The sequence below is a fragment of the Neoarius graeffei genome, chromosome 9 (assembly GCF_027579695.1).
Source record: "Neoarius graeffei isolate fNeoGra1 chromosome 9, fNeoGra1.pri, whole genome shotgun sequence".
NCBI classification, from domain to species: Eukaryota; Metazoa; Chordata; class Actinopteri; order Siluriformes; family Ariidae; genus Neoarius; species Neoarius graeffei.
In genome coordinates this window covers 28,856,775-28,928,020 of record NC_083577.1, presented here as the reverse complement: position 1 = coordinate 28,928,020, position 71,246 = coordinate 28,856,775, and the positions used below count along the sequence as shown (strand labels likewise).

General features: G+C 47.9%; 1 protein-coding gene across 1 annotated transcript; it reads right to left on the bottom strand.

The window, feature by feature from the left end:
• Positions 1–18,282: 18,282 nt before the first annotated feature.
• On the bottom strand, positions 18,283–61,465 carry epc2 (enhancer of polycomb homolog 2 (Drosophila)). Its single transcript, XM_060929262.1, has 14 exons — positions 61,025–61,465; positions 55,298–55,457; positions 54,965–55,110; positions 50,657–50,863; positions 44,959–45,107; positions 44,669–44,798; positions 43,443–43,634; positions 41,121–41,204; positions 40,837–40,976; positions 39,952–40,280; positions 35,653–35,768; positions 35,114–35,252; positions 34,556–34,778; positions 18,283–18,736 (listed from the first exon to the last, which is right to left on the bottom strand). The coding sequence occupies exons 1-14, from the start codon at positions 61,175–61,177 to the stop codon at positions 18,664–18,666; spliced, it is 2,241 nt and encodes a 746-aa protein (XP_060785245.1). The 5' UTR covers positions 61,178–61,465; the 3' UTR covers positions 18,283–18,663.
• Between the last annotated feature and the right edge of the window lie 9,781 nt (positions 61,466–71,246).

Here is a 71,246-nt window from a genome sequence, read left to right as displayed (position 1 = left end):
AAAAATCACTTCATGCCTTAATGATGGATGCCGTTTCTCTTTACTTAGCTGAGCAGTTCTTGACATAATATGGATTACTACAGTTGTGGAATAGGGATATTTACTGTGCTTTTATTATTTACTATTTACTGTTTGATCTCAAATGCATTAATGAGGCAAGAAATTGCACTAATTACCTTTTGGCGAGGCACACCTGTTAATTGAAAAGCATTCCAGGTGACGACCTCATGAAGCTGGTTAAGATAATGCCAATAGTGTGCAAAGTGTCAAAGTAAACACTGGATGCTTTGAAGAATCTAAAATATCAAACATCCATCCATCCATCTTCTACAGCTTATCCAGATCCAGGTCACGGGGGTAGCAGCCTAAGCAGAGCAGCCCAGACTTCCCTCTCCCTGGCCACCTCCACCAGCTCTTCTGGGTGAATACTGAGGCATTCCCAGGCCAGCCGAGAGATGTAATCTCTCCAGTATGTCCTGGGTCTGCCCTGGGGTCTCCTCCCAGTGGGGCATGCCCAGAAAACCTCCCTTGGGAGGCATCAGGGGGCATCCTAACAAGGTGCCCGAACCACCTCAACTGACTCCTTTTGATGTGAAGGAGCAGCGGTTCTACTCTGAGTGTCTCCCAAATGACCAAGCTTCTCACCCTGTCTCTAAGGGAGAGCCCAGCCACCCTGCAGAGAAAACTCATTTCTACTGCTTGTATCTGCGATCTCATTCTTTCGGTCACTACCCACAGCTCGTGACCATAGGTGAGAGTGGGAATGTAGATGGACCAGTAAATTGAAAGCTTTGCTTTTGGCTCAGCTCTCTCTTTACCACAACAGACTGGTTTAGCATCCGCATCACTGCTGACACTGCCCCGATCCATCTATCCAACTCCCGCTCCCCCTTACCCTTACTCATGAACAAAACCCCAAGATACTTAAACTCCTCCACTTTAGGTAGCAACTTCCCCCTGACCTGGAGTAGGCGCTCCACCCGTTTCTGGCTGAGCACCATGGCCACAGACTTGGAGGTGCTGATCCTCATCCCAGCCGCTTTGCACTCAGCTGCAAACCATCCTAGCGCATGCTGTAAGTCACAGATTGATGAAGCCAACAAGACCACATCATCCGCAAAAAGCAGAGACATGATCCTACTGCCACCAAACCGGACACCCTCCGCCCCTTGGCTGCACCTAGAAATTCTGTTCATAAAAGTTACGAACAGAACCGGTGACAAAGGGCAGCCCTTGCAGAGTCCCACATGCACCGGGAATGAGTCCAACTTACTGCTGGCAATGTGAACCAAACTCCTGCTCCAGTCATACAGGGTCCGAATGGCCCGCAGTAGTGGGCCCTGAACCCCATACTCCCGAAGCACCCCCCACAGGGCACCACAAGGGACACGGTCGTAAGCCTTCTGCAGGTCCACAAAACACATGTAGGCCGGTTGGGCAAACTCCCATACATCCTCTAGTACCCTTGCAAGGGTAAAGAGCTGGTCCAGTGTTCCACGACCAGGACGAAAACTGCACTGTTCCTCCTGAATCCGAGGTTCGACTATCGGCCAGACTCTCCTCTCCAGCACCCCAACATAGGCTTTCCCAGGGAGGCTGAGAAGTGTGATCCCCCTATGGTTGGAACACACTCTCCAGTCCCCTTTTTTAAAAAGGGGGACCACCACCCCAGTCTGCCAATCCAGAGGCACTGTCCTCAACTTCCATGCAATGTTGAAGAGGTATATCAGCTAAGACAGCCCAACAACATCCAGTGCCTTCAGGAACTCAGGACGAATCTCATCCACCCCCAGAGCCCGGCCACTGAGGAGCTTTTTAACGACCTTGGCAACCTCAGCCCCTGTGATGGGCGAGTCCTCCCAAGCACCCTCAGACTCTCCATCCTCCTCGGACAACATGAAGGTGGGATTGAGGAGATCCTCAAAGTATTCCTTCCACTGTCGGACGATGTCTCCAGTTGAGGTCAACAGCACTCCATCCTCACTGTAAACAGTAGGGACAGAGCACTGCTTCCCCTTCCTGAGGCACCAGACGGTTTGCCAGAATCTCTTCGAGGCCAACCGAAAGTCACTTTCCATGGCCTCACCGAACTCCTCCCAAGCCTGAGTTTTTGCTTCAGTGACCGCCAGAGCCGCATTCCACTTGGCCCGTTGGTATCTGTCAGCTGCCTCTGGAGACCCACAGGCTAACCAAGCCCAATAGGACTCCTTCTTCAGCTTGATGGCTCCCCTCACCACAGGTGTTCATCACTGGGTTCAGGGATTACCGCCACGACAGGCATCAACAACCTTGCAGCCGCAGCTCTGCACGGCCGCCTTAGCAATGGAGGTGCAGAACATGGTCCACTCGGACTCAATGTCCCCATCCTCCCCTGGTATGCAGTTGAAGTTCTGCCCGATGTGGCAGTTGAAGATTCAAAGGATGGGAGCCTCTGCCAGATGTTCCCAGCATAACCTCACTACACGTTTGGGCCTGCCAGGTCTGTCCGGCCTCCTCTCCTGCCATCTGATCCAGCTCACCACCAGGTAGTGATCAGTTGACAGCTCTGCTCCTCTCTTCACCTGAGTGTCCAAGACATACGATTGTAGATCAGATGAAACAACTACAAAGTCAATCATCGATCTATGGCCTAGGGTGTTCTCGTGCCACATGCACTTATGGACACCCTTATGCTTGGACATGGTGTTCGTTATGGCCAAACCGTGCATGGCACAGAAGTCCAACAACTGAACACCACTCAGGTTCAGATTGGGCAGGCCGTTCCTCTCAATCACACCTCTCCAGGTCTCACCGACATTGCCCACATGAGCATTGAAGTCCCCAAGTAAAACAATGGAGTCCTCTCGTGGTGCACTGTCTAGCACCCCACTCAAGGACTCCAAGAAGGCCGGGTACTCTGAACTACCATTTGGCGCATAAGTGTAAATGACAGTCAGAGACTGTTCCCTGATCCGAAGGCGCAGGGAAACGACCCTCTCATTCACTGGGGAGAACTCCAATGTTAGTGCACCGAACTGGGGGGCTACCAATAACCCCACCCCTGCCTGGTGCCGCTCACCCTTGGCAACTCCAGCATCGAAAAGAGTCCAACCTCTCTCCAGGAAATTGGTTCCAGATCCCAAGCTATGCGTTGAGATGAGCCCAACTATATCTAGTCAGTACCACTCAACCTCATGCACAAGCTCAGGCTCCTTTCCCACCAGAGAGGTGACATTCCATGTCCCAAAAGCCAGTTTTGTCACCCGGGAATCAGTACACCAGCACCTCCACCTTTGGCTGCCACCTGATCCACAGTGCACCGGACTCTTACAGCACCTCCTGCGGGTGGTGGGTCCACAGGAGAGTGGTTCCGTGCTGCTCATTCGGGCTGGGCTCAGCTGGGCTCCACGGACATAGGCCCAGCCACCAGGCATTCTCTGACGAGCCCCTACCCCAGGCCTGGCTCCAGGGTGGGGCCCCGGTATCCCTGGTCCAGGCAAGGGTACTCAGATACGTGTTTTTCCTTTCATAAGGGTCATTTTGAAGCACTCTTTGTCTGACCGCTCATTTAGGACCTGTTTGCCTTGGGAGATCCTACCAGGGGCAAATGCCCTGACAACATAGCTCCTAGAATCCCTGAGGCACTCAAACCCCTCCACCACATTAAGGTGGCAATTCAAGGAGAGGAAATATCAAAATATCAAATATGTTTTGTTTATTTTTAACACTTTTTTGTTTACCACATAATTCCATATATGTCCCATATCTTATTTCATAGTTTTGATGTCTTCAGTTTTGTTCTACAATGTAGAAAATAGTCCAAATACAGAAAAGCCTATGAATGGGTGTACAAACTTTTGATTGGTATGGTATGCATTGTATGGGAATGTCCAGGGGCGGGGCTCAACATTAACGGTAGTCCGACTTTCCAGGACCACCAAATGTTTGGTCCGGACAAGTCAAATCTGCATCTGTCTGTCAGATCAAGTTGAATATTTGTTGAAAATCACCATTTTTATAGAAATTATTCAAGAGTCACATCAATAAAGTTCCAACAAAACTAGTTCAGTCCCCTCAGTGATCCGACCGTGTTTTTATGAAAATTTATAAAACTACGGGGAAGCCGAGTACAGCAGGTGTGTGTGTGTAAAAATAACCACAGCGTAATATCTAATTATAGATTATTAGACTCTGAATTCATTGAAATCAGAGAAATGATCAAATACCTCAATAAAATAAATATCTGTGGTGAATCTTCATTTCATTCAGACTTTTTATTGTATTTATTCTTTCGTATGGTTCACATTAACACATTGTAAAAAACTTTGCAAGAATTTTATGACAGTGCTGAACTCACTCATGGTTTGTTTTCATTCACAAAGTGATTCTGTCCCCCTTATCATATCCACCTCATTTTCTTTCAGTTTCATTTCTTTAAATTAATTTATACTTCTAGTTTTACTGGATTAATTAAGATTTAATTTTATTTCCTCCAGAAGCTTTGAATTTGGATGAGTCTAACTCTTAAAACTGCAGAACAGGGAATGGGTTAGAACAACATGCGCACCATAATGGGACTTCGGATAGTTTCTGTTTATTGTTACAGTTAAAGTTTGAGTTTTATTGAAAAATTATCAATCATTAAAGCATAATGATGATCATAACCAGATCTGCTTTTTGATCAACTTGATAAACTTTGTTAATCACTTTCCTTTCACTGAACATAGGAATAAAAATGTTATGGTCAGGACAAGTGTACTGTTCCCACTGTATTATACAATATGTATATTGTATATCCTCCAACATGGCAGCGGTCAATGACGCAAGCAGTTTTGGTCATGTGGTTGCAAACGAAGAATTACTATCCTGTAGGTTGGTGGAGGAGAGAGGGGAGGGGGAGGATAGGCATGAGGGGTGGCTATGTTAAACATTCAAAATGCAATCCTGTTGTACTTAATGGAATTTTTTGGTGTTGCAGTAAAAAATTAAGGGTTTTTTAAAAATTCCTATGACTGAGTTATTTGTCGAGAAAGCATGTACTGAGGATCTGAGGATTTGTTTCCCTGCAAGAATAAAATAAATGGCAGCCTAGAGACCTGAAAAACAACTTTTTTCCCATATGCTCACCTTCACAGAGTGAGAAATGAGGTGTTAAACAAGAAAGAAAGGTGTTTTCAGTGGCGGATGCAGGGTGACAGAGTTCCCTGTTCCATTTATACAGTGACTTGAGGAAGTTAGAAGCTTGCTGTGTTCAAACTGTTGATTAGTGGAAGGTAAGGATTACATACTGGACCAAATCCAAAAAGGATATAATAGGTTTGAGCTTTAATTCGCAGTCCATGCATTCGTGGTTTTATAACTAGGTGTATTCTCTATGAGGCATGGTAGTGAGGAAAGCATGTGAACTCCAATCTGATCATCTTACCCAGAGGTTACAACTGTGAGCGGGTTGTGACGATAATCTGTTAAGCCAGTATCTCACTGGACTGCGACAGCCTGCGACTAGTTGGAGACACAACAATTGCGATAAAATATGCGAATTAGCGACAATTTTCACTTGGAATCACACTGAATTGATATTCTCATATTTTATCACAATTGTTGTGTCTCCAATTAGTCGCAGGCTGTCGCAGCCCAGTGAGATACTGGCTGAACTCACACTTCCTGTGTCACGGAAACTGACTTGAGAAGGGTTAGTGACGGCTTTGGAACACCAGCGACTCATTTGCGGCTATTTTGAGAGAAATTTTGTCGCACTAATTTTTTGAACATGTTCAAAATTTCAGCGACGAAGGAGCGACACTTTGCGACTCATGCGAGGAAATTGAGAAGCTCCGCGAATGTTTAAAGACACTTTTGAAACTCTCTCGCGAATGGCGTTCGCAATTTTTCGCAAGCTGTCGCAGCCCAGTGAGATACTGGCTTTAATCACAGCAGAACCAAAGTGAGCTACATCTGAATGTTTGAAAGGGCGAGATCCTCAAGATCCAAACCTTTAACCCCTTGAGGGTTTCGACCTTGTCCACCTAAGTCGCAAGTCTGTCATAAGATTAGTCAGGAAACTGTTGGGTTTCTGTGTGTAGACTAGTATCGTGACTCTGTGTTGAGCTGCTTGTGAGCAGGCCGATGGGAAAAGGGTGAGTGTGAGCCCCCTGCTGGTCAAACAATTCACACCTTTCCTCAATAAGAAACATACGGAGATAAAATAAACAGCACATCTCGAGCGTTTTTAATAGTTGACCCTGTATACAACTGCCACAATACAATTACAATATTTAAACCTAGTATGCTAGGCACAAAGAGGAAATACTTTTGAAAAACTGAGTGTCTACTTTCATATGAGCCATTGACCACTATTGTGGAGTGTGACATCACAAATAAATTCAATGCTGAACATGGGTATGCCCAAAACAAGTACAAATTCCATGTTTTGGCCTCTGAGTTAAAAACACATCCAGCAAATGTGTCTGAGTTACTGAGTATAGGGGTTAATGTGTGTAGCTCTTTTGCTTGTCGTTGAAACCAAGACAGGTTCAAGCAAGTGTGTTGGATTTAACTCTTCTATAACTAGAAGGGCATCTGGGAAAGTGTATACCTCCACAAAGCCACATGTTATCAACATCAAAATCCAGTCACTTGAACCGAGGATAATACTAAAGCTGTACACCAAATTTCATCCAAATCTGTTCACTACTTTTTGAGTTACATTGACAAACAAACAGGTGAAAACATAACATCCTCCAACAAAGCTGGCAGAGGTAATAAATAACTCATATCTTCTGGTAACACTTGTTCTAATGTAAAACTGCAATTCCTTCTGAGCACACGTCTCCTCATTGTTATCTTGCCTTTAGGGAAAAAAAATCTCATGTCACATCTTCAATACATAATGCATAAAAGTTTGGATTTCTTGTACACTGTTTGTTTTGGTACCACTACAGACATTTTGGATTATACAGGGTGTTTCAAAAAATTTGATATCATTTCACAATCTACTAACTTTGCCAATTCTTGTTCATCCATCCATCATCTGTAACCACTTATCCTGTGCAGGGCAAGCTGGAGCCTATCCCAGCTGACTATGGGCGAGAGGCGGGGTACACCCTGGACAAATAATAATAATAATATAATAATAAGTTCAATTTATATAGCGCCTTTCACAAACCCAAGAACGCTTTACACAAGTTACCCCCCCCCCCCCCCCAAAAAAAAAGCCACACTACGAAGAGTAGTGTGAGGTAAAGAGAAAAGTTTTCAAGTTAGCTTGGAAGGAAGAGAGAGTGGAACAGTCACGAAGCGATTGTGGTAATGAGTTCCAAAGTTTAGGAGCAGCAACACTGAATGATCTGCCATCCATAGATGCCAGTTTAAAACGTGGGACAGTCAGAAGTCCACAGACAGAAGATCTGAGGGAGTGGGAGGGACAGTACAAATGAATTAGCTCACAGAGATGGGAAGGGGCGAAACCATGAAGAGCTTTATAGGTTAAAAGCAAGATTTTGTATTTGATCCGAGAAATAACTGGCAACCAGTGCAGTTGCTGTAAAACAGGAGTGATGTGAGCAGTGCGCTTGGTGAGTGTGAGGACTCTAGCTGCTGAGTTTTGGATGTACTGCAGGCGATTGAGCAATGTGGCAGGGACACCATAAAAGAGAGAATTGCAATAGTCAAGACGAGAAAAAATAAACACAATTTATTTGCAACAAGTCACCAGATCATCACAGGGCTGACACATAGAGACAAGCAACCATTCACACTTACGGTTAATTTAGAGCCACCAATTAGCTGAACATGCATGTCTTTGAGGGAAACCGGAGCACCTGGAAGAAACCCACGCAGATACAGGGAAAACATGCAAACTCCATACAGAAAGGCCCCTGTTGGCCACTGGGCTCAAACCCAGAACCTTCTTGTTGTGAGGCGACAGTGCTAACCACTACACCACTGTGCTGCCCCAATTCTCATTCAATTGGCCTCAAATTTTAACAGTATGTGTGGAAACAGGTCAAAATTTTATGTTTAATGTTTTTTGTTTTTATCTTTTTAGGTATAGAAATGCCATTCACTAGAAAAGAAAAGGCATTTTGTGTGTTAGAGTACACTCAAACACAGTCAAAGAAGACTGTGCAGTGTGCATTTATGAGAGAATTCTCTAAAAATGCACCAACTGCAATGCAGATTTGGACATGGCACAAAAAGTTCAAAGAGGAAGGCTGTCTGCGCAGGGCAAAAGGACCTGGACGGCGTGTGCCGTGCACGCATATTGAAAATTTGTGAAATCGTTCATGGAATCCACATACCTTTTAATTTCTGATTCAAATTTTGAGGAATAAATCTTATATTGCTCAACATTAAACCTGTTGTCAGAGTGCAGGCACTTACGGATGTATGCGCAGAGGAAAGTGGGAAAGTAGACGGTCGACAAAGCCAAAACGATAGACAGAAGCGAGATCAGGAAACAAGCGAGGATTGAGCGATCGGCGAACAATGTAGAATAGGTGAGACAAATATCGTTGTCGAAATAAGCAAGCAAAGATCAGAAAATAGAGAGACAAAACAGAGAATGCAAGGCTTAGTATGAACTGGACAAACAGAACAATACTTCGCACTGGAGTGTAGTGTGAGAGTGGCTTAAGTAGGTGGAGTGCTGATTAGGGGAATGCATGACAGCTGCAATTAATACTCAGGTGACAGGGCACTGTGGTTCTCGGGGATTGTAGTTCTGAGTGTCCATGTTTGTAGTTTGTGTGTTCTCAGCAGATTTACTGACAGAACCCCCCTGAGGAGCTCCCTCTGGGAGCTATACTCTTACGAGGACACCCTCTACCTCGTGGTACAGGCTTGTGAGGATTCTGGGCATGGAACTCTTGCCTGAGGAGAGGGTTAGCTGTGTAGCAGAGTGTTTCAGGGAGTTTTGTGCAAACTTGGCCCATGGAAGATAACGTGTCCAATCCCCCTGGTTGCGCATGCAGAAAATTCTCAGGAAGCAGCCGATTTCTTGGGTGGCCCTCTCAACTTGCCCATTGGATTGGGGGTGGTAGCTGGATGTAAGGCTCATTGATACCCCAACCTATCCGTGAAGCTTGTCCAGAAACGAGAAATGAATTGAGAGCCCCGGTCACTGACTGTGTCTTCTGGGATACTGTAGTACCTAAACACATGCTGGAAGAGGAGCTCTGCTGTTTGTGACACAGTGGGGATGCCAGGTAGAGGAATGAGCTTAAGACCTTTCGAGAAATTGTCTCTGGTTACCATTATGGTTGTGTTGCCTTCTGACGAGGGGAGATCTGTGATGAAGTCAATGGCAATATGGGACCATGGTCTTTGAGGTGTAGGAAGAGGGCACAACTTGCCAGTGGGAAGAGTTCTGGGAACTTTAGCCTGTGCACAAGTAGAACAAATGTATTGATTAATCTCGGTCAGCATATTCTCCCACCAATGCTTGTTCCTGAGCATCTGATGTGTGTGTTGGCTGCCAGGATGACCTGTAGCGGGAGATGAGTGAGCCCATGTGATGAGATGACCTGGCAATGGCTTAGGCACGTAGAGTAGGCCAGGTGGTAGATTGTCAGGAAGAGTAGATGGTTGGGAATGTCTTATCTCTCTGTCTAGGTCCCATGTGATGGACTGTACGAAGCATTGGGATGGAAGAATGGGATGACTGACGGGCACTTGGTGTGCGGAACCAAAACTTAGTGAGAGTGCGCTGGCCTTTGTGTTCTTGGAACCAGGGCAAAATGAAATGGTGAACTTGAATCTGGTGAAGAATAGTGCCCACCTGGCCTGGCGAGGCTTCAGCCTCTTGACTGTCTTGAGGTATTCAACATTTTGTGATCTGTGAGGATAATGAAAGGATAAGTGGTTCCTTCTAGCCAGTGCCACCACTCTTCTAGGGCTAGTTTGATGGCAAGCAGTTCTCTGTTGCTGACATCATAATTCCTCTCAGCAGAGGAGAGCTTCTTGGAGAAGAAAGCTATGGGGTGGAGCTTCTGTTTCTCACCAAAGTGTTGAGATAGGATCACCCCTATTCCAGTGTCAGATGTGTCCACTTCTATGGTGAATGGTTTCATAGGGTCTGCATGCTATAGGACTGGAGCAGTGGTGAAGGCCCTCTTGAGACGCTGGAATGCCTCTTTGGCCTGGGGATTCCACTGGAGGTGCTTGGGTCCTTTCTTAAGCAGTATGGTTAGAAGGGTTGCAATAGTACTGAAGCCCCTAATGAACCAATGGTAGAAATTAGCAAAGCCGAGGAAGTGCTGAAGTTCCCTTATGGAGGTTGGAGTGGGCCAGGACATTACTGCGGATACCTTAGAGGAGTGCTTGCTAACTCCTTCGGCGCTAATGATATAACCAAGGAAGGAGATGTGATCTTGATGGAACTCATACTTCTCAGCCTTGACGTAGAGGTGGTTTTCTAGAAGACGTTGTAGAAGTGGATGCATCTGACACTAGAGTAGGGGTGATCCTATCTCAATGCTTTTGTAAGAAACAGAAGCTCCACCCCATAGCTTTCTTCTCCAAGAAGCTCTCCTCTGCTGAGAGGAGTTCTGATGTGCTTTTGGTGGCTCTCATCATCAGGGGAGTAGATCAGGATGTCATCTATGTACGCCTACCCAGCATGTCCCGTAACACGTCATTAATCAGATATTGGAACACGCTGGGTGCTGAAGAAAGCCCATACGGCATTACCAGGTATTCAAAATGGCCGGCGGTAGTGCTAAACATGGTCTTCCACTCATCGCCTTCTTTGATCCTGATCAGGTTGTAAGCACTGCACAGATCCAGTTTTGAGAATATCTTGGCAGATCTCAATTGTTCAAGGGCCGCAGAAACAAGAGGAAAAGGATATGGGTATTTGACAGAAACTTGGTTCAAGCCTCTATAATCTATGCAGGGCCAAAGTCCGTCGCTTCATTTCTCAACAAAGAAGAAGCCTGCAGAAGCTGGAGATTTGGATGGTCGGATGTATCCCTGCTTAAGCACCTCCTGAATGTATTCCTCCATGGCAGTGTGTTTCTTCTGGGACAAGGGATATATGCGTCCCTGAGGTGGTGACATGCCAGACAGTAGGTCAATAGTGCAGTCATAGGGTTGATGTGGTGGTAGTCCACATGCCTTTCCCTTGCTGAAGACCTCCTGTAAGGTCCATGTAAACAGTCTGGAACCTTGTCCAAGGAGTCTGGTTGAGGGCTCTCCACAGAGGTTGAGAACAGGTTGACTTGCAGGCGCGAAATACAATTTTGAAAGCAGGTAGGAGACCATTGCAGGATTTCTTTGTTCTGCCAAGATATCAGTGGCTCGTGAAGCTGAAGCCACGAATAGCCAAGAATGAGATCGTGATTTACTGTGGTGGTGACATAAAGGGAGATATGCTCCGAGTGTAGAATTCCCACCTGAATATGAATAGGTGCGGTCCATTTGGTGACGAGGCCATCTCCTGTGGGTCCTCCATCGATGGTCCTAATGTTAAGTGCACTTTGCTGGGTTGTGGACAGGTTGAATTTCTGTACCACCACGTGGCTGATAAGGTTTCCTTCTGCCCCTGAATCAATGAAAGCACAGAGGATGTGTGTGGTGTCTGTGAGCTTTAATAATACAGGAACCTCAAAGGACTTACAATTAAATTTTCTCACCAGACTCACTGTGTGTGTAGAATCTTCTGCTGGAGACTTACAGGGAGGACAAACAGGACAGTTGTTCAGTTGATATTCTGAATTCCCACAGTAGAAACATAACCTCTCCCTTCTCCTCCTCTTGCGCTCAGAACGAGAGAGGCTTGTGCATGAAACTTCCATGGGCGCGCTGTCATTGGAAGTAGAGTTAGGTTTAGCGCTTTCCTGAATGGAGGATCTGTGAGCCAACAGATGATCCAGTCGAATTGCTAGATTGATAAGAGAGTCCAAGGTGAGCTGTTCATTACAGCAGGCGAGTTCAGTCAGAACTGCGGGGCGAAAGACAGTCTTCAAGGCGGGTTCGTCCCATCCACTGGCTGCCACTAATGTTCCGAAGTCAAGAGCATATTCAGCCACACTACAGGAACCTTCTGAAATGGTTAGCAGATGCTCCAATTTCAATTTCTTCTGGTTTGTGATTGAAAACCCTTTTAAACATGGAGAAGAACTGCTCATAGGAAGTTGTCTGTTCCTGTTCATAGTTCCAAATTGCCCTGGCCCAGCATAGCGCTTTACCAGTGAGAAAGGAAATAAACTTAGTGATTTTGTGCTTATCAGAAAGGTTTCACACTCCAGAGGGAGAGTGGCTTAAGTAGGTGGAGTGCTGATTAGGGGAAAGCGTGACAGCTGCAATTAATACTCAGGTGACAGAGGGTGCTGTGGTTCTTGGGGATTGTATTTCTGAATGTCCATGTTCGTAGTTTGTGTGTTCTCAGCAGATTTACTGACACTTGTTCAGTTTCATTTGCCTAGACTATTTAGTTTCTGGGATATTTACATCTCAAATAATATCAAATTTTTTGAAACACCCTGTATGTTTATTTTTAATATTGATATGTATATAAAAGTGTTTCGTACTGCCAGAGTAAAACTAAAGAATAAGTAAAGAATAATCATGAAAAGATGGTTTATTAGATCTGTTCTTAGATCTGTTAGAGCCAAAGCATTATGTACGGTAAGTGCATTATTCTATCTCAAATGAATTCAGATCTGTTCACTTCCATCCATCCATCCATTATCTGTAGCCGCTTATCCTGTTCTACAGGGTCGCAGGCAAGCTGGAGCCTATCCCAGCTGACTACGGGGCAGAGGCGGGGTACACCCTGGACAAGTCACCAGGTTATCACAGAGCTGACACACAGAGACAAACAACCATTCACACTTATGGTCAGTTTAGAGCTACTAATTAACCTAACCTGCATGTCTTTGAACTGTGGGGGAAACCGGAACACCCAGGGGAAACCCACACAGAAAGGCCCTCGCTAGTCGCTGGGCTCGAACCCAAGACCTTCTTGCTGTGAGGTGACAGTGCTAACCACTACACCACCGTGTCTTATTCACATTATTATTAAGTACAAACTTTGTTATAGATTTTTATTTTCTGGCCACTACATTATTAGGTCAGTATTATATATATTAGTCAAATCAAAGTCCCTCCCACACCAGAATCTGGTCTTCCCAGGCAGTCTCCTGTCCCAGTACAAACCAACTCTTTAATGCATACGGGTGCGGCGCTGATCTCCATTTCGATAGCCCTCTGCCTATCGTTACAGTAGAGGACTAGTCCTCTGGTAACCGCGAGTTTGACTTCCTCAATCACATCTGTATTGCAGTGTGTATTGCCAGATGGCAGTAGGTACAATTTTTATGATGGTCTTTGGCATGACCCGACAGCGAGTAGAACTCACAATCTCCCGGTCGAGAGCCTGACATGCTAACCACTAGGCCAACTTGCGGTACAAGACATATAACATTAGTTTTCCAGCACAAAATGTTTGAGAAACTTGTCAGTGCTGTGAAACGTTTTTGTTAACATTAGTTAGTCAGGTTTAAACTGATTAAAACCTGTTCAGGAAAATTAAGATTAAAAAAAAAAAAAATATATATATATATATATATATATATATATATATATATATATATATATTAATATACAGTACATATAGGGCGGCACGGTGGTGTAGTGGTTAGTGCTGTCACCTCACAGCAAGAAGGTCCAAATTCGAGCCCCGTGGCCGGCGAGGGCCTTTCTGTGCGGAGTTTTGCATGTTCTCCCCGTGTCCGTGTGGGTTTCCTCCGGGTGCTCCGGTTTCCCCCACAGTCCAAAGACATGCAGGTTAGGTTAACTGGTGACTCTAAATTGACCGTAGGTGTGAATGTGAGTGTGAATGGTTGTCTGTGTCTATGTGTCAGCCCTGTGATGACCTGGCGACTTGTCCAGGGTGTACCCCGCCTTTCGCCTGTAGTCAGCTGGGATAGGCTCCAGCTTGCCTGCGACCCTGTAGAACAGGATAAAGTGGCTAGAGGTAATGAGATGAGATGAGTAGAGTTTTTATTTTGTCCTTGGTTGTTTCAGCAACACACTCCGCCATTTTGTTTTTCTCTACTCACGGTATATGAGCTGGTAGAGTAGTAGTAGAGTAGCCAATCAGAGTGCACAATTGCTCATATCCAGTGAGTGTGGAGAGAAAAAAAATATTTTATAATGTATGTATGTATGTACGTGTGTGTCCTGCTGGAAGCAAGACTGAGCCCCTTGAAGGCTTACTTTCAATCCATAAGTCTCTGTTGGCACAGAATGAGGGAACAGGCTTCTTGCTACAACTCTGTAAAGATTTAACACAACCCTCAGAACAGAGGCCAACAACTGATTTTTCATGCTTTGAAAATGAATCAGCCACCCCATTAGTCACAAGTGTTGCACACGTTTTATCCTGGCTGGGGTCGTAGTGGATCTGGAGGCTGGGCCCGGAATACTGGGGGTGAGATGTGACTATATCCACACACACACAGTGGTTCTTGAAATTTTATGAACCCTTTACAGTTTTCGATATTTCTGCATAAATAAGACCTAAAACATCAGATTTTCACACAAGTCCTAAAAGTAAAGAGATCCCAGTTAAACAAATGAGACAAAAATATTCTACTTGGTTATTTATTTATTGAGGAAAATGAACCAATATTACATGTCTGTGAATGGCAAAAATATGTGAACCTCTAGGATTAGCAGTTAATTTGAAGGTGAAATTAGAGTCAGGTGTTTCAATCAATGGGATGACAATCAGGTGTGAGTGGGCACCCTGTTTTATTTAAAGAACAGGGATCTATCAAAGTCTGATCTTCACAACATGTTTGTGGAAGTGTATCATGGCACGAACAAAGGAGATTTCTGAGGACCTCAGAAAAAGTGTTGTTGATGCTCATCAGGCTGGAAAAGGTTACAAAACCATCTCTAAAGAGTTTGGACTCCACCAATCCACAGTCAGACAGATTGTGTACAAATGGAGGAAATTCAGGACCATTGTTACCCTCCCCAGGAGTGGTCGACCCCAGGATAACTTCTAAGCAACTGAAGGCCTCTCTCACATTGGCTAATGTTAATGAGTCCACCATCAGGAGAACACTGAACAACAATGGTGTGCATGGCAGGGTTGCAAGGAGAAAGCCACTGCTCTCCAAAAAGAACATTGCTGCTCGTCTGCAGTTTGCTAAAGATCATGTGGACAAGCCAGAAGGCTATTGGAAAAATGTTTTGTGGACGGATGAGACCAAAATAGAACTTTTGATTTAAATGAGAAGTGTTATGTTTGCAGAAAGGAAAACACTGCATTCCAGCATAAGAACCTTATCCCATCTGTGAAACATGGTGGTGGTAGTATCATGGTTTGGGCCTGTTTTGCTGCATCTGGGCCAGGACGGCTTGCCATCATTGATGGAACAATGAATTCTGAATTATACCAGCGAATTCTAAAGGAAAATCTCAGGACATCTGTCTATGAACTGAATCTCAAGAGAAGGTGGGTCATGCAGCAAGACAACAACCCTAAGCACACAAGTCGTTCTACCAAAGAATGGTTAAAGAAGAATAAAGTTAATGTTTTGGAATGGCCAAGTCAAAGTCCTGACCTTAATCCAATGGAAATGTTGTGGAAGGACCTGAAACGAGCAGTTCATGTGAGGAAACCCACCAACATCCCAGAGTTGAAGCTGTTCTGTACGGAGGAACGGGCTAAAATTCCTCCAAGCCGGTGTGCAGGACTGATCAACAGTTACCGGAAACGTTTAGTTGCAGTTATTGCTGCACAAGGGGGTCACACCAGATACTGAAAGCAAAGGTTCACATACTTTTGCCACTCACAGATATGTAATATTGGATCATTTTCCTCAATAACTAAATGACCAAGTATAATATTTTTGTTTAACTGGGTTCTCTTTATCTACTTTTAGTACTTGTGTGAAAATCTGATGATGTTTTAGGTCATATTTATGCAGAAATATAGACAATTCTAAAGGGTTCACAAACTTTCAAGCACCACTGTACACATACATATGCAGAGAATTTAATGGAGGCAGTTGACTGACCAGCATTTTTTTTTTTTAGACAGCTGGAGGAAACCCCTATGTACAAAACTCTAGCCTCTGCCCCCCGTACCACCCTACACATACCGTACTACTGTGCTCACTCCACACAGCTGGTAAAAACCAAAAGCGTTACATTACCTAAACCGGATCATTATACTGATGTGTTTATATCAATATCAAATGGATAGAGCTAAAGCAGCAACCTATATCTGTTTTCGTATCATCCAACCTCTTGGAAGGTTTATAGGAAGAAAATGAACATAACTAATGTGCCTCAAACCTTACACTTTGTTTGGCCTGTATTAAAAAAAGCATATGCGCATAGAGACATTTCACCATTGTACTGCAGAGCATGTTGATCCTCAGTTGCTGAAGCAGCACCCCTGGTGTTTAATCACGATGCTTTCTGACCCTTTAACTTGTTCTTTTTTTAAACAGCACTCCCACTCCCACGCAAGTATTGAATATGCTGCAGCACAAATTAAAATCAGCATGGTGCACTACTACCAGTACTGAAAAGTCTTATATATGATCCACGTCATCATCCGATCTGACACTGAATATATCTACAATGTAACAAAGATAACAAATCATGTTGAAACTCCTCTCATATACAACCCCGATTCCAAAAAAGTTGGGATAAAGTACAAATTGCAAATAAAAATGGAATGCAATAATTTACAAATCTCAAAAACTGATATTGTATTCACAATAGAACATAGACAACATATCAAATGTCGAAAGTGAGACATTTTGAAATTTCATGCCAAATATTGGCTCATTTGAAATTTCATGACAGCAACACATCTCAAAAAAGTTGGGACAGGGGCAATAAGAGGCTGGAAAAGTTAAAGGTACAAAAAGGAACAACTGGAGGACCAAACTGCAACTCATTAGGTCAATTGGCAATAGGTCATTAACATGACTGGGTATAAAAAGAGCATCTTGGAGTGGCAGCAGCTCTCAGAAGTAAAGATGGGAAGAGGATCACCAATCCCCCTAATTCTGCGCCGACAAATAGTGGAGCAATATCAGAAAGGAGTTCGACAGTGTAAAATTGCAAAGAGTTTGAACATATCATCATCTACAGTGCATAATATCATCAAAAGATTCAGAGAATCTGGAAGACTCTCTGTGCGTAAGGGTCAAGGCCGGAAAACCATACTGGGTGCCCGTGATCTTCGGGCCCTTAGACGGCACTGCATCACATACAGGCATGCTTCTGTATTGGAAATCACAAAATGGGCTCAGGAATATTTCCAGAGAACATTATCTGTGAACACAATTCACCGTGCCATCCGCCGTTGCCAGCTAAAACTCTATAGTTCAAAGAAGAAGCCGCATCTAAACATGATCCAGAAGCGCAGACGTCTTCTCTGGGCCAAGGCTCATTTAAAATTGACTGTGGCAAAGTGGAAAACTGTTCTGTGGTCAGACGAATCAAGATTTGAAGTTCTTTATGGAAATCAGGGACGCCGTGTCATTCGGACTAAAGAGGAGAAGGACGACCCGAGTTGTTATCAGCGCTCAGTTCAGAAGCCTGCATCTCTGATGGTATGGGGTTGCATTAGTGCGTGTGGCATGGGCAGCTTACACATCTGGAAAGACACCATCGATGCTGAAAGGTATATCCAGGTTCTAGAGCAACATATGCTCCCGTCCAGACGACGTCTCTTTCAGGGAAGACCTTGCATTTTCCAACATGACAATGCCAAACCACATACTGCATCAATTACAGCATCATGGCTGCGTAGAAGAAGGGTCCGGGTACTGAACTGGCCAGCCTGCAGTCCAGATCTTTCACCCATAGAAAACATTTGGCGCATCATAAAACGGAAGATACGACAAAAAAGACCTAAGACAGTTGAGCAACTAGAATCCTACATTAGACAAGAATGGGTTAACATTCCTATCCCTAAACTCGAGCAACTCGTCTCCTCAGTCCCCAGACGTTTACAGACTGTTGTAAAGAGAAAAGGGGATGTCTCACAGTGGGAAACATGGCCTTGTCCCAACTTTTTTGAGATGTGTTGTTGTCATGAAATTTAAAATCACCTAATTTTTCTCTTTAAATGAGACATTTTCTCAGTTTAAACATTTGATATGTCATCTATGTTCTATTCTGAATAAAATATGGAATTTTGAAACTTCCACATCATTGCATTCCGTTTTTATTTAAAATTTGTACTTTGTCCCAACTTTTTTGGAATTGGGGTTGTATAAACAAACGAACAAATAAAAAGAAACAAACAGAGACGTGACACACTAGTTGTCCTGGTTATCCATGTTTTGTGACAAAAATCTGATTTATTTGTACAAGATACAAAAATGTAAACATGGCAAAATAAATAGTTAAAACAAGAAGGTATGATTTGGACTCATGCATGATCCCTGCACTTCCTGATGCACTTTTTTTTGCCATTGGCTGGATTTTCAAGTGCAAAAGCATGAAGACAAGATCAAGGATTCAAGTAACAAATGACACCTAATGATACAAATAGACTATTTTACAAGGTAGTGATAGTTTCCAATTTTACAAAAAAAAAAAAAAATGTACACACAGAATATTCACAAATGTCTGATATGCTACTATGTGATGTAGGTCCACGTACAGGTTCCAGCGTCTCATCAGTGCCCTGTCAGGGGAAGGCTATGTCACCTCCATGGCCACAGTGGTGTCTGCTAATCCGTTCAGAGCCAGCCGCTCCGGCTCGTGTTTATCCCTGAACAAAGCAACAAGTCGTACATTTGATTATGATCACAAACAGTGCTGTTTTTAAACAAAATAAGAAAGAACAAACAATTTTTTAAAAAAGGGGGTTGTATTTCGACAGGTCCTTGCTGGCCTTCCAACATCTGCCATCAGACTCCTGCTCTACAACTTCCCATGTTCTTCCCAGGTCACCCCTCTGCTTGCTGACCTGCACTGGCTACCTATTGCAGCTCGTATCAAATTTAAGACACTGGTGCGCGTTTACCAGGCTCTCAAGGGGTTAGGACCAGCATACCTCCAGAGTCTGATCCACCTGTTCCCCCCCCCCCCAATCTGTCCCTCTGAGTTACATGTTGATCCTGGGATTGAGATGCTGGCCTCTTCTGCCCCTCAGACCTGCTTGATCCATCCTGGTGCCCTGTGTCTGGTCGGAGTTTTATCGCACCGCTCCTGTGGAGGACGGCCCCATGAGGACAGTTGAGGGTTACACCTGGAGGACGCTCTGGACTCTTACAGTAATGCTTTTATGGCTGAGGACTGCAGTTAACTTGCTAACTTTAGGACTGCAGTTGTCATGAACAGTTTTGCACTCAAGTTTCCATCAATGAAGAGTTACAACATCAACAAAACTGTCTTCATGTTAAAACTGTTAATATTATAGTCAGGCTGTCTGTTGTTGCCCAAATGAGGATGGGTTCCCTTTTGAGTCTGGTTCCTCTCGAGGTTTCTTCCTCATGTCGTCTGAGGAAGTTTTTCCTTGCCACCGTCGCCACAGGAGTGCTCATTGGGGATAGATTAGGGACAAAATTAGCTCATGTTTTAAGTCGTTCAAATTCTGTAAAGCTGCTTTGCGACAATGTTTATTGTTAAAAGCGCTATACAAATAAACTTGACTTGACCCGCCCCTACACTCCGTTACTACTGGTCACCTGGCCCATCCTCCTCCTCCTCTCCACTCCTGCTCAGCCCGCTCAAACCTGCTGTCTGTCCTGGTTCCCCGTTGGTGGAATGACCTTCATTGAGGCCAGAACTGCCGACTCCCTGACCACCTTCAAGCACAGACTGAAGACTCACCTTTTCAAGCTGCACCTCTCCCCTGCCCACTGTGTAACTGCGTTTCGGTCTTGACCAACCCAGGCTGTGTACGGTCTAGCCCTGGGGTTAGCTGTTTGAGTTCTCTATTTAGTTGTACCTTGTATGGTTGGTTTGTTTCCATGGCCAGTGTGGGAAATAAGGAATTTTAAGCAGACTGTCACAGGACAGACAAGTCTGAAATGTTATCTGTCTGTCCAAATTTCAGCCTGTCCAAATAACAGGCCAAAGGCCCGGAACAATGTGTCCGGGGAAGCTGAAGGGCTTTAGACGCCTGCAGATGGCTTCTCGGCTGTCTCCAGGCACATTTTTGTGATCTTCAAAGGCCAAGTTACACTCGACACGAGTTGCTAATTACACTACAAATTGAATATAATTTACAAGAAAAATGTCAGAAGATTCAAGAACAACATGCATAAAGTTCTACCCAAGAAAACAGTAGCGCACACAGGTCAGTTCCATAACTAGAAAAAAAAAAAAAGTATGGGGGGGGCCAAGGATGTTCCAGTTGGTTACAACTTACTGGTCCTCATATACAGGTACTATAATAACACTCATGAAACATTAGGTCAGCAACGGTTATTTTTATACCATGTTTATAATAAGTCTATAAGAAATGTAGTAATTAACAATACAACTATTCTTACATAATAGAGTTAAAATTTTGAGTACGAGAGTCCAAGTAACTTTGTAAGACTTTTAAAACGACTCAAAACTAGACATGGTGAGATCATTTGGCATTCGGACTAAAATCTGCTGGACTAGAACTTAGAAAATAGAAGAAAATAAAAACTCTTAAAATATAAATCTACATCCTGCAAAGCATACAGTGGTCAAAATACTTTTTTTTTCCAGTGTTCTGCAATATTGCAGAATGTCAAAATTTTGTTCTGAGCAATTCCAGCGTTATGGACGTGACACTTGAACTCAAAATGGCAACAAATGACCCAGTGCATGTTTTATTGTCTCCCAGTATTTAAACAGGTGTTGCATATTTTAAGGCTGTACCATACTGGAGAAGTGATAGAACAAGAACAATTCCCATAGTACATCTAGGGCATGCCAGAAAATGCCAATAAAAGATGCGTTATGGATGTGACAGAAAAAGTATCACTTTTCTTGGGTGACTGTACATTTTTATCAAACTCTGTGAAATTGTAAACCTAATGTCGAAATGGAGATATCCATTTGATAGAGGGATTCATTCATTCATTATCTCTAGCCGCTTTATCCTTCTACAGGGTCGCAGGCAAGCTGGAGCCTATCCCAGCTGACTACGGGCGAAAGGCGGGGTACACCCTGGACAAGTCGCCAGGTCATCACAGGGCTGACACATAGACACAGACAAACATTCACACTCACATTCACACCTACGGTCAATTTAGAGTCACCAGTTAACCTAACCTGCATGTCTTTGGACTGTGGGGGAAACCGGAGCACCCGGAGGAAACCCACGCGGACACGGGGAGAACATGCAAACTCCACACAGAAAGGCCCTCGCCGGCCCCGGGGCTCGAACCCACGACCTTCTTGCTGTGAGGCGACAGCGCTAACCACTACACCACCGTGCCGCCCGTTCAGAAAATCAGAAAATATAATTATTTTAATATATCAACTCAAAATGAATTAGTTTTGCGCAGAGTGTGTTCTGTGTTGCATTTCATATGGATGTATAATAAGAACTTTTTCAAAAAAAATGTTACGGACATGACAGTGCCTGTCCTGTAAATCGGTGTCGCATCAACACGGCTCCACGGTGACAATGAAATGCGAAATCGTATACCTCATTTACAGTTTGCTTCAATAACCCCATTGCGTTCTGAAAGGATGCTGAACATTGCTGTGGGCGAATATATGTATCATATTTTGGTTGTTGAAAAAGTACTCAACTGGATGCACTGAAATCACCAAATTCTCGATTGTCCTTAGCTAAAGTAGTGAAGGCGAAGGGAACAATTCTTGTGACAAATTGGTTCAACTTATTCACATCTGTAAAATACAGGCCTAGGTGAGATCTCTGGGAGGGGTTTTGATGTATTACATGTTGCTTTATTTTTGCATGGTGAGGTTGACATTTACATGGAATTGCCCTTCTGCAATTTAGAAATATTCTCTGCAAATACACAAGCCTCCATTCTCAACCTAATAATGCCTATATTTACATCATATCTAGCTTTACAACTCATAGCATTACTGTAATTCTTTATTCTCTCACTCTATTTTTAATTTCAGTCTTCACAGATCCTTCTCTGCAGCAAAGTTATCATCATTCCATGATCCCTCCACGGGTCTTTCATCCCCCTCGCCCTGACACTACGGGCTACTACAACTTGAAGTATACCAACTAATCCATAAATGTACTAGTTATCACACCCACACATTATCCTTCCACACAACATACTAATAAAGGCATCACCACAATAAGAAATAGAACACAACTGTTCTTCAACAGGCTTTCGTCTAAACCGGGTAACAGGGGCGCTGCGCCCTCTTACTCTCGGCATGCGCCCTCTTACCGAAATGCCGATTGAACCCCAAGTCACACTTAGGCCATGCACTTATATGCTACTGCACAACATGCAATCTCTTAAAACGATCGTTTCTCCGTGAAAACATCCCAGCAACACCACGTGACAATGTGTCTGATCATCAAATACATTATAATTACTCCAAAAATATTCCAATCATAGTAGATACACCGCCAGACGGTGCAAAAACGATCCGAATTGGCGTTTTCCAGACTAAGGCGCAATGTTTGTTTACTTGTCGCGGCTCTCCCTCTCGTCTCGTTCGCGTCTCTCCCTCTCGTCTCGTTCGCGTCTCTCGTTCGCGTCTCTCTCCCTCTCGTCTCGTTCGCGTCTATCTCCCTCTCGTCTCGTTCGCGTCTCTCTCCCTCTCGTCTCGTTCACGTCTCTCGTTCGCGTCTCTCTCTCTCTCTCGTCTCGTTCGCGTCTCTCTCTCTCTCGTCTCGTTCGCGTCTCTCTCTCTCTCGTCTCGTTCGCGTCTCTCTCTCTCTCGTCTCGTTCGCGTCTCTCTCTCGTCTCGTTCGCGTCTCTCTCTCGTCTCGTCCGCGTCTCTCTCTCGTCTCGTCCGCGTCTCTCTCTCTCGTCTCGTCCGCGTCTCTCTCTCTCGTCTCGTCCGCGTCTCTCTCTCTCGTCTCGTCCGCGTCTCTCTCGTCTCGTTCGCGTCTCTCTCTCCTCGTTCGCGTCTCTCTCTCCTCGTTCGCGTCTCTCTCTCTCTCTCGTTCGCGTCTCTCTCTCTCTCTCGTTCGCGTCTCTCTCTCGTCTCGTTCGCGTCTCTCTCTCGTCTCTCTCTCGTCTCGTTTCTCTCTCTCTCGTGTCTCTCTCTCGTTCGCGTCTCTCTCTCTCGTCTCGTCCGCGTCTCTCTCTCGTCTCGTCCGCGTCTCTCTCTCTCGTCTCGTTCGCGTCTCTCTCGTCTCGTTCGCGTCTCTCTCGTCTCGTTCGCGTCTCTCTCTCGTCTCGTTCGCGTCTCTCTCTCGCCTCGTTCGCGTCTCTCTCTCTCTCGTCTCGTTCGCGTCTCTCTCTCTCTCGTCTCGTTCGCGTCTCTCTCTCTCTCGTCTCGTTCGCGTCTCTCTCTCGCCTCGTTCGCGTCTCTCTCTCGCCTCGTTCGCGTCTCTCTCTCGTCTGCGTCTCTCTCTCGCCTCGTTCGCGTCTCTCTCTCTCTCGTCTCGTTCGCGTCTCTCTCTCTCTCGTCTCGTTCGCGTCTCTCTCTCTCGTCTCGTTCGCGTCTCTCTCTCTCGTCTCGTTCGCGTCTCTCTCTCTCGTCTCGTTCGCGTCTCTCTCTCTCGTCTCGTTCGCGTCTCTCTCTCTCGTCTCGTTCGCGTCTCTCTCTCTCGTCTCGTTCGCGTCTCTCTCTCCTCGTCTCTCTCTCCTCGTTCGCGTCTCTCTCTCTCCTCGTTCGCGTCTCTCTCTCTCGTCTCGTTCGCGTCTCTCTCTCTCGTCTCGTTCGCGTCTCTCTCTCTCTCGTCTCGTTCGCGTCTCTCTCTCTCTCGTCTCGTTCGCGTCTCTCTCTCTCGTCTCGTTCGCGTCTCTCTCTCTCGTCTCGTTCGCGTCTCTCTCTCTCGTCTCGTTCGCGTCTCTCCCTCGTCTCGTTCGCGTCTCTCTCCCTCGTCTCGTTCGCGTCTCTCTCCCTCGTCTCGTTCGCGTCTCTCTCCCTCGTCTCGTTCGCGTCTCTCTCCCTCGTCTCGTTCGCGTCTCTCTCCCTCGTCTCGTTCGCGTCTCTCTCCCTCGTCTCGTTCGCGTCTCTCTCCCTCGTCTCGTTCGCGTCTCTCTCCCTCGTCTCGTTCGCGTCTCTCTCTCTCGTCCGCGTCTCTCTCTCTCGTCCGCGTCTCTCTCTCTCTCTCTCTCTCGTCCGCGTCTCTCTCTCTCTCTCGTCCGCGTCTCTCTCTCTCGTCTCGTCCGCGTCTCTCTCTCTCGTCTCGTCCGCGTCTCTCTCTCTCGTCCGCGTCTCTCTCTCTCGTCTCGTCCGCGTCTCTCTCTCCTCGTTCGCGTCTCTCTCTCTCCTCGTTCGCGTCTCTCTCTCTCTCTCGTTCGCGTCTCTCTCTCGTCTCGTTCGCGTCTCTCTCTCGTCTCTCTCTCGTCTCGTTTCTCTCTCTCTCGTGTCTCTCTCTCGTTCGCGTCTCTCTCTCTCGTCTCGTCCGCGTCTCTCTCTCGTCTCGTCCGCGTCTCTCTCTCTCGTCTCGTTCGCGTCTCTCTCGTCTCGTTCGCGTCTCTCTCGTCTCGTTCGCGTCTCTCTCTCGTCTCGTTCGCGTCTCTCTCTCGCCTCGTTCGCGTCTCTCTCTCTCTCGTCTCGTTCGCGTCTCTCTCTCTCTCGTCTCGTTCGCGTCTCTCTCTCTCTCGTCTCGTTCGCGTCTCTCTCTCGCCTCGTTCGCGTCTCTCTCTCGCCTCGTTCGCGTCTCTCTCTCGTCTGCGTCTCTCTCTCGCCTCGTTCGCGTCTCTCTCTCTCTCGTCTCGTTCGCGTCTCTCTCTCTCTCGTCTCGTTCGCGTCTCTCTCTCTCGTCTCGTTCGCGTCTCTCTCTCTCGTCTCGTTCGCGTCTCTCTCTCTCGTCTCGTTCGCGTCTCTCTCTCTCGTCTCGTTCGCGTCTCTCTCTCTCGTCTCGTTCGCGTCTCTCTCTCTCGTCTCGTTCGCGTCTCTCTCTCTCGTCTCGTTCGCGTCTCTCTCTCTCGTCTCGTTCGCGTCTCTCTCTCCTCGTCTCTCTCTCCTCGTTCGCGTCTCTCTCTCTCCTCGTTCGCGTCTCTCTCTCTCTCTCGTCCGCGTCTCTCTCTCTCGTCTCGTCCGCGTCTCTCTCTCTCGTCTCGTCCGCGTCTCTCTCTCTCGTCCGCGTCTCTCTCTCTCGTCTCGTCCGCGTCTCTCTCTCTCGTCTCGTCCGCGTCTCTCTCTCTCGTCCGCGTCTCTCTCTCTCGTCTCGTCCGCGTCTCTCTCTCCTCGTTCGCGTCTCTCTCTCTCCTCGTTCGCGTCTCTCTCTCTCTCTCGTTCGCGTCTCTCTCTCGTCTCGTTCGCGTCTCTCTCTCTCGTCTCGTTCGCGTCTCTCTCTCTCGTCTCGTTCGCGTCTCTCTCTCTCGTCTCGTTCGCGTCTCTCTCGTCTCTCTCTCGTCTCGTTTCTCTCTCTCTCGTGTCTCTCTCTCGTTCGCGTCTCTCTCTCTCGTCTCGTCCGCGTCTCTCTCTCTCGTCTCGTTCGCGTCTCTCTCTCTCGTCTCTCTCTCGTCTCGTTTCTCTCTCTCGTTCGCGTCTCTCTCTCTCGTCTCGTTCGCGTCTCTCTCGTCTCGTTCGCGTCTCTCTCTCGTCTCGTTCGCGTCTCTCTCCCTCGTCTCGTTCGCGTCTCTCTCCCTCGTCTCGTTCGCGTCTCTCTCCCTCGTCTCGTTCGCGTCTCTCTCCCTCGTCTCGTTCGCGTCTCTCTCCCTCGTCTCGTTCGCGTCTCTCTCCCTCGTCTCGTTCGCGTCTCTCTCTCTCGTCCGCGTCTCTCTCTCTCGTCCGCGTCTCTCTCTCTCTCTCTCTCTCGTCCGCGTCTCTCTCTCTCGTCTCGTCCGCGTCTCTCTCTCTCGTCTCGTCCGCGTCTCTCTCTCTCGTCCGCGTCTCTCTCTCTCGTCTCGTCCGCGTCTCTCTCTCCTCGTTCGCGTCTCTCTCTCTCCTCGTTCGCGTCTCTCTCTCTCTCTCGTTCGCGTCTCTCTCTCGTCTCGTTCGCGTCTCTCTCTCTCGTCTCGTTCGCGTCTCTCTCTCTCGTCTCGTTCGCGTCTCTCTCGTCTCTCTCTCGTCTCGTTTCTCTCTCTCTCGTGTCTCTCTCTCGTTCGCGTCTCTCTCTCTCGTCTCGTTCGCGTCTCTCTCTCTCGTCTCGTCCGCGTCTCTCTCTCTCGTCTCGTCCGCGTCTCTCTCTCTCGTCTCGTTCGCGTCTCTCTCGTCTCGTTCGCGTCTCTCTCGTCTCGTTCGCGTCTCTCTCGTCTCGTTCGCGTCTCTCTCTCGTCTCGTTCGCGTCTCTCTCTCGTCTCGTCCGCGTCTCTCTCTCGTCTCGTCCGCGTCTCTCTCTCTCGTCTCGTCCGCGTCTCTCTCTCTCGTCTCGTCTCTCTCTCTCGTCTCGTCCGCGTCTCTCTCGTCTCGTTCGCGTCTCTCTCTCTCTCGTCTCGTCCGCGTCTCTCTCTCTCGTCTCGTCCGCGTCTCTCTCTCTCGTCTCGTCCGCGTCTCTCTCTCGTCTCGTCCGCGTCTCTCTCTCTCGTCTCGTCCGCGTCTCTCTCGTCTCGTTCGCGTCTCTCTCTCTCGTCCGCGTCTCTCTCTCTCGTCCGCGTCTCTCTCTCTCTCGTCCGCGTCTCTCTCTCTCGTCTCGTCCGCGTCTCTCTCTCTCGTCTCGTCCGCGTCTCTCTCTCTCGTCTCGTCCGCGTCTCTCTCTCTCGTCTCGTCCGCGTCTCTCTCTCCTCGTTCGCGTCTCTCTCTCTCCTCGTTCGCGTCTCTCTCGCGTCTCGTTCGCGTCTCTCTCTCTCGTCTCGTTCGCGTCTCTCTCTCTCGTCTCTCTCTCGTCTCGTTTCTCTCTCTCGTTCGCGTCTCTCTCTCTCGTCTCGTCCGCGTCTCTCTCTCTCTCGTCTCGTCCGCGTCTCTCTCTCTCTCGTCTCGTTCGCGTCTCTCTCGTCTCGTTCGCGTCTCTCTCGTCTCGTTCGCGTCTCTCTCTCTCTCGTCTCGTTCGCGTCTCTCTCGTCTCGTTCGCGTCTCTCTCTCGTCTCGTTCGCGTCTCTCTCTCGTCTCGTTCGCGTCTCTCTCTCGTCTCGTTCGCGTCTCTCTCTCTCGTTCGCGTCTCTCTCTCTCGTTCGCGTCTCTCTCTCTCGTCTCGTTCGCGTCTCTCTCTCGTCTCGTTCGCGTCTCTCTCTCTCGTCTCGTTCGCGTCTCTCTCTCGTCTCGTTCGCGTCTCTCTCGTCTCGTTCGCGTCTCTCTCTCGTCTCGTTCGCGTCTCTCTCTCGTCTCGTTCGCGTCTCTCTCTCGTCTCGTTCGCGTCTCTCATCTCGCTTGCCTCTCTCGCCCTGTCTTTCTCGTCTTGCTTGCCTCTCTCTCCCCGTCTTTCTCGCCTCTCTCTCGTATGTGTCTCATCTCACTCGTCTCTCTCGTGTGTGCGTCTTTCTCTCTCCCATGTGTCTCTCTCTGGCTCGTGTCTCTCATGTGTCTCTTTGGATTACAAATTGATGCTTTTTAAGCAAAGATGGACGAATGCAAAAGTTGTTGGTCCGGCCTTATTTCCCCACACTGCTTGGCTTTGTGACTATTGATACTTCAATGGAATATTACACTGTTGTCGCTAGAACTTGTCTAGAAGTTCAGTATTTCATGTACCTGACTTTTGCACTCGTTGTATGTCGCTCTGAATAAGAGTGTCTGCTAAATGCCTGCAAATGTAATGCAATATTTTGAAGTGACCTAAATGCCATTTTAACAGTTACGCAACACTGGCACTTACGATCATAACTCCGAGTTAAAGCTGTACTGCCTTTCAGATTTTTCAAGTGTAGGCCATGAAAAGAATTTTCCCAACACCCAATTATTTTTATTTAGTGGACCAAAAGCTATTGAATTTGAATCATAGACTTCCAACTTTATTAGTTTCTTTTTAACTAGAACAATTAATGAATTCATCTCCACGTGGCCCTAAATTCTCCGCTATTTTTCCTGCTTCACCATGACGCAATACAAGAGACCATGTCATGCATGACGTGGTGGGCTTTCCCCGTTCACGCAAAGCATTGTGGGATACACTTTGAAACAGGAGAGAAAAATGGAGGACACGAGTGTGCGAATGAAATGTGAAAGATCAACTACAGTAATGGAAAGCGAAAAATAATTATATTATTTACCAGCTTAAGGTCGGTCCGTATCATAAAATACCGTGACCGAGGTCTTGAAAGTACTGAGCGAGGCCCTCTGGGCCGAGGTCAGTATTCAAGGCTGAGGTGACGGTATTTCACCATACGGACCAACCTTAAGCTGGTAAATAATATATTTATTTTTTTCTTTACCAAATTCTAACAGAAAACGAGAGCGCCCGAAAGGGAAAACCGAGCCGAGCCGCCATTTTGAATCCTCATTCACGGCTGTAATGCAAATGGCTTCCTCCTCGGTATACAAGTGCACTTCCATGGCAGGAAAAAAAATATTGGCGCCTGTGTCGTCCCCTATTTATACAAATAGGAGTCATTCAGGATTCAGCCATGTTTTTGCTCGGCGTTAGCAACAGTTAGAGGTTTTTAGCTTTCTCCTGAAATGTTTTCTTTTATTTCTTCTTCCTCAGGGTAGTAAAACTCGCTTTCGCTGTGAACACTGTCGTTATCGCTATCCATGCTGTAAAATTAATGCTATTCTCCTGAGAAATGTGAAAATAAATGTTGACAAAAATTGCTACTATGACTGTTGCTGTTGTGAACGAGCGAGTCGCCAGAGGTCCGTATCCAGGGTCCGTATCGTAGGATACGGACCTGCTCACCAGCCAATCAGACCGCAGGATTTGATGGAAACCGGACCGCGAAAAAAAAAAAAGATGATGTTATATGCAAAGGAAATGCAACGCAGGACCAAACTAATAAATAAATATCAGGGGTCAGCGAGCACCTCGGTGTGATCAGCTGTTCGTTTAGCAACAGAATGATGGAACTGTCAGTGCACGGTCAAAGGTAAACCTGTGCGCGCGCGCACACACGGACTTCCTCGGTCTGCTTGACTGCGCGAAGCGAGCGATTTCATGCACATTATTTTCTGTGGAATCCTGTCAAATTAAATCACTTCCCAGCCACAGAATGGTCTGGGTTTTTTTTTTTTAAGATATTACAGAAATAAACATATGGGTTGTTTTACAATCAGGGTACGCAAGCTAAAATCACATTTAACACTTATCTTCTTCAATATCAAAAGGCTTGACTAAATAAACTTGGTTGTTTATTGTAGCCCTGTGATAGCGCTATTTACCATGCAAAAAAAAATTGGTGATAACGTTATTTTTGGTGAATGTATGGCAATATGTGTCATATTTAGCAAAATTACTCGTGTCATTTAGAGAAAGTGCTTTTTTGACCACAGGTAGCTCCAAAAGGGATGCACTTAAATCATTCTTTATACCATAAAACACATATTTGGTTCCATATCATTGGAAACATAGTTAAGTTTTAATGTTGAACGCCAGTAAGTTTTCAGACTATTTTGATCAAATTAGTACGGAATTGTGTTAAAAAAATGTCCTCTCCGAGACAGCTAAATTTTCAATATAAAATAACATATCTAAAATGATTATTTTCATCCTAAAATGTGGTCAAGATATTGGGACATAAATATTAGAGACAACTAACACAAAGCTTACAGCCTTATATTTAAAAGCACTATGGAAGTAGTGGATTCTGAATTGTCAAAAAAAAAGTCCTCTCCGAGAATCACTTCATTTGTTTCTCCCAGCCCTGCTTAAAGCTACACTTAATCTTCTTTATCTTATAGCAGATTACACAAAACTACCATACACACATCTGTCAAAAAATTACCTGAAATCTGTTCTTGAACTTGTCCTTCACTTAAAAACTGGCACAAGAACCAATTTGAATCAATTTGAATTTTGGACCCCTGTGACACAAACTTTGTACCCTGATTGTAAAACATATATCACAATGACCACATTTCAGAGGGAACTCAATTTCACTGATTTTATGAAATCGAAAGGCCGTCTTCTTTTAAAACCAACACAAGATGAAGATGCTTCTCCGAGACCGAAGAGCACAGCATGACCACGTGTCCACAAGTGGACAGCTCTAATAACGTCATTTCATACCTGGCAGTAGAATGAACGCATCTCAACTGACCACTTGTGATTGATCTCACTTCCCTGCTATGTTTTTAAACAAACACGTACACCATTTCCGTTAACAAAGACCAAACGCATCGTTGCTTTTTAACTGGCGGGACGCAGCAATGTACTTCCTGTGGAAGTTAACAGAAGAATAAATCAAAACTTAAAATCGTTACACTTTAATATAACGCTGTTTGTGCGCGAATGAATGTGCACTTCTGCTTATGTAGAGGACATCGGTTCAACAGTCAGTCCTTCGACGTGGCCCACGACGTACACATTCATGTACACACTGCTAAAAGAACGCGACCTTATATGTATGTGGTCTGAGTGATCGGAGCTCAATGTGTCTTTGGAACACGTGACCCTGTTCACACCTTTAATTAGAGCTGTCTACGTGCGACCTGATCACACAGGATGTGAAGAGCTATGTGCTCGAAACAGTAAAGGTCAGCTGAACTGTCAGACAAACAAACTGCATTACTGGCTTTAAAGCTCATGATAATGATATCATTTAGAATTTTCTTTTTTTTAAATAGTTTATCAACAAGGAAGTTTAACATCTGAACAGAGTGAAGGCCTAATGAAGCCTTTATCACTCCTGAACACGGGTTCGTTCCTGAGTGCTGGGACGCTTTCATACAGTGAACCTACTCTTAGTAAAGTGGAACGCATTTAACAAGAAATGTGAGTTCATTTAGCACACTTGCACGTTACAATTTTTTGAGGCTGCTGCCTCATAGAGACAAAGCGAGGCAGTAGCCACTATAGGGGTGTTCACACGGCACATATTTGCATCGATGCTGCACCGATGTCTTTTGTTGCGATATATCTTACACCGGTGTAAATTTTGTGGAGCGTTCACATGTCACAAACCTGCTTACTACAGAGAAGCGTGTTAGCACCGGTGCAGCCCCATTTGTGTTCACACGGCAGTTTTTGCGACCGCGCTATACGATAGTAACAATGCGGAAATGAAATACGCGCATGCGTGAAAATGTACTTCCTTTTCCCGGTTGTCATGGCATCACCAAGCGCCGGGAAAACAACGTGGATGAAGACACCAGTGTTGCCAGGTACTGCTGACGTTTTCCAGCCCAAAATATGTTCAAATCCGCCAAAATGCACTTAAAACCGCCCAATCTGGCAACACTGGAAGACACGCAGTTCTGTTGTTGTTGATATTCGCCATTTTGGAAGCGCAAAATACCAGGATGCAAATTATGCAATGCCCGTATGTAATCAACTCTCGTCACGCGTAGCGAGTCTACCCCTGTAGCATTCAGACGTCCCATTTTATAATCGGTGCTGCCCCGCAAACTAGCATTTACTCCGGAGTAAATTTCTTAAACCACCTCCCGAGCAGGGTTAGATTTGCGCCGTCTACAGCAGCTTTCAGGGTCTACACCGGTATAACTTTGTACCGTGTGAACGCTCTACCGGGGCAGCCCCGGTGCTACACCGGAGTAAAAGTTGCCGTGTGAACACCCCTCAAGTCATCGTGTTGTAAGAATAGTGCACTGTGCATACGCATTACAAAATCACCAGAACAGTGAATCGTGATCTTGCGATACGAACAGCTGATCTGGCGTTATTAAAAGAACACGAACGAGTGGCGAAGCCACTGTGTCATCGTGTTGTAAGAATGAGTAACAATAGCAAAACGTCGTAACCAATCAGCACTTATCCTGATTGAGTTCGATTACCCGTTCTACTTCTGGATAAACTTCGGAACCAGTCAGAACCAGAAACGAAATAAGAGAAACCTCGTTATAACTTCGTAGTATCGGAAGATAATCGGCAGATAAAAAGATAAACGAAATTCACCCCATGGTTCGCCAAGGCTACTGATTCGAGATCAGCTACACTACCGTTCAAAGGTTTGGGGTCACCCAGACAATTTTGTGTTTTCCATGATAAGTCACACTTTTATTTACCACCGCAAGTTGTAAAATGAATAGAAAATAGAGTCGAGACATTTTTCTGGCCATTTTGAGCATTTAATCGACCCCACAAATGTGATGCTCCAGAAACTCAATCTGCTCAAAGGAAGGTCAGTTTTATAGCTTCTCTAAAGAGCTCAACTGTTTTCAGCTGTGCTAACATGATTGTACAAGGGTTTTCTAATCCTCCATTAGCCTTCTGAGGCAATGAGCAAACACATTGTACCATTAGAACACTGGAGTGAGAGTTGCTGGAAATGGGCCTCTATACACCTATGGAGATATTGCACCAAAAACCAGACATTTGCAGCTAGAATAGTCATTTACCACATTAGCAATGTATAGAGTGGATTTCTGATTAGTTTAAAGTGATCTTCGTTGAAAAGAACAGTGCTTTTCTTTCAAAAATAAGGACATTTCAAAGTGACCCCAAACTTTTGAACGGCAGTGTAAGTGGTGTTTATTTTAAGAAAATTTACCTTTTGATTATCACGGCTTTTGTTTGGTCCTTCCGAAAGGTCAAATGAAAGGTTTTGCAAGTTGGGGTTTTTTCAGCTTTTTGGCAGATATATTAAAAAGCCGATATCAAACTTCTGCTATTCGCTTTAATTTTAGAGTCCTTACACGACACTTGTGAAACAAAATGCGCTCATTAGTACTAAATAACGCTTCTAAAGACAATTCATGAACAAGTGCTTTCTTGCTAGTTTGAAAATAGATCTAGCTCACAGAACAAAACCGAGTAAACAACATTGGGAACCTAAATACTCCAAGCCCTGATGCTGCTCACAGCTTGGTGATGCTTGCAAGAGATGAGGCGAGTATCATTGATAACGTGATATTTACTGTATGGACATAGGATCAGAAAACAATTTTATTTATAAGCAGTAGCCACACGTACACAAAGGGTACCTACCGTATAACCTCTAATGAACGCCTCTGGGGGCGTTAAATTTTTCAAAAGGGAGGGGGGCGTTTATTAGGGGTAAAAAATCACGGTTGATCGAATTTTTCAAACCCTAACATAACTGCCCTACTAATTTTCCCTAACTTTCATACGTTTTCTAGGTGAAAAGTCGTCGAATTGTTTTTGAAAATTGATTTTTTTATTATTTGGGGCGCTTACTGGAGTGTATACGGTAATGCAGGTGTTCATTCGGCGAGGAAACAGCCCAGATATAGCTCGAGTGTCAGCTGGCTTGACACCTTTGATCTTTTCGCCGACCACTGTTACGTCACTCACTTTGCATAAAGCTCCCTTTTTACAGAAGTCACGTGCCTCCCAGATAATTTGATCTGATCATTCTGTTTCTAATCATAAAGATGCACACACGTGTTGAAAAACACAAATCCTACACTGCGAGTTTTAAGCTAAAAGTCGTAAAAACGGCAGAGGAGAAAGGAAAGCACTTTGCTTCTAAACTCTACAAGATCGATCGGAAACGAGTCCGTGAATGGTGCCAACAAAAACGCAAAATTGAAACTTTGGCAGCCGGGCAGAAAAAGGCTAGTGGTGCAGGTCGGCCTCTGCGGTGAGGTCTGCGTGGGACAGAATTTTCAGTCCCACTCCCGCCAAGAATTATGATTTTCAGTCCCGCTCCCACCTGCCATGTTTTGTCCCGCTCCCGCCCGCAAATCCCGCATGATGCAGACGTTCGCGTTATTTCTCATGAAAGTTCTTGTCATTGGCTTGGGGAATTAAACATGCTGAGCTTAGCTGAGCTCTCCACTGACCGATCCTTCACCTAGCGCACGTAGCGAGGGTGCGCGTTGCCAGGCGGCATGCGCAGCTGAGGCTTTACAGAGATACCCAACACACCTACCAAAATCTACAGTGGATATTAAGAATATTGTACATTGCACATAGCTTATATGCCACTCCTCACATTTACATTCTGAAGCACTGTGAGCTCCACTCTTCTGCCATGATCGGAGATCTCAAACACGGAACAGCGGAAAGGAATCGGAAACGTACGCGAGATTAGACCACATCCGCAAATTTAGGCATCTTAAAATGTTTTTATTAATGCCAAATAAAATATCCAGCACAAATTATATATAATAGACATAAATGAATAATTTATAAATTTTATTTTAAACACGTTTTTAGTTAGCGGGACTGCAGCTTATCACCTCTCCCGCATTGTGCACTCCCCCTCCCGCCCGCAATGAGCTTTCAAAATTTGTCCCGTGCCGCACTGCTTTGCGTCGGGTCCCGCGGGACTCCCGCGGGAGTGCAGGGCTCTACTCTGCGGTATGCGGAGCAGGCGTCGACGGATTGTGATAGCCCAGGACATTGAATTCGTATTCGATTTGGATACTGGACTTGGATAGAAAACCTGGGGTATGTAAAACTGTTCAGACTGTTAGTTTTTTTTTAAATTTTGAATTAGTTTTTTTCCGAAATTTGGCAGGGGGGGGTGTTAATTAGGAAGGGGGCGTTCATTAGAGGTTATACAGTATTTTTTTTTTTTTTTACCTGCTGAGTGTGACTTTGGGCACGCGCTCCAGACTGCTGCTGGCCACGCTGGCGAGCTTTAACGTGGGCGATGAGGGGGCACAGGGTCGTGCAGGAGACACGACACTCACATGGGGCACAGACTGGGGCACGGCAGGGGGGCGGGTAGAGGACGATGAGCCTGAGGAGACGCTGCTGACTCCGAGTGGAGATGAACAGCTGAACTTACTCGGTCTGGAGCTTCCTGTTGAGAAATAAAGAGAGAGATGGTGAAGGTGAAGTAGCTATAGGAGGAGTTTTCTCAGTAAAGTCGTGGCCACTCATTTGGTTATAAAAAATAAAGACTAGGACAAAACGAAAAATATGTTTTGTGTGATTTAAAATAATAATAATTTTGGTATTCGTTTTCATGTAGTTTTTATTTCCACACGCTTCGTCAGTGAAATTCAGTCCATACTGTAATCTGCAAAATAATCCAGTAATACAAATGAAGACTGCACTAAAACAACACTGCTGTTCATGGCAGATTCTTTGCGAGTGAATCCCAGCCATGTCTTTCTCCGTATACAAGTAGCTCACCTGAATTTGTCAGGATGCCGTTGACTCCGGTGCTGTGGGGTTTGAGATCCTTGTTTGAGCCACTGACCACAGCAGAGGCGGCGAAGTGAGCGCTGGCTGAGTCTAACGTCTTGGACAGCGAGCCTGAGGAGGCCGATTTCTACAGGACAGGTAGAGAGATGTTCTAGACAAGCCACTTTTTAAAGGAAGCAGCAGATTTGTTAGCAGTCAGTACAGGACTCTTTTTGTCAGTGTTTATAAAATTATTAGCGGTGGTTTCTCCATTCCGGTTTCGAAAAAAGCCTTTCATGAGCTCGATCATGTGTGAAATCTCTGTGTGCATGCACTAATGTATCCTTGTTTGAGCAGGTGTATGAGGTGCAATCAAAAAGATCAGACACCGTTCCTGCTGTGAACGAACGGAGCGCGGCGTGACATCACGCCGTCTACATCAGGACCCGCGTTACGCACGTTCTTGTGAGAACGTGCATGTGTGTGTTTGTGATTTCTGATACAGCGTGCTGATGTACAGTATGACATAGCACTTAAGCTCCACATACAGACACATGTGCGTGGGAATGTTCAGACAGAGGTGGGTTCTGCTGCAGGCCTTGCTGCTGGAGCATCTGAGCCAACTGCTGCTGGTGGGACTGAAACTGCTCCTCCGTGATCCCACCTACACAAAGAGACCGAGTTAAGAGTGAATAAATATTGATAGTTTCACTAATCTAATAAAGATGGCCTTATTCACATGAAACCACAACTGCTGGAGGAATTTTGCTATCTGGATAGGGAGGTCAGAGGCAACGAACGGTTTTAAAGTCTACATTCACTCGCTGATATTTGTATGTTATTTATACATCAAATTTGATTTATTTTCAGCCAGGATTCGACATTTCTGCATAAACATGACATACAACATCAGATTTTCACACAAGTCTGAAAAGTTGACAAAGCAAACCTGAATAAACAAGTGACACAAAATATACTTGGTCATTTACTTATTGAGGGAAATTATCCAATGTTACATACACTACCGTTCAAAAGTTTGGGGTCACCCAGACAATTTTGTTTTCTCCATGTAAAATCACACTTTTATTTACCACCATAAGTTGTAAAATGAATAGAAAATCTAGTCGAGACATTTTTCTGGCCATTTTGAGCATTTAATCGACCCCACAAATGTGATGCTCCAGAAACTCAATCTGCTCAAAGGAAGGTCAGTTTTATAGCTTCTCTAAAGAGCTCAACTGTTTTCAGCTGTGCTAACATGATTGTACAAGGGTTTTCTAATCCTCCATTAGCCTTCTGAGGCAATGAGCAAACACATTGTACCATTAGAACACTGGAGTGAGAGTTGCTGGAAATGGGCCTCTATACACCTATGGAGATATTGCACCAAAAACCAGACATTTGCAGCTAGAATAGTCATTTACCACATTAGCAATGTATAGAGTGGATTTCTGATTAGTTTAAAGTGATCTTCGTTGAAAAGAACAGTGCTTTTCTTTCAAAAATAGACATTTCAAAGTGACCCCAAACTTTTGAACGGTAGTGCATCAGTGAGTGGCAAACGTATGCGAGGTTAGTTTGAAGGTGGAATTAGATTCGGGTGTTTTCAATCAATGGGAGGACAATCAGGTGTGAGGAGGCACCTTGGGGATCTATCAAAGTCTGATCTTCACAACACACATTTGTGGAAGTGCGTCACGGCACGAACAAAGAAGTTTTCTGAGGACCTCCGAAAAAGAGCTGTTGATAAAGGGGTCTGGACTCCAACAATCCACAACCTGACAGATGGAGGAAGTTCAAGATCACGGTTCTTCTCCCCAGGAGTGGACCGCCAACAAAGATCACTCCAACAGCAAGGTGTGTAACACTCTGAGGTCACAAAGGACCCCAGGGTAACTTCTAAGCAACTGAAGGCCTCTCTCACATTGGCTAATGTTAATGTTCATGAGTCCATCAGAACACTGAATAACAATGGTGTGCGTGGCAGGGTTGCAAAGGGAAAGATACTGCTCTCAAGCCAGAAGGCTATTGGAAAAATAGGTACCCTATGGGTCCATGTGGCTACTGCTTATAAATAAAATTGTTTTCTGATCCCATGTCTATACAGTAACTACAGCATATATATTTACCCTGAGTCAGTAGCCACAAAAATGAAGCGTAATCCAAAAATGAACAATTTAAAAATCACAAAGTAAAATATACCAAGTGTCTATTCTACTCTTACCTCTTAAGAATTTACGAAACTGAAACCTCCGAACTGAGGCTACACATGCTGTCACCATGATCTAAAGTCTTATTTCCCGGAAAAGGCCCGGTGCTAGAGCTCAGTGGTCTCAATACTCTTTTCGACAACTTCCTTAGAAGCGAGTCACATCTCCATCGCACATGGGACCACTGGCCTAAGAAGGCGAGGAACGGGGATTAACCTGGAGTATATTTCAAAATAGGAACGCACTTTCCCTCTGTAATAAGCATAAACATGTCTGAAAGCGATTTCTTTTGTCTAGTCCGTTTATTTCGAATGGTGAACCGAATTGTATACACTCACCGAGGCCTCTATGAGGCAGTAGCCACAAAAATGTTGTAGCTGGATGAGACCAAAAAAACTACCGTATTTTCTGGACTATAGAGCGCACCTGTATATAAGCCGCATCCGCTCTATTTTTTAAAAAAAATTTAAAAAAAGATATACAAGCCGCACCGGGCTATAAGCCACAGATATCTATGTTGAAAAATTACAGAACGATTTTGTACTGTAAATGTACATGTATGTACCTGAACAGATTCTTTCCGAACAGTGCCTTTTAACACGGCAGCAACTTTGCTGATTAAAACGGAACAGAACCAAGAGAAAATAACCGGTATTTATTTACCTTCATTTCTCCTGTGTTTGAAACCACAAGTCACTTTAATCATCTTCGCTGGATTTGAAAATAATTACCAGTTAGTAATTTGTCGTGCGTGTTCTATCTGCTAAAGATCTGCTAATTCTTCTTTGCATTGATTTTTCGTCTATCTTATTTTTGATTCTACTTCCGGTTAGAGCGCCCCTAGCGGTGGAAGAAAAATCCACAGAATAGCCGCACCTTTGTATAAGCCGCATGGTTCAAAACCTAGGAAAAAAGTAGCGGCTTATAGTCCAGAAAATACGGTATGTTTGGAGAAAGGAAAAAACTGCATTCCAGCATAAGAACCTGACCTTATCTGTGAAACATGGTGGTGGTAGTATCATAATTTGGACCGGTTTTGTTTCTCGGCCAGGATGGCCTGTCATCACTGATGGAACAATGAATTCTGAATTATCCCAGAGAGTTCTAAAGGAAAATGTCAGGACATCTGTCCATGAATCGAATCTCAAGAGAAGACAACGACCCTAAGCGCAGCACAGAATGGTTAAAGAGAATAAATGGCCAAATCAAAGTCCTGACCTTAATCCAATAAAAATGTTGTGTGAGCAGTTCATGTGAGGAAACTGACCAATATCCCAGAGTCGAAGCTGTTCGGTACAGAGGAATGGGATAAAACAACTCCAAGCTGATGTGCAGCACTGATACACAGTTACCGGAAATGTTTATTTGCTGCTCAAAGGGCGTCGACACCAGATACTGAAAGTCCATACACACTACCGTTCAAAAGTTTGGGGTCACTTTGAAATGTTCTTATTTTTGAAAGAAAAGCACTGTTCTTTTCAATGAAGATCACTTTAAACTAATCAGAAATACACTCTATACATTGCTAATGTGGTAAATGACTATTCTAGCTGCAAATGTCTGGTTTTTGGTGCAATATCTCCATAGGTGTATAGAGGCCCATTTCCAGCAACTCTCACTCCAGTGTTCTAATGGTACAATGTGTTTGCTCATTGCCTCAGAAGGCTAATGGATGATTAGAAAACCCTTGTACAATCATGTTAGCACAGCTGAAAACAGTTGAGCTCTTTAGAGAAGCTATAAAACTGACCTTCCTTTGAGCAGATTGAGTTTCTGGAGCATCACATTTGTGGGGTCGATTAAATGCTCAAAGTGGCCAGAAAAATGTCTCGACTATATTTTCTATTCATTTTACAACTTATGGTGGGAAATAAAAGTGTGACTTTTCATGGAAAACACAAAATTGTCTGGGCGACCTCAAACTTTTGAACGGTAGTGTACTTTTGCCACTCACGGATATGTAATAGTGGATCATTTTTCCTCAATAAATAAATGACCAAGTTTCACATTTTGTCTCATTTGTGTGAGTTTTCTTGATCTATTAGCCAAGCTTTAGGTCATATTTATCTAGATATATAGAAAATCCTAAAGGGTTCACAAACTTTCAAGCACCACTGTATTTTTTAAACTGTACAGAAAGGTGGCAAAGTGAAACAACTACAGTCGTTTTTCATCACCACTAGATGGCACAAAGGGACTTCTACTAGAACTGCTTGGTCATTTAACTGCCCCGATGATTTCAGTATTAAAAAAAACCCAATATTCTTCAATACTAATGGATCCTCAGTTGGGGCGATCAGTTGTTACAACATGATTCTTGGACAGACTCACTGTTCTTGTGACACAGTATGAAATACAGAAACAGGAACTTAAACATTGTCCGAAATACTTTTTCCGTCATAAATTAGATAAATACGATAAACACATCTGATACGCTTTCTTCAAAGGAGAGATTATGAAGTTTATTCCGAGCCTTTAGACCGGAGGAAATTGTAACCCACCCTGGAATCACGTCCCCATCACTATCGGTAATTTTCCAGATGAACTGGACGCAGTTTAACAAGCATGTTTACGCTTAAACCAAAAGCTCATGGTTGCTTGTACAGGTTAAAATAAAAAGCCTGTCTATAACCCCACCTAAACTGCTGCTTCTTGAACTATTGGCGACTGTTGTTCCTCCTCCTCCTCCTCCTCCTCTCCTGTTGTCCTGAAGAGTGCCCGGTTTGCTCTCTTCCTTCCCGTTTTGGCCGCGGGGTCGTGGGCGGAAGTACCTCCACCTGCAGGCCTGGATGTCATTAAGGAGCTGAGCCAGAGAGCGCTGAGGTTTTGCCCTGGCTGATATGGGAACGTGTGCGTTCGTCTGGGTGTCCGTGAGCACGGGGAGGGAGTCGGAGGGGCTGACTGTGTCAGGGTCCAGGTGCCGGAGTACTCGGTCCAGATCTGAAGAGGTGCGGTCGAGCAGCACTCTACAGCGGTGTTAGAAAGATGAGGTCAGATTGCAAACACTGAGTACTTCATTAAGCATCGTAATCTCTAATATGAGCAGATGAACAAAGCTGTCTTTAAAAAATTAGTGCTCTAAATGCAGAATAAGGTCCGTTTAAAAAAAAAAAAAAAGGCCTTCAATCCAGTGCTGTTCGAAGCACCCAGGTGACGTTATGTTTACTATCTCAGATATTAAAAATGTCGCTATACTCGATATGCTTATATGTATGATAAATTTCCACAATATTTGCACAATTATACCATCTTTCCATGCTGGTAATGCTGTTCTAAGTACTTTGTGCCCCGTGCATTTATCATTTTTCATATCGCGCCGAAACTTTAATCTTGTACCCTGATCCTAGAGGCACGATATTTCATTCCGCTGTGCGTACGGATGGACGTGGAAATACAGACCGACTTCCTGATGGATTACAAAAACACTTTCCTCTTGTGCATAAATAAAAGTTTAAAAGGTATCAGATGACTTGTAAGAGCAAACAAGATCACGTGACAGGGTGTGAGGAGGAGGAGGGCTACCTGCCGCCACGGCCCATGCGTCTGCGCGTCACTCCTATGCAGCGGCGTGGCACAGACAGAGCTGTGAGGGAGTTTCTCTGACACAGAGCATCGATGCCATCCAGACGTGGTACAGGAACGGAGCTCTTATCCGTGACGGGCTACACACAGACATGATGTGAGGTCTTAAGGCTCTATATTTACTTTGCTCATGCAGAGTGTTAATGTTCTCCCGTAAAGCATGCTTGTGTGTCAGAAAGTGCCTCTCTATACAAGTTTATGATTAAAACGAGCACGAGACTCACAGCAAGGTAATGGCAACCAGCTCGACGTCTGAAAACAAAGCCTCCGTCTGGATCGTTCTCTTCATCCGGCTCAGACGATGGAGACTGGTAAAGGGGGGAAAAATGGCAGAGATGTTACCTTTCCCGTTATGGTTAATCTCACAGTAGCACCACTACTCCCCCCCCCCACACACACACACATCTGAAGCCCAATATTGACCAAACTTGTGCAGCACATCAATTGAGGTATTTCACCTGACGTCACAGGGTCATGTGACGCCCCGGTGTCCGCCGTTTTGAACATCAAGCTACATACTAACGCTGCAGACAGACAGGGAGAACCAGCTTGAAAAAAAAACGTGTTACAGACACCTAGAATAGATTAATTTGTCAGTAAGCACTCTATAAATAACCATGATGTTTGCTTGTTGTGCTGTGGGCTGCCACAACAGACAGGGACAGCGTGCAGGACGCTCCTTTTACCGGTTTCTAGTGACGGGAATTTCGGCTCTTTTGGCTCTTCTTACTATAAGGAGCCGGCTCTTTCGGCTCCCAAACGGCTCCTGAGATTTTAGTTTTGATTTAATTGCTGCAATTAACTAGTTAATTAATTACATTATTATTTATATTTTATCAATAGGATGTTTTCCATTTTATTTTTTAGTTTTTGTAGCCATTGTAAAGCTTTGTAAAAAGTATAGCAGTGTAACAATGTTCTAGCTATAGAAATAAAACTTACTTACCAATTAATAAATTATTTTCTCACAAACATAATGCAAAACTGTGTTATATTACCAATATAAAATACACAGCTGATGTTCCCCTCCTCAGGTGCCTCACAGACTCCTCTCCCCTGCGCTCCACAGCTTTAAGCATTACACCAATTTACGTATTTTCGCAGCTGTGAATGACATCAACCCCCCCAACCAAAAAAAGTAGGCGTACACCATGCTACTTTTTTTCCTTTGAATGGTAATAGACAACACAAAGATGCAATCAGACAGCAACTTTTTTTGTGAAAGTCTCTCTCTCTGAGGCACCTAAGGACAAAAAACTAATTCGGCTCCCCAACTCGGCTCCCACCGAAGAGCCGGCTCCCGTCGTTCACTTCAAAGAGCCGGCTCTTTGAACCGGATCGTTCGCGACCGACACATCACTACCGGTTTCCTACTGACCCAGACAAGACGGCCAAATGGATTGCAGCTGTGAAGAGACAGGATTGGGAGCCAACAGAGTACTCCAGACTTTGCAGTGATCATTTCATTTCAGGTTAGTTTATCAGTTAACGCAATTTTGATAAAATATATGAGTGATTCCACGCTTATGGGTACTGAAATGGGGACATGAACTTATTTTTAAAAATTCACCTAAAACCATTTCTTTTTTTTTTTTACCATCAGGTCACAAAACATGTAATCTTTAATGAATGATATGTTAAAAGATAACTTTAATTTTCTGAGATGTAATAAAAACATATTTATATGCCAAAGTCAGAACGTAACAGAAGTGTTGTGGACATATAGATTCTCAATTTTAACAATGTAGAATTACTTTTTGAAACATAGGAAGGTGATGTTTTAGCAAATATAATTAATAAACATGTGTAGTAGAATAAACATACACATTCTTTCAATAAGATTAACATGGTATATAGCTAGATTGTAATTAATTTGTAACAGACGCGAGATGGACAATCGTAACAGAAGTAATGTAACAGACATCATTTTGGAACTCATAGGCTTGACTTTGGCATATAAATATGTTTTTATTACATCTCAGAAAATTAAAGTTATCTTTTAACATATCATTCATTAAAGATTACATGTTTTGTGACCTGATGGTAAAAAAAAGAAATGGTTTTAGGTGAATAAGTTCATGTCCCCATTTCAGTATCCATAAGCGTGGAATCACTCATACAGCAAACAGTAAATGGGTCAGTGTTTGTTAACCCATCTGAGCAGTGAAACAAGGCAGTGTTAATTTGTCTAGGGTTGCATGTAACAGACATCAGACATAAAACGCAATAACAGAGGCTAGAAAGAAACGGGACACAGGAATAAATAAACAGGGCTCCATACCAAGGCTGGGTACAGTGTTTGTGATAAAAGACAGATCCAATTTAACACGAATCACAGCTTACTTTCTTGTTAAAATGTGCAAAGGTCTCCACCATCTCGTACCGCCTTGCACTGAAGGACTTAAGCGTGCCGTCCAAAATGGCTGCGTCACGTGACTTGGTCACGTGGGTGAAATACCTCAATAAGAATGATGAGTGAAAGTATTTATGCAGTAAGATTGAAAAGCGCATCCTTATGTGTGGTTCGGAATCCCGTTACTGCTTACCAGTGGGTTTTCCTCCTCCCCGGAGCTGTGAAAGTCGTACTGTTTGATATCGGCCTTGGTGATGGCGTGTTGGCGTAGCGGCTCCAGCTTGGGTCTGCGCGTGTACTTTTTATGCCCCCGGACAATGTTGAACTGAGGCTCGATCTTGACCGGAAAGTGGTGAGGATGGTGCTTAGGCATGGACTTGTGGGTCTAAAGACAAAGGAGGAGTGAGAAGTGAGCATCCTGATCTACTCGTAACAGGCGCTTTTGAATCGGTCCACAGACATGATGAATTTTTCATGGATGCAAACAGCGCACCTTTTGGCGGATGCCGCCTTTTTCATGGCTGTCTGGGGGACTTGTGTGAATCGCGCAGATCCGATGAGTTTTTTTTTTTGGGGGGGGGGGGGGGGGGGGCGTTGGAGTGTCTGATTATAATTTCATCAAAGTAAATTCTGCATTAAAATTACTAAATAAGCAAATGCCGTTACAGTCCATGAAACATAGGAAGTATAAGTATGAGAAGAAAACAGTAAATCAGAAAGCTGCGCACGTAAAGCCAATTACGTAACTTACGCTGGACTGATGGAAATCCTTGCGCGTGCAGTGAAGTGCAGCCAGCAGCAGATAATGGCACGCAGCCAATCGGCTTTACGTGCGCAGCTTTCTGATTTACTGTTTTCTTCTCATACTTATACTTCCTATGTTTCATGGACTGTAACGGCATTTGCTTATTTAGTAATTTTAATACAGAATTTACTCTGATGAAATTATTCAGACACTCCAACCCCCCCCAAAAACAACTCATCGGATCTGCGCGATTCACACAAGTCCCCCAGACAGCCGTGAAAAAGGCGGCATCCGCCAAAAGGCACGCCGTTTGCATCCATGATTTTTATCAGGCGAATGGAAACTTTAATGCTGCTTGTGTGCTCATAATTAATGCTGTTAATGCAATGCATCTTCAATCCAAAAAGGTATGAGTGAAGCCCTCAAGGTTGGCTCACTGGCACTCTATTCGGAATAACACACTTCAGGGTATACGGTTATCAGAAAATAATTAGTGGCTGATGAGTTACTGTTGTCTTGTTTATTAACAAACAGCCTGAAGTTTGGAGTTATTGTCAGAGAAAATTTATCAACACCTTCTGACCAATCCAACAACGCCGTGATATTTTTCCTACGTTATTGCTTTCCACTATCAGGAGACAAGAGAGCTTCCCAAGACAGGAATGAGACTTCACCTTAATTTTGTTTTCGGCTTTATGCCTGTTCCCATTGGGTACACATATTGGAGCTGGGTAGACGGTTTTCTCGGCCAGTGGTGCTGAGACTTCATTTAAAACGTCTCCGGAGAAATCGCTCATTTGGTACCTGTGAAAGCAATATCAAGGCAGCCACTTGTTCAGAAACACAACAACAACGGTTTAGTGAATCCTCAAGGTTTAAATTAAGCTTCGTTTCTTTCATCTCTTTCCTCAACTGCTATGCGTGTGAGCTTTTTTTTTTTCTTTCTGCAGGAGGTGTACTGTACCTCTTCTCCACCACCTCCAGTGTGAGGTGCAGAAGCTCTCTCTTGCTCTTTTCCCTCTTCTTAACCATCTCCAGGATGGTGATGGCTCGGCTAAACTCTCGTCTCAGCTTCAGCATCTTTTCATAGGACGCCTCGTCGTTTTTACGGTTCTGCAAGCAAAAAAAAAAAGTTAACTCATCAGTCATCCTAAGTCTCTGGCGGTTTTCCAGGCTTTCTATGTTCAATCTTATTTCTAGAAACGTCTGTACCACGATACAAGAAAAACACGATTATGGACGTTGTGCCAACGTCTAATCTTAATCCAGGGTTTCCCCAGGTTTGACCACCATAAATTTAAGACCTTTTTAAGACCACTTAAATGAGAATTAAGACCTACATCACACCCATTATGTGGTCGCAGAACACCAGATCAAATTCCCAATAATGACAAATGTTTCAAGTAAAAATACTTTTATTATAAAAGTTATATACTTAAGTCATTATGTGCATTGCTTGTCGAATCTTCACATTCAAAACAAAAAACCAAGTCTAAACCTGGAAGAAAGGAGCACAACGTAGGGTCCACGTCATGGCCTTAAAGGCTTAAAGGTACACAAAAATGCAATAGGCATACCAACACATTAATGCTAAAGGTGTGCACTCGCCAGTCAGAAAGCCAAACTGAGGGCCCAACTCGAGGCCTAAAGAACTGTCTCTAAACTAATTATGACCGTGCACCCAGAGATGATACTTAAAATAAAAAAGTGATGTGGGTGTATTTTTTTTTAAATAAAATATCAAAACATTCACAACACTCTAAACAGACAAACTCTTTGCCTTAGTTTCCCCCAGCACTTGCTTCAACCATTTTACATTTTGTACCCTTGTAAACTGGATGGATGGATGGATGGATGGATGGATGGATGGATGGATGGATGGATGGATGGATGGATGGATGGATGGATGGATGGATGGATGGATGGATGGATGGATGGATGGATGGATGGATGGATGGATGGATGGATGGATGGATGGATGGATGGATGGATGGATGGATGGATGGATGGATGGATGGATGGATGGATGGATGGATGGATGGATGGATGGATGGATGGATGGATGGATGGATGGATGGATGGATGGATGGATGGATGGATGGATGGATGGATGGATGGATGGATGGATGGATGGATGGATGGATGGATGGATGGATGGATGGATGGATGGATGGATGGATGGATGGATGGATGGATGGATGGATGGATGGATGGATGGATGGATGGATGGATGGATGGATGGATGGATGGATGGATGGATGGATGGATGGATGGATGGATGGATGGATGGATGGATGGATGGATGGATGGATGGATGGATGGATGGATGGATGGATGGATGGATGGATGGATGGATGGATGGATGGATGGATGGATGGATGGATGGATGGATGGATGGATGGATGGATGGATGGATGGATGGATGGATGGATGGATGGATGGATGGATGGATGGATGGATGGATGGATGGATGGATGGATGGATGGATGGATGGATGGATGGATGGATGGATGGATGGATGGATGGATGGATGGATGGATGGATGGATGGATGGATGGATGGATGGATGGATGGATGGATGGATGGATGGATGGATGGATGGATGGAAATGCAATTGGCGTACCAATACATTGGTACAAAGGTGTGCACTCACCAGCCAAAAAGCCAAACTGAGGGCCCAACTCAAGACCTAAAGAACTGTCTCTAAACTAATTATGACCATGCACCCAGAGATGATACTTAAAATAAAAAAGTGATGTGGGTGTATTTTTTTTTTAAATAAAATATCAAAACATTCACAACACTCTAAACAGACAAACTCTTTGTCTTAGTTTCCCAGCACTTGCTTCAACCATTTTACATTTTGTACCCTTGTAAACGAGGGAGGGAGAGAGATAGAGAGGGGCGTAGATAGATAAGAGACAAGGGGGATGGATGGATGGATGGATGGATGGATGGATGGATGGATGGATGGATGGATGGATGGATGGATGGATGGATGGATGGATGGATGGATGGAGAGGTAAGCCTAAAGTCTCTTAAAGATGCACAAAAATGCAATTGGCGTACCAATACATTGGTACAAAGGTGTGCACTCACCAGCCAAAAAGCCAAACTGAGGGCCCAACTCAAGACCTAAAGAACTGTCTCTGAACTAATTATGACCATGCACCCAGAGATGATAAACAGACAAACTCTTTAGCCCTATTCGCACAGGATACGAATCACCTGTGGACCTCTGGTAATTCGGAATAATTGCAGAGAATGTCTGAGTTCTTAGTCCCGTGCAAATGCGCCATGTCCGTAATTTGCCAAGTAATAATTCCGCCGCGAATTACCTACTGTGTTTCGGCAAAACACAGACGTCCAGTGGTAATACAAGTCCCGTGTGAATGCGCATGTCTGTGTTTGTAATTATTAAACGCGCGTCTCTTGTACTTTTCTGGAGTGAATAATGGAGGATACGGGCAAAATTTTGATAAACAGCATTTCAGGGGCAAGTGGTAGTAGGCCTATCCCGTATTTGAACCAGATAAGCAGAAACAGCTCTAAGAAGAAAGCACGAAGAATCTTCAACTGGATGGCTTGTGTGGCAGCATATGGTAAGGAGCCACGCTAACCCCCATGACACAGCAATACGAAGATATTTTGGTTAACGGAGGGAAGACAAATGTTCGTTTAGCAAAATACCCGGCTATGTGTAAACAGCGCCATAAACTGCCTGTTCACTTACAGTGTCATCTCGAGACTGTTTTCATTTGCCGTGACCCTGCCTTCTCATCTTGAGAGCGTGGAGCAAACATACTGCATCCCTATCATATGCGTTTCCCCTCTCTTAATTTGGATACAGTGCTATTCTTATGCCTACTGTGTTTTCATCCTACCTTATTAATGCACTACAGTAATATGTTGGCACTTCCAACATGCTACAACTGTATTGATTGTCACAATCCGGTCACAATGTCTGTAAATTCAGTGAATTACAGACTTTTGCTTATCCCGTCCGAATGCGCCACACAATAACACAGAGGTGCGGGGGTAATTGCGAATTACCAGAAGTCCATAGGTAATACTTACCCCGTGCGAATTGTACATAAGTCTTAGTTTCCCAGCATTCAACTTGTTTCAACCATTTTACATTTTGAAGAATAAAAAGAAATGTAAATACTCCTAGTAAACAAGGGACGGAGGGAAGACATAGATGTGAAGGTGGATAGATAGGATGTCCATTTGTTTACTTTTCATCGTCTTGTTAAGACTTTCGTCGAATCCACCACTTGCCTCGTTAACGTCTTTGGCCAACTCCTTCGTTATATAAGGAGCAAGACCGAATTTTGTCATGCAAGACGTTTTGTTTTTTCCACAGGACAATGTTGTAGCGACTTCCGAGTCTGGGAACACAGCCTTAAAAAGAGTTCGCTTATGCCCTCATTCGAGCTGTACGAGTGGTGTTCCGTAATTGTTTTTAAAATCCAGAGCACCTCTGCCCGAAGTGTCAGGGTTCCACCGACACCCATCATGCCACTGCTCGGGCCTTGTGTTGTTGCTAGCCTTGCCGATGATGTCTGGCTTGGCTGATGCTGCTGATGTTCGACAGCGGTGCTCGTGCCAACTCCAGGTGCATTCGGAGATTGAACCATGCAGAACTGAGCGATGGGCTGGTGGCGGTGGAGGGCAGATGCAATGTGCTTTGAGCTCTTCATGTGAGACTCTAAAGCGAAATGACCTATAGTGGACAACTTGAAGGTCTTTCGACAAACACAGCATCTTGCTTCAACGTCGCTTCCAGGAACCTCCCTCACCCAATCACGATATCTTTCATCTGAAAGCCACTGCTGATTAAAATGACACGTCCCCATGCTGCGATTCGCGGAGCCTCCTCTCCACCACGGACTCCGACGATTGCACCGGCGTGAAAATGTATCCATATCGTTTCTTTCTTTGCGCGTACTCCAAGAAATTCACTGATGTTACGCAAAACCCACGTTTTCACATTGTAGAATAGTATGAGTAAATTTAAGACCTTTGTTTAAAAAATTTAGACTTGGGCAAAGCAATTTAAAACTTTTTAAGGCCTTAATTTTGGAATATTAAATTTAAGACTAAGACTGGCGGCACGGTGGTGTAGTGGTTAGCGCTGTCGCCTCACAGCAAGAAGGTCCTGGGTTCGAGCCCCGTGGCCGGCGAGGGCCTTTCTGTGTGGAGTTTGCATGTTCTCCCCGTGTCCGCGTGGGTTTCCTCCGGGTGCTCCGGTTTCCCCCACAGTCCAAAGACATGCAGGTTAGGTTAACTGGTGACTCTAAATTGACCGTAGGTGTGAATGTGAGTGTGAATGGTTGTCTGTGTCAGCCCTGTGATGACCTGGCGACTTGTCCAGGGTGTACCCCGCCTCTCGCCCGTAGTCAGCTGGGATAGGCTCCAGCTTGCCTGCGACCCTGTAGAAGGATAAAGCGGCTAGAGATAATGAATGAATGAATGAATGAATGAATGAATGAAAGACTAAGACTTTTAAGACCCCACGGCTACCATGTAATCTTTTGTGTGTGTTAGTTTTACTTTTTTCTAAGGGTGTATTCAGACCAGGATAGTTCGATAGTGCTTTGGTCCGAACCAAATGTTTTTTTTTATTTTTTCATTTTGGTGCGGTTCGCTTTCACACTGTACATTTTAGTAAGCGGACCAAAATCTGTCAACAAAGCCACGCGCCCTGAGGTCGTTCAGCTATTGGTCAGAGACGACATGCGCACAAAGCATTAAGTTCAAAAGTAGTCATGGAGGCTTTCCGTGCTGTTATTCTTTTTAATGTCATCAAAGCTATATGTTTTTCCAGTTTTTACTGTTTTCACAATTGTGCGATTACTATGCTGTTGTACAAGTAATTTATCAACGACTTCAAAGGGCAAGGTGGCTACGGAGGATAGCGCTGATGACGGAGGAGGTATGTGTCGGGATATTTGCCTTATCCATCGTAATAGATGAATTTCTTTTTTGCGTCGCTAGTACCGCCACTTTTTGAAAGAATGTCCCTGATTTTAATGTAGGTCTGACGGAGTTTCTTCACTCTTAGCCGACATTGTTCTGGGGAGCGCGTGAACCCCTTCTCCTTCATTTTCTCACTGAATACAGCAAACACGTCGGCATTTTTGTGTGTTCTCTCCAAAAGCTCAGATATGTGGACATCTGCCCATATATCCACAAGGGTACGCGTTTCTTCCTCGGCCCACGTTTGCCCCCTACTCATTTTTTGTACTCTGTAGTCTAGCCTACCACTGGTCTGAATGACTGAACGACTGTTGTAAGGTTCCCTTGACAACCGAAACAGTGTTTGCACTTTGCGGTGGAGTGTCAAGACTCTGTTTCCCATAATGCTCGACAAACGACGGAAGCTCCCGAGGTACAAAAAAGCAAAACTGTCGGATTAGGTCCGGTCTGCTTTCACACCTCCAAAAGGTCCGCACCAGGGTTCCTTTGGTCCGGACCGAGTCCGACCTTGCAGCTCGGTCTCGGTCCGCTTGTTTGGTCCGGACCAGAGTTCGGTGGTTTGTATTCAGACCAACCCAAAAGGTCCGGACCAAGGGAAATTTGGTTGGTTTGGTCTGGACCAAACAACGTAGGTGTGAATACGCCCCAAGAGTGCAGGCCTGGAGTGAGCGTGAGCTTACCTTCCTCGTCTGCATCTTCTCCGTGCGCCGTCGGAAAGCCACGTAGGCGTCGTTGTTGGTGGAGCCGTCACGCTTCTCCTGCCTGATCTGCGGTATGAGTGAAGGCCCGCAGCAGTTCTTCCTCTTCCTCACCCAGTAGTCGTACACGGATTTGAGCAGGTAGTCGTCTTCGTTCAGCAGCAGCTTGGCCTCCTGCAGAGTCACCAGCTACAAAACGGAGGCACAGATGACAGAGGCCGGTGGAAATATTAGTAACGATTTGGAGATTTAAACAGCATGGAGAAGGCAGACCTATTAATGAGACACTAACCTCGTCTATTAGTGTCTCAACTAGCCTAAGTCGGACAGGGGGTAAATTACAACTTGCATATGAACGCTGCAAAAGCTGAGCTCAGAATTTCATGTGTTTCAGTGAAAAAAATATATTTTAGCAAGTGGAAATATCTTCACTATAGTTAGATATACCTACGGTAGTACTTCCTGTTACAAGATAACAATAAACCAAATATACAATTATTAAACCTATTAGACTAAAAATACACTCACCAGCCACTTTAATAGGAACTTGTTGCAGGAGTGAGATGCTTTTCTGCTCACCACGGTTGTAAACAGTGATTATATGAGAGCGTTACTATACCCTTCCTGGCAGCTCGAACCAATCTGGCCATTTTCCTCTGACCTCTCCACCCACAGAACTGTCCCTCACTCCACTCAATGTTTTTTTTGTTTGTTTGTTTTTCGCACCATTCTGTGTAAACTCGACAGACTGTTAGGGTTTTCACACACAGGAGGTCAGCAGTTTCTGAAATACTCAAACCAGTCCATCTGGCTCAAACCAACACCCATGCCACAGTGAAAGAAAGTCACACTTCACTATGAGATCACAATTTTTCCCATTCTGATGTCTGAACGGGTGGTGTAGTGGTTAGCGCTGTCGCCTCACAGCAAGAAGGTCCGGGTTCGAGCCCCGTGGCCGGCGAGGGCCTTTCTGTGCGGAGTTTGCATGTTCTCCCCGTGTCCGCGTGGGTTTCCTCCGGGTGCTCCGGTTTCCCCCACAGTCCAAAGACATGCAGGTTAGGTTAACTGGTGACTCTAAATTGAGCATAGGTGTGAATGTGAGTGTGAATGGTTGTCTGTGTCTATGTGTCAGCCCTGTGATGACCTGGCGACTTGTCCAGGGTGTACCCCGCCTTTCGCCCGTAGTCAGCTGGGATAGGCTCCAGCTTGCCTGCAACCCTGTAGAACAGGATAAAGCGGCTAGAGATAATGAGATGAGATGATGTCTGAACATTCTGAAGCGCTTGATTTGTATCTGCATGATTTGATGCGCTGTGCTGCTGTCGAGGGATCGGCTGATTAGAGAACCGCATAAAACAGGTGGATGGGGGTTCCTAATAAAGTGGCCGGTGAGTGTACACCATTACTAAACCTATAATTTCAAGCTTAAACTTGTTTTATTCCATTGGCAAATAATTTTGCTTCTTTCTAGAAATAAACATATCTGCCAAATATTTACATTATGTTACAGGTACAGCTGCGGTCAGAAGTTTACATACAGTGAGATGAATGTCATGGGCTTTCAGTCATTTCTTTGAACTGCTCTTTTTCTGTGGCAGAATGATTGTACAGCGTACAGCTTTAATTAAAAAAAAAACACTAGAATTTGGTGCACAAGTTAATTTTCTTCGGTTTTCTGAAATCAACACAGGGTCAAAAATGTACATACAGCATACCTAATATTCGGGTAAAATGTCTCTTCGCAAGATTCACCTTGACCAAACATTTTCGTTGACCATGAACAAGCTTCTGGCAGAATTCTGGTTGGATATTTCACGACTCTTCATGGTAGAATTGGTAGAGTTCAGTTAAATTAGTTTTTTTTTCTTGGCATGGACTCGACTTATAAGCATGGTCCATATATTTTCAATCGGGTTGAAGTCAGGACTTGTTTTAAGCTTAATGTTAGCCTGCTTTATCCTCCACAACCAGCTCTGATGTGTGTTTGGGTTCATTGTCCTGTTGTAACTCCCAAGTCGTGTTCAAGTTCCTGATGGTTTATGCTGAAGAATTCTGAGGTAGTCCTCCTCCTTCATTATTCCATCCACTTTGTGCAATGAACCAGTTCCACTGGCAGCAAAACGGCCCCAGAGCATGATGATTCTACCACCACCACCAGCTGGTACAGTGTCCCTCTGTACATGGTGCTCATCGTGGACAAACAACTCAATCTTTGTCTCATCTGACCATACAGCTATCCTCCAGAAGGCTTATTCTTTGTCCGTGTGGTCAGCTTCAGACTTTAGTTAAGCTTGAAGGTGTCGATTTTGGAGCAGGGGGTTATTTCTTGGATAGCAGCCTCTTAGTCCACGGTGATCTGAACTGTAGACAGTGATCCATCAGCTTCCAGTTCATGGCAGGGCTGTGCCATGGTGGTTCCCAGGTTGTTCCTGACCATCCAAACCAATTTCCTTTCAGCCGAGGGTGACAGTTTGGGTTTTCTTGAAGCAAAGTGGCTTGGCAAAGTGACTACACCTCACAGTAACTTGGATACAATTGTTTGAACTGATCTTGGAATTTGCAGTTTAGAAATGGCTCCAAGAGACATTTCGGAGTTGTGTGATGCTCTTTCTCAGATCTGCACTGAGCTCCTCGGACTTTCCCATTTTACAGTGTGTTGGTCAATCCAATGAGTGCTGTAAATAAACCCTTTTTATGAAGGCACAGAGAAGCTACCAGCTGTAGTCAACCATGATCACTAACAGGAAGTTAAAAGACCTCGGCCTTGGCAAGATAAGAGACATTTTGGAAGTTTCAGCACCTCTGAATTCATAATCTAATGGCCCTTTTCCACTACCCTTTTTCAGCTCACTTCAGCTCGCTTCAGCTCACTTCAGCCCGACACGGCTCGCGTTTCGACTACCAAAAACCAGCACGACTCAGCTCGTTTCAGCCCTGCTTAGCCCCTAAAACTCGCACCGTTTTGGAGTGGGGCTGAAGCGAGCCAAACCGTGCCGAGTGAGGCTGGGGGCGTGAGCAGACACTCCCCTGTGCACTGATTGGTGAGGAGGAGTGTCCTCACACGCCCCGCGAGCGCGCTGGGATCTGTAAACACCGCAAACCCGAAAGAAGAAGAATTACGAATTACGAGAATTTCTGAAGCTTTATGCGCCTCGCCTCATCTATACGCTCTTGCCAGTATCTGTCCGCGTTGTCGGTGACAACAAGCCACAGCACCAAGACCAGCAACACTAATGACTCCATGTCCTCCATGTTTATTGTTTACTACCGCTTAAAAGCTCACTGAATCAGTGACATACAGAGCATCGTGGACGAGTTCGCGGAGCGCAAGGCTCGTCGTATGCCCTTCAAATAATGCGCGCAGTAGGCTATTGATGTTTTATTATGAGCCATGTACAGTATGTCGCCTAATGTTTTTTTTGTTTCTGAGTTACATGTTCGTTTGAAGGACTTAATGTACAAAATAACATAGTTGCACCCCGTAGTGTTGAAATTGGTAAACACAGTGCATTCAGTGAGGTTTGCACCGCCCTCCTTTTATTTCTGACTCTTCCTGTCACCGTTGCAACCTCTGAGCGCTCATTCGTATGCCCTTCAAATAATGTGCGCAGTATAGGCTATTGATGTTTTATTATGAGCCATGTACAGTATCCTAATGTTTTTTGTTTCTGAGTTACATGTTCGTTTGAAGGACTTGATGTACTAAATAACATAGTTGCACCCGGTAGTGCTGAAATCGGTAAACACCGCAGTTGCGGACATTTTGTAGCCTAAAATGATGTTATGATAAGCTTTAATAAAGGGTCCGGTCATTTGCCCCGCCCCCGGCCCGGCTCTGACTTGTTCCGCCACTGTCACTGATGTCACTGTTTGCGCTGCTTAACGACATCACATGACGTCCACCCACTTTCGCTAACTCCACCCAATGTGTCCACCCACTTCCAGCCAGCACGGTTCAGCGCGGTTGTAGTCGAAATGCAACTCCAACAGCCCCGCTCAGCTCGACTCAGCTCGACTCGGCACGGCACAGCTCAGCCGCTTTTGTAGTGGAAAAGCGGCATAAGTGAGCGTATGCAAATTATTTCAAGGTTAAAATGAGTAAAAATGTCTCGAACTACGTTTAATAAACTACAATTAATAATATCTGGTTTACTGTGGCCTTGTAATCAGAAACACTGACTAAATCTGACTATAATTGAAGTATTTCCACTTACTAAGAAGTAATTTTTTTTTGCAGTGCTTGACTGTGCATGACCAAGAGCACAAAGGATGAAAAGTGTGTATCGTGACCTGGTTAGCACTAGCTTTCTCCAGCCGGTCCACCATGATCTCGAACTGAAGTGGTTTGAGCTCCATCTTGCGGTTGAGTCGATTGAGCAACGTCTCGTCCTCTGAGTCCATGTCGTAGTCTGGCTGCTCGCTGTCCAGCCCGAACGCTGGTGGACGCAGAGAGGGGGAAAAAAATTAAATGGCTTCAGGTAAGACTAAGAAATCGGTTAAAACGATTAAAAAAAAAAAAAGTGGCACGGTCAATTAGACGCATATGAATATATTATAATATATTTTGTTCTCAGTCGAAGCAGCATGATCAGAGGGGAATGAAGCAGAGAATCAGCGACTCACGCTGGATGTGGATGAGCTGTTTGGGCTGAAGGAAGTCTCCCTTGTACAGACGGTCGTAGTAGGTGATGCTGCCTTGGGCCTCGGGAACCGGGATGACCATGCTGTCCTTCTTCTCCCTGAACACCTGCTGGGCACAGATGGCTCGCTGGAGATGGTGCTCCTGTAGGAGAACAGCTTCGATGTTACATAAAGATCTTAAAAGGGGTATATGATTCTGGGACAAGAAAATTCCTTATCCAAGACTCTAAACTGAAAAGTAACTCTGACAAAATTCATTTTAAACAGTGTGTCTAGTTTCATAGAGCTTTCATTATCATACCATGAAGAAACCATGCAGGATGAAAACTTTCTGAATTGACATTCTGGCATTACAGTGCACGAGAACAGCATTTAAAAAAAAAAAACACTCACTCTGCTGTTCTCCATCATGAAATGTCAAGGTGATTTTGTTTTTATATATAGCTCAGGTGAAATGCTGCCTGCCTGCCTGCCTGCCTGCAGGGAATCGATGCCCAGGCTCTATAGACATTACATAATTTGCGTTGGTGTGATGCAATGTAATGAACACAACGATCAAGTCCGAAATGCTCATTACCGGTTTACAATTAACCCGTGTTATTAGCACCTAGTGGCTTGGTTCATTTCAGCACTGGGAGTTTATTATTCACTTCAGCTCCTTTAAACATTCGGAACCATTATTAAATGTCTATTATTAAAAAAGAAAGAAAGAAAAACAGAAGCCAGCCGGGTAAACTAAAGCTGATGAAAACTGAGGCAACGTCTGACCTCCAGTACAGTCACTTTCCAATAAGCACAAGCCTAAAGCTTTTGTGTTGTACTGTATCACAATCTCTGTGAATGTACGATAGAAGAGATTGGAGATGGTTGTTGAGAAAACACAAAAGAACACGCTGTTTGTGACGGTACGACATGAACTTAAAGATTACAGTGGGATTTCAAGAACAGAAGCAACAGTCTAGTTAAGAAATTCCAGGGTTTTTGTTTGTTTTTTTTTAATCAACATACACGACAAAGATGATAATTATTATGACCATATGCAAGAGAGTCTCAAATGAAGAACCCTGGAAACCGGATTAAAGCAGCGCTCGTCAGAGTCCTGCACCGGGCGGACACGGGTGAAAAGTTGCCGAAATGGGCGGGTTTTTAACGTTCCGAAATTTTATGGGTGGGTATGCGGGCGGGCAGGTTAAAATACGGGTGGGTAGCACGGGTAGCATGTGAATCGAAATGGTAATAATTTCAGTAGGCTTTTTTATTTTTTTAATCTATCGTAGGCCTATTTTCTTATCGCAGCAGTCCAGGCGACGCAGCTATTTCGTCACTTTGCCGCGACTGCGTCTGTAGCAACAGCATGTCTGAGCAGATCAAAGCAAAGTTGTCTAGCGGTGCGTATACAATAGTTAACAACGACTCTTCCAGGGCAAAGTCTGATATCTGGATTAAATTTGGTTTAATAGCAGACGAAGATAACAATACAGTAACTGGATATGCAGCGTGCAAAGGATGTAAAAAAATACTGGCATACGACAGGTTGACTCTTTTTTTTGTTATAGCCTGCTGCTGCTGTCGTTTTCAGCTGTGTTAATTTTCCGGTACAGCACATGTTCTGCGCGTTTTCCAGTTACTATTACTATTACTTGCCTACACGAAATTTTGAAACAACAAAAAAAAAAAACGTGAACATGTAGCTATTGCCAGTTATGGCTTGACTGTTTCCTAGGTCTATTGTTTGAAATCCCGTTGGCATCGCGCTTTTTTCAGTGGCGCATTTAAAAATAAAGTTCTCAGTGGGAATACTTTCGATTTGTCTGATTTTTCACGGGCACGGGTGGGTAACGGGTAGAATGTTAACGGGTCCGGATTTAACTTTGAAATAACCACGGGTTAGTGGGTGGGTGGGTAATGCACTGTACGGATATGGGTGGGTGCGGGTCTCAAAAAATGGACCCGTGCAGGACTCTGGCGCTCGTAACTTCGATCTGTTTTCTGAGATCATGCAGCTATGTAAGATTTTAAAGTTCATATACATTGCTCGGCGTTCATTTATGATTGGTGGGATGTTCAGACGCCGGTGGCACAGCCAATCAGGACGAACGCGTTTGACACCTTTGCCTGCACTTTCATTTCCTGTTCAGCTCTGCAGGAATTGTGAGAACCAACAACACTGAACCACAACTTCACAAAATCTGCCTCTGTTTCTACCCACAAAGAGCACTTCCTGAATGTGAGAAACGTACGCCAGAATAGTGTCCTAACACTGGTGTACTCAGGATGTTTTCTGAGCTGAAGAACATGGATGCTCTTGATCTTCAAGTTATTTAGAAATAGTACATCAGGGGTTTCTTGACTTCTACTCGGGTTATTCTTTTATCCACGCATTCGGTGTCAGTTTGATGCACATCTTTGAGTGACAGACTGTAGCTTTGTAACTAATATGCACAGTGCCGCTAAAGGAAACGATGAGATCTTTCCTAGAATGCAAATTCCCATCCCTGGTTTTGAAATACTCTCCTGTCCTACGCAAGTGTCTACTCTGACACACCCGAGATCCTCGATATAAGCTAATTAACAGCGCTTCCTGAGTTGATGTGGATGTTTTGGAGTCAGGAAAACACAAGACTAGGGTTCTCCAGGACCAAGAAGGATCCCATCACTTCCATTTATAAAAACTAGGAGGGTACTCGGAGAGGACCGACCCCCGGCAAGGTACAAAACTATGTCTGGACGAGTTGTATTTACGGGCAGTGATTCCATGGTGTGTGTTTCACATTAAGATTATAAATAGGGGTGTTCACACGGCAACTTTTACTCCGGTGTATCACCGGGGCTGCCCCGGTAGAGCGTTCACACGGTACAAAGTGATACCGGTGTCGCCCCTGAAAGCTGCTTAAACCGGTGCAAATCTAACCCTGCTCGGGAGGGGGTTTAAGAAATTTACTCCGGAGTAAATGCTAGTTTGCGGGGCAGCACCGATATAAAATGGGACGTCTGAACGCTACAGGGGTAGACTCGCTACGCGTGACGAGAGTTGATTACATACGGGCATTGCATAATTTGCATCCTGGTATTTTGCGCTTCCAAAATGGCGAATATCAACAACAACAGAACTGCGTGTCTTCCAGTGTTGCCAGATTGGGCGGTTTTAAGTGCATTTTGGCGGATTTGAACATATTTTGGGCTGGAAAACGTCAGCAGTATCTGGCAACACTGGTGTCTTCATCCATGTTGTTTTCCCGGCGCTTGGTGATGTCATGACAACCGGGAAAAGGAAGTACATTTTCACGCATGTGTGTATTTCATTTCCGCATTATTACTATCGTATAGCACGGTCGCTTAAAACTGCCGTGTGAACGCAAGTGGGGCTGCACCGGTGCTAACACGCTTCTCTCTAGTAAGCAGGTTTGTGACGTGTGAACGCTCCACAAAATTTACACCGGTGTAAGATATATCGCAACAAAAGACATCGGTGCAGCATCGATGCAAATATGTGCCGTGTGAACACCCCTCATATTGTGAAACCGATGCGCCATGATGACTGTTTTCTGGATTACATTCGCGCAACCAGAGCACGTGTATCCCAGTGAATGCAGATTGTGATCTGGTGTCGTCGTATTTCTACACTGGTTATGTTTTCTCACTGGTGAACTTTACTGCCATCTACTGGATTTTACGACGGATGTCAGCGTGGAGAGTGCAGATTCGCTACCAAGGCCAAATGACTGTATCTTACAATGTTGGCAAAAGAGACGTTAATTTCATGGATCTGCTCTGTGACCTGGATCCATGCCAAAATATATAACGCCCCTTCCAACAAGACGGTAAAACCGACCAGGTCAGAAAGTTTTCCGCAATCCTCTTTACAAACAAACATGACTTGCTTGGAGGAGGCGATTATTTCGTCATGCATACTAAAAGAGCCACAAACAACACGCAACTCAAATCTCCTGTGAAATCCTGCAAGTTAAACTGAACAGACTGTGGCTGAATCCCAAATGAGACCCTGTTACACATGTAGTGCGCTCATACCCCTTTTCCACCAAATCAGTTCCAGGGCTGGTTCGAGGCCAGTGCTGGTTCACAACTCGTTCGACTTGCGAGCCAGCTGAGAACCAGTTTGCTTTTCCATAGCGCTCGCGGTGCTAAGGGAAGCCACATCATTACGTCGCTGTATACGTCATTACGTCGCTACGTTTGCATAAACCTTGGCGCGAATATCGAAGCAAAAACAACACGGAAGAAGCAGCAGCAGCAACAACAACAACAATAATAATAATAATAATGGATGACTTCGCGTTTGTACAGCTGCTGCTTCTCGTCGCTTAAAAATGGCGATCTTTCGCGGTCTTGTTTTTGTTGTTGGTCTTAACAACTCCGCCCCCCCCGCTGACGTAAGTGGTTCTTTCCTCTGGCCCAGCAGAGAGTTGGTGCTAGCCTGGAACCGGTTTTTCTGGCCCCAGAGCCAGTTCTTTGTCAGTGGAAACAGAAAACCCGGTTCCAAAATAAGCACTGGCCCCGAACCAGCCTGGGAAATCCCATACTGCTTTGCACAATTGTTCCGATCTGAAAAGACAGCATGGAAACTATGGTCTAAAGGCTCGCCTGAGTTAGGGAGCCAATCAGAGAGTGGGGAGGGGTGGAAAGACGGTGACGCGTACTACCTGACAAACGGAAGCTTGTAGTTTATTTGGGACTGTTTACGGATCACATTTAACATGGCGGCGAGCGATATGAACCAAACTTTAGACACTGTTCTGAATAGTTTAGAGCGAAAGTTTGTTTAAAAAAAAGAACAGTGTTTGGCGTTACAGTCTTTCTTCGCCTCTTCGTCGCTCTAACTACGTCACCGGGTACAACTGCCATGATTGGCCATGGGCTACGTATATGCCAAATGATAGACATTCGCAACGTCCAATAAACGGCCGCTGACAATCGTAAACCACACCTCCCCTACGAGAAATTCAATAGGCGGATTCCAGACCATATTTCACTTGTGATATGGTCTGGTGTTAACCAGACTGGCCCCGAACCAGCCCTGGAACTGCTTTGGTGGAAAAGGGGCATCAGTAGGGTACACTATAGACACTTCAGAGGATGGAGTGCTTTGGAACGCAGCCTTGAGACTATCTGCACTTTATAAGCCGTGTCATTTATATTTACACAGTCAATTAAGAAGTTAGCTAACATTAAACTTATTTTAATGTAATAAAAATATATATATTTTTTGCTGTTAAATTCTGCTACTTTAGAGGATGGCCCGGTTTTCTAGAGGGAAAAGAGCTAGTTTTTTTCTTCATGAAAAACAACATCGAGTTAATTTTCAACATGGAAACACTTTCCTTAAAAATAAAAAATAATGTTAAAAAAAGTGTGCCGGTGTAAATTTTCTTCACACACTACTTTGACAGTCAGCATCTTGTGTGTTGTGTTGTTGCTAACTAGAATGAGCGCCTGTGGCACGCCGGATGTGACGTCATTTACGTCAAATACGTCGATTTGTGCGTACGTCACAACGCAGAGTAGTTACGCCGTTTGCGTACGCTACAGCCGTAATGCCTTACGCGATTTACGTATAGAAGGTATGAGTAAAGCTGTCTACGCGCCGTACTTTGCGTAAACCTGAATCGTGAATCCCAGCCGCCCGCTACACACCTGAACCTTATTAAAATAAATTAGCCTTTTTTTTTTAAAGAAAAAAACAAAACGTACCGATTCCTCTTCTTTCTCCATACCGGTGGGCATCTGCGGGACCGCTCGGCTGATGGACACGCAGTCGGTTAGATCCGGGATGTCTCCGTTACAGTAAACGGGAAGCGGTTTGGCGGCGTCTAGCGCTCGCGCTCGGAACGAGAGTTTACTCATTGTTTTTCGCCCCTTTAGAGGAGAAAAAAAAAGCACAGCAGTGAACGCGGAACCAAGTCTGAACTAAACCGAATATCCGGGCAGATTCACCACCGAGGCGACTTTTCTCTGATCGGTCGCGTTCATTGACTTCGTCTCGGTCGATACGCGGCTGTGAAATTCATGTCTGGGAGGTTTATAGTGACTCCGAAGCCGCTTTTCTCCGCCGCTCCGCTCTCAGAGCCGCCGCAAACATGGCGGACATTAACCCAGAGACAGCGGCTCACACAGCAATCCCGTCAGCCACCGCGCGCACGACGCGCGCATGCACGCAGGACGGGATGGGAGCCGCAACGCTGCGCGCGCACCCCATACCCACACAGCATGCAACACGCGAGGCGAGCGGAGTGTCGGGGTTTGAGCGCAGACTGTTCTCCGCACACAGTCTGCAAGGATGCTCACTTTGTTCAGCGCATGCGTTTCAAAGAGTTCACTATAAACTGTCAATCAGAAGCATGACCTTTACAGCAAAGTCACACATCAGTCAAGTTCACACACTGGGGGTAGGGGGTTGGGTTTATTCCCCTAGATTAGATTAGATAAGATAAAACTTTATTGATCTCTTTGGGAGGGTTCCCTCAGGGAAATTAAGATTCCAGCAGCATCATTACAGAAAATAGAAATGGAGAAAACTAATAGATAATTTAGTTTAAGTATTTACATATACAAATATAAAAAGAATAAGATATGGGGAAGGGAGGGAGGAGAGAAGGCAGGGGAAGAGGAGGGAGGAGAGAAGGCAGGGGAAGAGGAGGGAGGAGGAGAGAAGGCAGAGGAAGAGTAGGGAGGAGGAGAGGAGGGAGGGAAGGCAGAGGAGGGAGGGAAGGCAGAGGAGGGGGGGAGGGAGGGAGGGAAGGCAGAGGAGGGGGGGAGGGAGGGGGGGAAGGCAGAGGAGGGGAGGGGGGGAGGGAAGGCAGAGGGGGGGAGGGAGGGGGGGAAGGCAGAGGGGGGGAGGGAGGGGGGGAAGGCAGAGGGGGGGAGGGAGGGGGGGAAGGCAGAGGGGGGGAGGGAGGGGGGGAAGGCAGAGGGGGGGAGGGAAGGCAGAGGGGGGGAGGGGGGGAGGGAAGGCAGAGGGGGGGAGGGGGGGAGGGAAGGCAGAGGAGGGGAGGGGGGGAAGGCAGAGGGGGAAGGAAGGAGAGAAGGCAGGGGAGGGAGGGGAGGAGGAGAGAAGGCAGGGGAGGGAGGAGGGGGGGAGGGAGGGGAGGAGGGGGGGAGGGAGGGGAGGAGGGGGGGAGGGAGGGGAGGAGGGGGGGAGGGAGGGGGGAAGGCAGAGGAGGGGAGGGGGGGAGGGAAGGCAGAGGGGGGGAGGGGGGGAGGGAAGGCAGAGGGGGGGAGGGAGGGAGGGGGGGAAGGCAGAGGGGGGGAGGGGGGAGGGAAGGCAGAGGAGGGGAGGGGGGAGGGAAGGCAGAGGGGGGGAGGGGGGGAGGGAAGGCAGAGGAGGGGAGGGGGGGAGGGAAGGCAGAGGAGAGGAGGGAGGGAAGGCAGAGGGGGAAGGAAGGAGAGAAGGCAGGGGAGGGAGGGGAGGAGGAGAGAAGGCAGGGGAGGGAGGAGGGGGGGAGGGAGGGGAGGAGGGGGGGAGGGAGGGGGGGAGGGAGGGGGGAAGGCAGAGGAGGGGAGGGGGGGAGGGAAGGCAGAGGGGGGGAGGGGGGGAGGGAAGGCAGAGGGGGGGAGGGAGGGAGGGGGGGAAGGCAGAGGAGGGGAGGGGGGGAGGGAAGGGGGACGGGGGGAGGGAAGGCAGAGGGGGGGAGGGGGGGAGGGAAGGCAGGGGGGGGAGGGGGGAAGGGGGGGGGGAAGGGGGGAGGGAGGGGGGAAGGGGGGAGGGGGGAAGGGGGGGGGGGAAGGGGGGAGGGGGGAGGGAAGGCAGAGGAGGGGAGGGAGGGAAGGCAGAGGAGGGGAGGGAGGGAAGGCAGAGGAGAGGAGGGAGGGAAGGCAGAGGGGGAAGGAAGGAGAGAAGGCAGGGGAGGGAGGGGAGGAGGAGAGAAGGCAGGGGAGGGAGGGGAGGAGGGGGGGAGGGAGGGGAGGAGGGGGGAAGGAGGAGGGAGGGGGGGAAGGCAGAGGAGGGAGGGAGGGAAGGCAGAGGGGGGGAGGGAGGGAGGGAGGGAAGGCAGAGGGGGGGAGGGAGGGAAGGCAGAGGGGGGGAGGGGGGGAGGGAAGGCAGAGGGGGGGAGGGAGGGAAGGCAGAGGGGGGGAGGGGGGGAGGGAAGGCAGAGGGGGGGAGGGAAGGCAGAGGGGGGGAGGCAGAGGAGGGGGGTGGGAAGGCAGAGGAGGGGAGGGGGGAAGGCAGAGGAGGGGAGGGAGGGAAGGCAGAGGAGAGGAGGGAGGGAAGGCAGAGGAGGGAGGGAGGGAAAGCAGAGGGGGAAGGAAGGAGAGAAGGCAGGGGAGGGAGGGGAGGAGGAGAGAAGGCAGGGGAGGGAGGGGAGAAGGCAGGGGAGGGAGGGGAGGGAGGGGGGAAGGGGGGAGGGAGGGGGGGAAGGGGGGAGGGAGGGGAGGAGGGGGGAAGGAGGAGGGAGGGGGGGAAGGCAGAGGAGGGAGGGAGGGAAAGCAGAGGGGGAAGGAAGGAGAGAAGGCAGAGGAGGGGGGGAGGGAGAGAAGGCAGAGGGGGGGAGGGAGGGAAGGCAGAGGAGAGGAAGAAAGGAGGGAGAGAAGGCAGAGGAGGGGAGGGAGAGAAGGCAGAGGAGGGGAGGGAGGGAAGGCAGAGGAGAGGAGGGAAGGAGAGAAGGGAGGGAGGGAGGGAAGGCAGAGGAGGGGAGGGAAGGAAGGGGAGGGAGGGAGAGGGGAGGGGGGGAAGGCAGAGGGGGGGGGAGGGAGGGGGGGAAGGCAGAGGAGGGGGGAGGGAGGGAGGGGGGGAAGGCAGAGGGGGAGGGAGGGAGGAAGGCAGAGGAAGGAGGGAGGGAGGGAAGGCAGAGGAGGGGAGGGAGAGAAGGCAGAGGAGGGGAGGGAGAGAAGGCAGAGGAGGGGAGGGAGGGAAGGCAGAGGAGGGGAGGGAGGGAGGGAAAGCAGAGGAGGGAGGGAGGGAGGGAAAGCAGAGGAGGGAGGGAGGGAGAGAAGGCAGAGGAGGGGGGGAGGGAGGGGAGGAGGGGGGAAGGGGGGAGGGAGGGGGGGAGGGGGGGAGGGAGGGGAGGAGGGGGGGAGGGAGGGGAGGAGGGGGGAAGGAGGAGGGAGGGGGGGAAGGCAGAGGAGGGAGGGGGGGGAAGGCAGAGGAGGGAGGGGGGGGAAGGCAGAGGGGGAAGGAAGGAGAGAAGGCAGAGGAGGGGGGGAGGGAGAGAAGGCAGAGGGGGGGAGGGAGGGAAGGCAGAGGAGAGGAAGAAAGGAGGGAGAGAAGGCAGAGGAGGGGAGGGAGAGAAGGCAGAGGAGGGGAGGGAGGGAAGGCAGAGGAGAGGAGGGAAGGAGAGAAGGGAGGGAGGGAGGGAGGGAAGGCAGAGGAGGGGAGGGAAGGAAGGGGAGGGAGGGAGAGGGGAGGGGGGGCGGGAGGGAGAGGGGGGGGAGGGAGGGAGGGAGAGGGGAGGGGGGGAGAGGGGAGGGAGGGGGGAGGGAGGGAGAGAAGGCAGAGGAGAGGAGGGTGGGAGGGAGAGAAGGCAGAGGAGAGGAGGGTGGGAGGGAGAGAAGGCAGAGGAGAGGAGGGAGAGAAGGCAGAGGAGAGGAGGGAGAGAAGGCAGAGGAGAGGAGGGAGAGAAGGCAGAGGAGAGGAGGGAGGGAAGGCAGAGGAGAGGAAGGAGGGAAGGCAGAGGAGAGGAAGGAGGGAGGGAGGGGAGGGAGGGAAGGCAGAGGAGGGGAGGGAGGGAGGGAAAGCAGAGGAGGGAGGGAGGGAGGGAAAGCAGAGGAGGGAGGGAGGGAGAGAAGGCAGAGGAGGGGGGGAGGGAGGGGAGGAGGGGGGAAGGGGGGAGGGAGGGGGGGAGGGGGGGAGGGAGGGGAGGAGGGGGGGAGGGAGGGGAGGAGGGGGGGAAGGAGGAGGGAGGGGGGGAAGGCAGAGGAGGGAGGGGGGGAAGGCAGAGGAGGGAGGGGGGGAAGGCAGAGGGGGAAGGAAGGAGAGAAGGCAGAGGAGGGGGGGAGGGAGAGAAGGCAGAGGGGGGGAGGGAGGGAAGGCAGAGGAGAGGAAGAAAGGAGGGAGAGAAGGCAGAGGAGGGGAGGGAGAGAAGGCAGAGGAGGGGAGGGAGGGAAGGCAGAGGAGAGGAGGGAAGGAGAGAAGGGAGGGAGGGAGGGAGGGAAGGCAGAGGAGGGGAGGGAAGGAAGGGGAGGGAGGGAGAGGGGAGGGGGGGCGGGAGGGAGAGGGGGGGAGGGAGGGAGGGAGAGGGGAGGGGGGGAGAGGGGAGGGAGGGGGGAGGGAGGGAGAGAAGGCAGAGGAGAGGAGGGTGGGAGGGAGAGAAGGCAGAGGAGAGGAGGGTGGGAGGGAGAGAAGGCAGAGGAGAGGAGGGAGAGAAGGCAGAGGAGAGGAGGGAGAGAAGGCAGAGGAGAGGAGGGAGAGAAGGCAGAGGAGAGGAGGGAGGGAAGGCAGAGGAGAGGAAGGAGGGAAGGCAGAGGAGAGGAAGGAGGGAGGGAGGGAAGGCAGAGGAGGGAGGGAGGGAAAGCAGAGGGGGAAGGAAGGAAGGAGAGAAGGCAGAGGAGGGGAGAGGGAGGGAAGGCAGAGGAGAGGAAGAAAGGAGGGAGGGAAGGCGAGAAGGCAGAGGAGGGAGGGAAGGCAGAGGAGAGGAAGAAAGGAGGGAGAGAAGGCAGAGGAGGGGAGGGAGAGAAGGCAGAGGAGGGGAGGGAGGGAAGGCAGAGGAGGGGAGGGAGGGAAGGCAGAGGAGAGGAAGAAAGGAGGGAGAGAAGGCAGAGGAGGGGAGGGAGAGAAGGCAGAGGAGGGGAGGGAGGGAAGGCAGAGGAGAGGAGGGAAGGAGAGAAGGGAGGGAGGGAGGGAGGGAAGGCAGAGGAGGGGAGGGAAGGAAGGGGAGGGAGGGAGAGGGGAGGGGGGGCGGGAGGGAGAGGGGGGGAGGGAGGGAGGGAGAGGGGAGGGGGGGAGAGGGGAGGGAGGGGGGGAGGGAGGGAGAGAAGGCAGAGGAGAGGAGGGTGGGAGGGAGAGAAGGCAGAGGAGAGGAAGAAAGGAGGGAGAGAAGGCAGAGGAGGGGAGGGAGAGAAGGCAGAGGAGGGGAGGGAGGGAAGGCAGAGGAGGGAGGGAGGGGAAGCAGAGGAGGGAGGGAGGGAAAGCAGAGGGGGAAGGAAGGAGAGAAGGCAGAGGAGGGGGGGAGGGAGGGAAGGCAGAGGGGGGGAGGGAGGGAAGGCAGAGGAGAGGAAGAAAGGAGGGAGAGAAGGCAGAGGAGAGGAGGGAGAGAAGGCAGAGGAGGGGAGGGAGGGAAGGCAGAGGAGGGGAGGGGGGGAAGGCAGAGGAGGGGGGGAGGGAGGGAGGGAGGGAAGGCAGAGGAGGGGGGGAGGAAGGCAGAGGAAGGAGGGAGGGAGGGAAGGCAGAGGAGGGGAGGGAGAGAAGGCAGAGGAGGGGAGGGAGAGAAGGCAGAGGAGGGGAGGGAGGGAAGGCAGAGGAGGGGAGGGAGGGAAGGCAGAGGAGAGGAGGGGAGGGAGGGAGGGAAAGCAGAGGAGGGAGGGAGGGAGGGAGGGAGGGAGGGAAAGCAGAGGAGGGAGGGAGGGAGGGAGGGAGGGAAAGCAGAGGGGGAAGGAAGGAGAGAAGGCAGAGGAGGGGGGAGGGAGGGGAGGAGGGGGGAAGGGGGGAGGGAGGGGAGGAGGGGGGGAGGGAGGGGAGGAGGGGGGAAGGAGGGGGGGAGGGAGGGGAGGAGGGGGGAAGGAGGAGGGAGGGGGGGAAGGCAGAGGAGGGAGGGAGGGAAAGCAGAGGGGGAAGGAAGGAGAGAAGGCAGAGGAGGGGGGGAGGGAGAGAAGGCAGAGGGGGGGAGGGAGGGAAGGCAGAGGAGAGGAAGAAAGGAGGGAGAGAAGGCAGAGGAGGGGAGGGAGAGAAGGCAGAGGAGGGGAGGGAGAGAAGGCAGAGGAGGGGAGGGAGGGAAGGCAGAGGAGAGGAGGGAAGGAGAGAAGGGAGGGAGGGACGGAGGGAGGGAGGGAAGGCAGAGGAGGGGAGGGAAGGAAGGGGAGGGAGGGAGAGGGGAGGGGGGGAGGGGGGGAGAGGGGAGGGAGGGAGGAGGGAGAGAAGGCAGAGGAGAGGAGGGTGGGAGGGAGAGAAGGCAGAGGAGAGGAGGGTGGGAGGGAGAGAAGGCAGAGGAGAGGAGGGAGAGAAGGCAGAGGAGAGGAGGGAGAGAAGGCAGAGGAGAGGAGGGAGGGAAGGCAGAGGAGAGGAGGGAGGGAAGGCAGAGGAGAGGAAGGAGGGAAGGCAGAGGAGAGGAAGGAGGGAGGGAGGGAAGGCAGAGGAGGGAGGGAGGGAAAGCAGAGGGGGAAGGAAGGAAGGAGAGAAGGCAGAGGAGGGGAGAGGGAGGGAAGGCAGAGGAGAGGAAGAAAGGAGGGAGGGAAGGCGAGAAGGCAGAGGAGGGAGGGAAGGCAGAGGAGAGGAAGAAAGGAGGGAGAGAAGGCAGAGGAGGGGAGGGAGAGAAGGCAGAGGAGGGGAGGGAGGGAAGGCAGAGGAGGGAGGGAGGGAGGGAAAGCAGAGGAGGGAGGGAGGGAAAGCAGAGGGGGAAGGAAGGAGAGAAGGCAGAGGAGGGGGGGGAGGGAGGGAAGGCAGAGGGGGGGAGGGAGGGAAGGCAGAGGAGAGGAAGAAAGGAGGGAGAGAAGGCAGAGGAGAGGAGGGAGAGAAGGCAGAGGAGGGGAGGGAGGGAAGGCAGAGGAGGGGAGGGAGGGAAGGCAGAGGAGGGGAGGGAGGGAAGGCAGAGGAGAGGAGGGAAGGAGAGAAGGGAGGGAGGGAAGGCAGAAGAGGGGAGGGAAGGAAGGGGAGGGAGGGAGGGAGAGGGGAGGGAGAGAAGGCAGAGGAGAGGAGGGTGGGAGGGAGAGAAGGCAGAGGAGAGGAGGGTGGGAGGGAGAGAAGGCAGAGGAGAGGAGGGTGGGAGGGAGAGAAGGCAGAGGAGAGGAGGGAGGGAAGGCAGAGGAGGGGAGGGAGGGAAGGCAGAGGAAGGGGGGGAGGGAGGGAAGGCAGAGGAAGGGGGGGAGGGAGGGAAGGCAGAGGAGGGGAGGGAAGGCAGAGGAGAGGAGGGAGGGAAGGCAGAGGAGAGGAGGGAAGGAGAGAAGGGAGGGAGGGAAGGCAGAGGAGGGGAGGGAAGGAAGGGGAGGGAGGGAGAGGGGAGGGAGAGAAGGCAGAGGAGAGGAGGGAAGGAGAGAAGGGAGGGAGGGAAGGCAGAGGAGGGGAGGGAAGGAAGGGGAGGGAGGGAGAGGGGAGGGAGAGAAGGCAGAGGAGAGGAGGGTGGGAGGGAGAGAAGGCAGAGGAGGGGAGGGAGAGAAGGCAGAGGAGGGGAGGGAGGGAAGGCAGAGGAGGGGAGGGAGGGAAGGCAGAGGAGAGGAGGGAAGGAGAGAAGGGAGGGAGGGAAGGCAGAGGAGGGGAGGGAAGGAAGGGGAGGGAGGGAGAGGGGAGGGAGAGAAGGCAGAGGAGAGGAGGGTGGGAGGGAGAGAAGGCAGAGGAGAGGAGGGTGGGAGGGAGAGAAGGCAGAGGAGAGGAGGGTGGGAGGGAGAGAAGGCAGAGGAGAGGAGGGAGAGAAGGCAGAGGAGAGGAGGGAGGGAAGGCAGAGGAGAGGAAGGAGGGAGGGAGGGAAGGCAGAGGAGGGAGGGAGGGAAGGCAGAGGAGGGAGGGAGGGAAAGCAGAGGGGGAAGGAAGGAAGGAAGGAAGGAAGGAAGGAGAGAAGGCAGAGGAGGGGAGAGGGAGGGAAGGCAGAGGAGAGGAAGAAAGGAGGGAGGGAAGGCGAGAAGGCAGAGGAGGGAGGGAAGGCAGAGGAGGGAGGGAAGGCGAGAAGGCAGAGGAGGGAGGGAAGGCAGAGGAGGGAGGGAAGGCAGAGGAGGGGAGGGAGGGAAGGCAGAGGAGGGGAGGGAGGGAGGCAGAGGAGGGAGGAGGGAGGGAGGCAGAGGAGGGAGGAGAGGGGGAAGGGAGGAGGGGGAAGGGAGGAGGGGGAGGGGAGGCAGAGGAGAGAGGGAGGGGAGGAGGAGAGAAGGCAGAGGAAGAGTAGGGAGGGAGGGAGGAGGAGAGAAGGCAGAGGAGAGGAGGGTGGGAGGGAGAGAAGGCAGAGGAGAGGAGGGTGGGAGGAAGAGAAGGCAGAGGAGAGGAGGGTGGGAGGAAGAGAAGGCAGAGGAGAGGAGGGTGGGAGGGAGAGAAGGCAGAGGAGAGGAGGGTGGGAGGGAGAGAAGGCAGAGGAGAGGAGGGTGGGAGGGAAAGAAGGCAGAGGAGAGGAGGGTGGGAGGGAAAGAAGGCAGAGGAAGGGAGGGAGGGAGGGAGGGGAGACAGAGGAGAGTGGGAGGGAGGGGGAAGGAGGGAGGGGGAAGGAAGGAGGGGGGAGGGAAGGCAGAGGAGAGGAAGAAAGGAGGGAGGGAGGAGGGGAGGGAGGAGAGGGGGGAGGGAAGAAGGGAGGAGAGGAGGGAGGGAGGTGAGGCAGAGGAGAGAGGGAGGGGAGGAGGGAGGGAGAGGAGGGGAGAAGAGATGAGGAAGGGGGAGAGGAGGGAGGAGGAGAGAAGGCAGAGGAAGAGGAGGGAGGGAGGAGGAGAGAAGGCAGAAGAGAGGAGGGTGGGAGGGAGAGAAGGCAGAGGAGAGGAGGGTGGGAGGGAGAGAAGGCAGAGGAGAGGAAGGAGGGAGGGAGGGAAGGCAGAGGAGGGAGGGAAGGCAGAGGAGAGGAGGGAGGGAGGGGAGGGAAGGCAGAGGAGAGGAATAAAGGAGGGAGGGAGGAGGGGAGGGAGGGGGAGGAGAGGAGGGAGGGAAAGCAGAGGGGGAAGGAAGGAAGGAGAGAAGGCAGAGGAGGGGAGAGAGGGAAGGCAGAGGAGGGGAGAGAGGGAAGGCAGAGGAGGGGAGGGAGGGAAGGCAGAGGAGGGGAGGGAGGGAGAGGAGGGAGGGAAAGCAGAGGAGAGGAGGGAGGGAAAGCAGAGGAGAGGAGGATGGGAGGAGAGGGGGGAGGGAGGAGGGGAGGGAGGGGAGGCAGAGGAGAGAGGGAGGGGGAGGAGGGAGGGAGAGGAGAGGAGATGAGGAAGGGGAGAGGAGGAGGAGGAGAGAAGGCAGAGGAAGAGTAGGGAGGGAGGGAGGAGGAGAGAAGGCAGAGGAGGGTGGGAGGGAGAGAAGGCAGAGGAGGGTGGGAGGGAGAGAAGGCAGAGGAGAGGAGGGTGGGAGGGAGAGAAGGCAGAGGAGGGAGGGAGGGAGGGGAGGCAGAGGAGAGGGGGAGGGAGGGGGAAGGAGGGAGGGGAGGGAGGGAAGGCAGAGGAGAGGAAGAAAGGAGGGAGGGAAGGCAGAGGAGAGGAGGGAAGGAGAGAAGGCAGAGGAGGGAAGGGAGGGAAGGCAGAGGAGGGGAGGGAGGGAAGGCAGGGGGGGAGGGAGGGGGAAGGAAGGAGGAGGGAGGGAGGGAGGGGGGGAAGGAGGGAGGGAGGGAGGGAGGGAGGGGGAAGGAAGGAGGGGGGAGGGAGGGGGAGGGGGAAGGGAAGGCAGAGGAGAGGAAGAAAGGAGGGAGGGAAGGCAGAGGAGAGGAGGGAAGGAGAGAAGGCAGAGGAGGGGAGGGAGGGAGAGAAGGCAGAGGAGGGAAGGAAAGCAGAGGAGAGGAGGGAGGGAGGCAGGGGGGGAGGGAGGAGAGGGGGGAGGGAGGAGAGGAGGAGGGGAGGAGAGGGGGGAGGGAGGGGAGGCAGAGGAGGGAGGGAGAGGAGGGGAGAAGAGATGAGGAGGGAGGAGGAGAGAAGGCAGAGGAAGAGTAGGGAGGGAGGGAGGGAGGAGAAGAGAAGGCAGAGGAGAGGAGGGAGGGAGGGAAGGCAGAGGAGGGAGGGAAAGCAGAGGGGGAGGGAGGGAAAGCAGAGGGGGAGGGAGGGAAAGCAGAGGGGGAAGGAAGGAAGGAGAGAAGGCAGAGGAGGGGGGGAGGGAGGGAAGGCAGAGGAGGGGAGGGAGGGAGGGAGGGAAGGCAGAGGAGAGGAAGAAAGGAGGGAGGGAAGGCGAGAA

Excerpts from the sequence above, each read along its gene's own strand:
- epc2 (XM_060929262.1), bottom strand. The coding sequence starts at position 61,177 with ATGAGTAAACTCTCGTTCCGAGCGCGAGCGCTAGACGCCGCCAAACCG. Across the intron at positions 55,111-55,297 it reads ACAGCTCATCCACATCCAGC|CGTTCGGGCTGGACAGCGAG; the intron begins GTGAGTCGCTGA and ends TGCGTCCACCAG. Across the intron at positions 45,108-50,656 it reads AGAAGATGCAGACGAGGAAG|AACCGTAAAAACGACGAGGC; the intron begins GTAAGCTCACGC and ends TTTTGCTTGCAG.